We start from the raw sequence: 72,089 nt of genomic DNA, 5'->3' as shown, positions 1-72,089 counted from the left end.
TAAAACAACAGAAAAGCTCAAAGGAGTAAAAATACTAAACCAGCACCTTTACTACTAGCAACTGAATGAATGTAAAAATGAGTTTAGCTTCTGAAAATGGCTCAGCATTTCTCATAAAAGCTCAACACTTCTATTTCTCCCCACCCACCCCATATGCATGAAATTGTCATAAATGTTGCGTATCTAAGAAGGTCCATGTGTTTTTCTTTTGGCAAAGGAGCAACAGTGACCACCCTCCTTGACACAAGCCTCTTTGGCTCAAAGCGGAGCCACACAAAGACAAACAATAGTGGCTCATGCAGATCACAACCTTCCCCTCTGCTGGGGGGTTCACTGTGTGCTGTGTGGCTAAGGAAAGGGAGTCAACACGTCGGGGGGGCACGTGGCTTGGGCACGTGGGTTCACGTGTCCTCCCTCCCACCCAGATTTCTGCCAGGGTTTATATGCCCTGCCCTGAACCCCACTGCATACCACCAGCACCTTTAAACTGTGCCATCCCACTATCAACAGTTATGCGTCATCTCTGCTGGTAGGATTTCTGTGGAATGCCTTTCAGAAGCTAAGCCTCCCCTTTCCTGGAATAACCTCTGAGGAAGAGCAGCAGTTGAAATACTACTGGGATGTGAATTTCCCTCTAGATGTAGCAGCCTCCACAGGTGCAGGGAACTGCAAAGCGTAGAGCTCAGTAACAGTAGAGGTCTATCTAGCCATTAAGGATGGGTGTGAGCTGCCTCCAGACTGCTAACATTTGTTCATTAATTTCACAGACCTGAATCTATCAGGAGTTAGTGATATATTTTACCTGCTTTTCTAGAACAAAATCTTATATAATGGTAGAGTGCTCTTTCTAACATTTGATTTAACCTGTCATATTTGTGAGATATACAACAGCTGATGATAACCTAATGTAAGGAAAAAACCCAAACGTTTTAAAATCTCCTTTTGAGTTTCCCCGCTGTCCTCATCCTAAAAGCTTGTCTCACAAAATGAAGATCAAACTATAAGTGCTTTTGTGCTGGTTTTTTTACTCTGTCAAGAGCTTTTCCTAACCTTAAACAAACAACAACAACAAGGGCACACCATACCCCTATTGTTGCAGGACTTTGTTTCAACAGTGCTACAGCAGAGTATCACTAACTGCCACAATTCTCGCTTCCTTTGAACTGATAGAACCACTTTAAATGTATCAATCTCCATCAGCACATGAGTGGAGCCATAAAGTCCCACCTAAATTAGTGTACCATTAATTTTATACTAGCAAATTCAAACAATGACTTGCTACTTTAACGTGGTTGAACGTGTTAAGAGACTTGTGCAGCAATTTGTGTCATGAGTAAAACACCTGAAGCCATTCCCCTTGCAGCCTGAGGTAGCTCCTCCCTGGCTTGTACTGGGGCTGACCTCCTGTTGGCTCTGTAAGGGCCCTCTCCTAGGTGGGGAAGCAAGTGAGATCAGCTTCCAGCTATAGTAAAAGGAGAAACAGGGACTTCGGGGGTGGGGTGGTCTCTGTAGCTGGGAAACGCTGTGCAATAAATTTTGGGATAATAAAAGGAGGGATTTAGGTAGGCAGAGCCACAAAACAAAAATAACCCATGAGTAGCTCTCTCCCAGTTAAAGCAGGGTAGCTCAAGCTCCTCAGCTGATCAGAAGGATATCACATGAGGAGAAAGATGGTTTTGCAAATAGCCAGGACCAAATAATTTAGTTGCCCAAGTTGGAATCTGACCAGAACTATGAGGCTAGAATCCTTGATTTAGTGTCCCTGGATCAATTATGTCATCTTTCTGTCTTATTTACCTCATCCACAAAGTGGGAACGTAACACTCACCTACCTAACTAGGGGTATTGGGACGACTAAAAGAGTTTTGTGGTCCTTTGCCCAGAAAGTGCTATAGAAATGCCAATTATTGCTAACATTTATATTACATGTTTTAAAAGTAGCACAGGCTCTTTAGTTTCTAAAAGGTGGTCAGCGCTTCAGGTTTGTGGCTCTGCTGAAAGACCAAAGCTAATAACCTGGTATAATCATTGAGACAGATTAGATAATGTGATATATTGAAAATAAAATTACAAGCTATCCATTTTAATCAGAAGGGGGGTTTCCTGGCACTGCTTGCAGCCTAGGGTACTCTGTAAGGAAGTGTGAGATCAGAGTCAGTCTGCCAAGAACCAGCCTAGGGCAAGGTGTGTTGAGTTGTGTCTCTCTGCCTTAGGTAGCGGCCTGCTTTTTCTCTCTGTGTTAACGTTATGGATTTTAAGAACTAAAATAGTGTTACTGTTTCTGGAAGGTTGCGATGCATTTATGTTTTTATGTAACTGCTCTGAGTATGCCATGAACATATCACATAAGATAGATCTCTTAAGCTTCTTCATCCACTAATTACTACCAGGTGTAAAATTCCACCCAAATCTCTGGGTTTTCCTTTTTGAGCCACAAATAGAGTTCACACACTGCAACCTGTTGGAGAGAGAAAGTGCAACGTGCTTGTCTTCTCCTGTTCTCTTAAGAAAAATGTATTTAGGTTAGCTCACTCAAACCTGCCCAATTTGTGTGAGTTATGAATCTCCAAGTTACATACCCCATGTTCATAGTCCAATACTTAATTTGCAACACCAGCACAGCTGGGAAACTGCAGGCCATGCCTGTACAGTAGGGAGTGTGCTATGTGCAGATGACTTGTGAACCACTAATTAAATCACAAATGGCAAAATTATAACTTTTCACTACAGCTATGCATCACTACTGTCTATTAGTGGGTATGCTGACGGCAGAATTTGGCCTTTCATGTCTCATAGATCTGAGCTCCATTCTGCAAAAGAAAATCTTGATGTTGATGGCTAAAGAAGGGAGCAATATGTCAGTAAGAAAAAAATGTGTTCAAATCTTCAGGTGATAATAAGAGGCCTAATTTTACATTCCTTTGCACCTTGTGCAGCCAACCATACATGCAAAAAGTGTGTGCAAAGTGGGTGTAAGAAGCGAGCCAATCACACTGGTAGCTCTTTTACACTCACTTTGCACAGGTGTAAATAACTATACAAGAGGCAAGGCCGAGGAGAATTAGGTCCTAAGAAGTAGAGCAATATTTTTACCTATGTGGTGAATGTCCATGTGCAGATAAGCTAATTCCTGGACACAAGGTCTTTGTGTTTACAGACTTCACTCAACCAACCATGAACCATTATAAACATTTGATTGTGTTAGTTCCTCACATTCAATATATCAACCCTAAGTTTTCACTTTATTATCCATGTCATTGTCAGATCAAATTTGGTAGGAAGAGCTATTGGTTTTATAATGTGACTAGCTGACTGATTTTTTAAATGCTAGAAATAGTAAGTTAGAGGATTCTTGTGCTATTGATTCATTGAATAAATGTAAGTAGCATATGAATGAAATATTTACTGTTGTTCTCAGTATCTAATTAGACCTTAAATCCTTGTAGATATGTGCCTTAGCTGTTAACTGTTTGTATTATCTTCCTCACTGATTTTTTTCAAAGACGGATGATATTTTCTCTTTTATGTTGAAAAAGTTACTTTCCTGTTGCTTCTTGCTTTTATTGTTTCTAAATATTGTATATTTGATGCTTTCCATTCCTATTGTTTTACTGCTAAAGTTAAGAAATGGAAAATATTAATCATTAATGTTAGACATAGCAATCCCATCACCCAAAATAGAATCTCGTCTGCCTTAAATCGCAAACGTTGACAAAACGAAAGAAAAGGGATTATCGTTATGGCCTATATATGTCAAATAAGTATTTACAGCCCTCGTAGCATATCTTCATAATCTATCCACTTACTTATTATTAGTGTTGCAAAATGAAACGGCCTCCAAAGCAGATCAATACAATCCTTTTAAAAGTAATCCTACTCTATTCTACCTACTTCATAATGGAACATCAGCTTAACTTGTAATTATAGAAGATTTCTCTGGGAAGCATCTTTGATGCGGCATGTAAGTTCTCAAGAAAATGGCAGCAATTATTAACTTAAACAAACAAACTCCGTAACCACTACTTTTGAATAACACTATAACATCAGTGATTACATATAGCTGTGTCAGTGATCGTATTGTGAGTATCACTGCATTGGGATTAAATGGGGGGGAAAACAACAGTCAAAAAATGAAAAGGCAGGTGAAAATTCTGCCTCGTCACACCTGCCTGAGTTAGTGGGTCACTTTCTCAGAGAAAGGAATAGTCCTTTGGCACTCGCCCTGGTTAGAATAAGGTTGCATGGAAACTAAGGGCACCTGTGCTACAACTGAAGAATCACAGCAATGTTTTTACAGAAAGGATAATTGTATTATATTCTCTTTTGAATGAGTATGTTCAACTCTTGTTGACTTCACTAGGAGTTATGCATGCGCACCAAAATCAGAATATACGCCTACATTTGCCTTCTGAAAGTTTAACCTGTTTCCAAGCAGCTGGGCTTAACAATATGAAACTAGCTAAAATGAAGAAACAGTACTTAGAAGTTATCATTACACAGGAGCAATATAGACAACTGTATGTAAAGAAGTATGACATGGAAACAACTCTGTCAAAGTAGTATAGATTAATTGCTCATTCAAGGGTTGTGAATCAGATTAATTGCATTTGGAACATAATAGTACAGTATAAAATATTTCCCTATTTATGCATGTTGCATCCAAAATGTGCTTAGTGCCTTAATGATAAATAATACACACAGTCCCTGCCCCAAGGAGCTCACAGTCTATATTGTGACTTAACATGAGGAATAATAGCAGTGTGAGAGGTGAGATGGAAGAAAAGGGCTACAGCAACTTAGACTGGTGTGTGCTTAGTTTCCTATGTATGCTACATTGTGTCTAAGTGGTTTATTTTTTTTGTTCCCCCCCCCCTTTATACATATAGAGAGAGATGGCTTTCTTGCTGTTATAATTTTATCCTATAGAATCATTAAAGCACATGGAATATAATGTACTTTTTGCAAATTGACATACACGATTCCACATTTAATTTCTCACTCTCAACCTTGAAAAAGAGGGATTGGGGGAGAGAGGACACATTAGTTCTAGCATAGTGTGTATCTTTTCTCAGTCTGTCACTGCAACACATTTCAGCCATAAGAGGCATAGTAGATGCTAAGCTTGTACACAGGACCCCTACGCTAGTTAGACAATGAACCTTAAAAAACAAAAATGAACAGCTTCAGTTTTCCCACAATTCCTAGTAGTGCAATTAGACAAAGGAGACTCTGTTTAAGAACTAGGTTTTTTGGTTGCTGTCCCAGCCATCTGTAATGTAACTGTGTGTCCCCAAGACTAGGATTAATGTACAAGAGACTACCCCTCCTGTTGCAGTCGGGGAGGATCATAAAGGATTTCCTACCACGTGGTCCCTGACTCTAGCTCCATAGCTAGCCCTGCATAATTTTGTTGTGGGTACAGCTCTTCTACTGCAAGCAAATGGCAATGGAGAGGACAGAAGTATTTGAATTGCTGTGGCTAGAATTTCCAAACACTCTGAACATATATCTATGTCAGGACTTGCTTCTTTCAAGTTTCTGCTACACTTAATTTATGCTGACTGTAGTTAAACAATGTTTCATTATTCCTCATCCTGTATGGGAGACAAATTTCAGCAGCCGTTTAGAAAGCCCTACACAACAACTGCTCAGAGACTTAATTACTAAAATGTTAATGAGCTGAGTTCACAATAAAGCAGTCACTTTCTATGTATACAATCAGCACTGGAACACTGTGAAAGTATCACCTTGATTTGGCCATATGTCCACAAATCCAGAGAATGATGCATTAACCCTGTGCACCAACCTAAGACTTGAGTTTTAAATTTCACTTATCTTTTTTTGAGTATTTTAATAATCCAGAAAAGCCTTTAATCACTCACACAAATTGCTAGCTGCTTCATTAACACCTACTCCTACAATGCTAATTAGCCTTAAAGACATCACTACAGTAAAGAAAACAATGTTAATCGACTGAAAACAACCAGTGGACCATATAATAAGAATTAAAAACTGGGTGAGAACTGTTTCAAAAACAAAATGTTGAAAACCTGGGAAATATACATGCAATTAACACCTTGCTTTTCTGTCTCAAACCCAATAATTATTATACCTTATTCACTTCAGGATTCATGAAAAATGTATTTTAACCAAAAGTAATGCAAATAATTGTACTTATTAAAAGGCATGCAGCATGACATACTGTTTGCTATATCTATCCACTTGTGAAAATGATTGGTCACGTGTTCTGAAGTCTAGATTTTACTCAGCACTATTTATTTTCCTGGTTATAATAAAAGATTTCAAAAAATGTACAACACTTAATATGTGCACATTAGAAAGGTTTAAGGCTTATTTAATTAAACAAGGTGCTTAGCTGCTATGGTGATAGGCACAATACAAAAACCTAGACGGATGGACAGATGCATACTGTGGCAGACAAGATTTAAATTCACAAATAATAATAATGGTCCTGATAGTACTTTCACACTGGTTTCATACTTGTGCAAATCCACTGAGGTCAACAGAATTACTCCCTCATTAAACGGTATAAATAAAACCTGAAACACACCTAATGTGCCATACACTTGCATTACATTCTGATCACTGTCTTTTTTTTTTTCCTAATAACATTAAGTTTTCTAAAAAGTCACCGTGTGGCTTGATTCTGCAAACCCTTTGTGCACAGAAACCCCACTGAAACCAGTAAGAGTCCTGTGCACGTAGGTCCTAGAGGACATGGCCCTTTTTGAGCTTCCCGAGTAACCACAGTAGTACTGCCAGTCCCAAGTGTGTGAAAATGACAGGTCAAGCCCCCCAAATTCATTAGATTTTACAAAAATAATACATGGGCGGGGGAAGGGGGAAGGGCGGTGTTTACTTTCTAGTTTTCATGTCTCTAATGGTCACCCAAGATCACATGTTCAAGCTTTTCCCTGAAATCATAATGGCTAGAAACTTATTTGTTTAAAAATGAAAGTGAAAATTCTCACTTAGTTACATCATAATGTCAGGAGCTGAGGCTTTAAAAATACACCAGGTATCAGGACGCTTGTAATAAACCACAAGAACTGGCAACACTGCAGCCAGCAGTAGCAAGTGTTGTAATTCCTGTGCGTTTGCTTTCTGGCTACTTTTTCAAACCCCGTAACAGTTCCTCAGTTAATCCTGTCTTAAAGCTACTGAGCCAAATTCTGTCCCATTTTATTCCTCTTGAAACCATCCTTGACTTCTTTGGGATTTGTATCCATGAATGGAGAGTAGAATTGGGTCAATTAATTTCCCCAAAAGTACCTTGGGTGAGATTCTCAAAGGTATTTAGGCCCCTACCACTGAGGATCTGACCCACTGGGCCTAAACCTGCCTTGACATACATCCTGGGCAAAACCACTGGAATCAATAAATTAAATAGAGTGTAAACTAGGTAGAATCTACCCCAATATGTTCACTTCCCTGAACATGGACAAATATCTGTGGGTTACGTGAAGCAACAGAAACATGGTACTGAGTTACACAACAGGTTCTTACTCAAAAATATTTAGGTGCATTTTAAAAGTGAAAGAATCACATAAACTCCAAAATTTAAAGAATTTCTAAAAACGCTTTGTTTTCATAGATTCTTAGATTCCAAGGCCAGAAAGGACCATTGTGATCATCTAGTCTGTCCTCCTGTATAACTCAATCCCAAAATAATTCCTAGAGGATATCTTTTAGAAATACATCCAATCAATTTCAAAATTGCCACTGATGGAGAATCCACCATGACCCTTGGTAAACTGTTCCAATGATTAAGTATTTATGCCATATTTTGAGTGTGAGCTTCAACTTCTAGCCATTGGATCATGATATACATTTGTCTGCTAGATTGAAGAGCCCATTATCAAATATTTGTTCCCTATATAGGTATTATCGACTGTGATAAAATCACTCCTTAATCTTCTCTTTATTCAACTCAAGGAGCTCAATCTATGTAGTTTATCACTGTAAGACATGTTTTGTAAGGCATCCCTATAAGGCATGCTTCCTTTAATCATTCTCTGAACCCTCTCCAATTTATCAACATCATTTTTGAATTGCAGAGACCAGAACTGGATACAGTATTCCAGCAGCAGTCATACTGGTGCAAATACAGAGGTAAAATAACCTCTTTACTTCTACTCCTACTCCAAATTCCCATTTATGTATCCAAGGATCACATTAACTTTTTTGACCACAGTGTCACTCTGGAAGCTCACGTCAACCTGATTATCCACCATTACCTCTAAATCTTCTTCAGAGTCACTGTTTCCCAGGAGAGACTCCCCCATCCTGTAAAAATGGTCTACACTCTTTGTTCCTAGGTGTATACATTTACATTTAGCTATATTAAAGGCATATTGTTTGCTTGCACCCAGCAAATGAAGCGATCCAGGTTGCCCTGTATCAGTGACCTGTTCTCTTCAATATTTACCACTCTCCCAGTTTTTGTGTTTGCACACTTTATCAGTGATGATTTCATATGGTCTTCCAGGTCATTGGTAAAAATGTTAAATAGCGTATGGCCAAGAACTGATCCCTGCCAGATCCTACTAGAAACTCACCCGTTTGATGATGATTCACCATTTACAGTTACATTTGCGACCTCTCAGTTAGCCAGTTTTTAATCCATTTCATGTGTGCATGTTATTTATATCCTTCTAGTTTTTTTAATCAAAATGTCAAACAGTACCGAGTCAAACATCTTACAGAAGTCTAAGTGTATTACATCAATGCTATTACCTTTGTCAACTTAACTTGTAATCTCATCAGAAAAGATATCAAGTTAGTTTGACAGCATCTATTTTCCATTAATTATATGACCCACCTTGAATTCATTATTAATTGAGTCCCACATTAGCTACTCCATTACCTTGCCTGGGATTGATGTCAGACTGACAGGCTTATAATTACTCAGGTCATCCCATTTACCCTTTTTAAATATTGGTACAACATTAGCTTTTTTTCATGCTTCTGAAAATTCCCCAGTGTCCAAGACTCAATGATAATCAACATTAATGGTCCAGTGAATGCTTTAGCCAGCTCTTTTAAAACTCTTGGATGCAAGTTATCTGGATCTGCTGATTTAAAAATGTCTAATTTTAGTAGCTGTTGTTTTACATCCTCTCAAGATACTTGTGGAATATTGAGAGCATTATCATCATCATTTGATATTATTACTGTGATGTTGGACCCCCATATTCTCCATAGAAATATTGTTATGATGTGAATATGGCATAACTAAGGATAAGCTTTATGCAAGATGGGTTGTGTGAGGTATCATTGGAAAGGTTATGATTTACTGAATACATTCATCCAATTTGTATGCATGTATCGTTTATGTATCTGCAGTTAGGAATCTTGCATATATAACCATTACAACTGTGTGGATATGTGCTTGGGAAATGCCCACCAGATAGTAAGCAATCAGCCTTAATGGACCATTAGGAAAAGACAAGCAGTCTTCAAAGATGTGGATCTCCCATCTTCCCGAGTTCCTTCCTGTGGACATTGAAAATAAACCTTGTTTCATGATTGCCTTGACACTGCAAATCAGGTGAATAAGGTCACCTGGTACAAAATACCACTTTGGACACTGTTGATACTTTTCCACTGGAAACAAAGGCTTCCCACCTTATGTAAATTCTATTTAAGGCTGGGAAGGAAGGCATTCGGGACTCTCCTCCATTGCCTGCCCAGGAAGAGAGACTGTTAAAAACACTTGGAGGGAAAGGCAGGGTTGAATCTAGGCTGAGACAGGGGTCCAGTCTGTAAAGAGAAATAACTGGAACTCTAAGCTATAGAAACTCTGCAACTTGCCTAAAACAACATTGAGGGTGAGAAATTACATTTTATAACTTGTTTCTTGAGTGTATTAAGCTTCGTTTGTGTATTTTGTTTTATTTGATCAGTAATCTGCTTTGTTCTGTTTGCTATCCCTTATAATCACTTAAAATTTACCTTTTGTAGTTAAACTTCTTTCTTGTTCATTTCAAAACCTAGCCTATGCAATTCATACCTGGGGGGAGGGAGGCAAAAGCTGTGCATATCTCTCTCCACCTTGGGGGAGGGAGGAATTTTTATGAGCTTGCATTGTGCAGATCTCTCTATACAGCACAAGACAGTATTATTTGGTGTTTACTCCCCAAAGGGGGTGTGCACTTGAGTGCTGGGTCACTCTCCGAGCTGAATCCTCTCACACAGAGCTGGCATCAGGCTATGTCTGCAGCTGGGTGTGGCCTTACCTCTGTGTGTGTGCTAGAGAAGGCTTGAGGGCCTGGCACAGCATAAACAGGGTGAGGAAGCCCAGGCTGGTGGAACGGGTAGGCTCAGTGAGACGCCAGCACATCACGTGGCATGCTGGACAGGGGGATCCAACCCATCACAAATACATCATCTGTTTTTCCCCAAATACAGAACAGAAATATTTATTGAACACTTCTGCCTTTTCTGCATCTTATCTTTATTGATAATTCTACCATTTCCATAGCAATGGACCAATACCATTGTTAGGAACAAAATAAAACAAATCCTAATTTACATAAAGAACTCCTTAATATCCTCAACTTTGCTGGGCATAGATAGTTCCTTGTGTCCCTTTGTTTCCATTATCAATTTTCTACAATTCTTAGGTTCTGATTTATATTTAATTTTTATAGCTGCCTTTGCTTACCCTCTAAATCAGTCCAATTTTTAACCAGCACGACCACTTTCCTCAATTGTGGTATTGTGGCTTTTTGGACCACAATAAGGGAGTCCAGATCTCAGTTGTAATAATTAAACAATTATTATTTGATTGTTTCCTTATAAATAATCCATGAATGTCTGCATTTGCCTAGAGGAGGTAATATTATATTTCACTGCAAAACACTGTTCATTGAGGTATGCTTAGTTTGTAAAAATAATTACTGGGAGTTATCAGAATCACACTTGGCAATGTCCCTCTCACTGTTAGGTAAACAGACATACTTACAGACAGCTCTTGACATATTTAATGGTGAAAGTTTTTATGAGAAAGATTTTATTAAAACTAACCAGATTATAGGATAAAGTTTGGGAAAAGGGGAAGATACAGATGAGAAACAAGAGGATCAAGGACTACAAACTTTTATTGCATTATTGTAAGGTGACCATGTACCATTGCAGAGAACCACCAAAATCAGTGAGGGTCCAGCTGTCTGGAACCAGTGGCAGGACTGGGTCTCTTGCCCCAGATCCCAGACAACTAAACATTTTAGAGTACCTGGGCCTTAGCATTTATATATCTTTTCAAAACTCAGAATGAAGTAAATCTGGAAAAGGGACATAGCCCTGCTAGTTACATTGTTATTATTAAGATATTAAATAAATGGACACCAGGTGATTCAGTGGACTGCTAATGTGATTATGACAGGATGTTTTAGATCTTCCCCCAAAAGTTGGCAAGCAAAAGGTTAACCGTCTCTCCTTCTGGCTATGGGAAAGATTATAATTGTCTGCCCTGAGGGCAGGGATTTGCAGAGTAGGGCCAACTGTGAAGAATTATTGATTTAGTTGGGGATTGGTCCTGCTTTCAGCAGGGGGTTGGACTAGATGACCCCTGAGGTCCCTTCCTGATATTCTATGATTCTATGAATTAATTCTCCCTTCCCTTTCCCTTCACCCCCTCTCCGCCCCCCCAAATATAAGAGATGAGCAGTAGAGGAGCCTGGGGACTGACTGTGGCAATGAAAAGTAAGAGCAGAAAGTTGTATCGGAAGAAAGTGCAGCTGAGAAGAGAGGCAGCCTCCTCACCACTTTTCCCTTTCAGAAATTCTGGTGAGGTGAGTCATGCTGTATGGTGTCACCTTGGGACCACAGCGGAAGCAAGCCACACTTTGTAACTTTGCTTTTTGGGTCTTTGGTTGAGGGAAGTCTGTTTATATTTATTTGTCCCTTAAAGGGATAGGATTATTTCTCTTTGCTGCTTTTCACTACATCAATTCCTGCAAATATATAAATGTTGCCTACATTTATAGAGTCTTTCCTGAACTTTCTGAAGCCCTGTCTTGCTCATTATAGAAACAGATTAAATCTAAAATGAGCTGGATATTTGGGGTGTTTGGGACCTTCCTGGACTCTCAGGTATAGAGCTGAACATCTGAGGTTTCACCATTGATCTCCTACTATGTACAAAACCTTTCAATTTCACTTCTAAGGCACTAGATCAGAACAACCCAGTGTGATAGTCATTTAATGGTCTATGATATGTAAAATGAGTTAATGATCTCAGGAAAGCCCCTGTGTCACTGTATATCCACCATAACTGACAGAACCTGCCACAGGTACACACTCCTTGCTAAAGGAAAGTGGGACCAGGAGGTGGGGATTCAGATGTTTTTGGTGGGGAGGGAAGGTGGAGCTGTCATCTATTGCTGTTTGTATTTAAATTTAGTGTGCTACATACATTGTGACACATGATCTGAGACATGGTAGCACAATAAAATCATACAAAAGAGGCAGCAATATGGCAGGACGCACATGTGACAGGTAAAACAATGAGGCAGATGGACTCACACGAGAATTGCAACACTAATTGGTGACAAAGCTTCCAGATCCCTTGTTTGAAGGGAAAAGAGATCATCCCCATAGACCTACAGGTGATCTTGGTGGCTAGACAGCATAAACCAAGTTGAGACTGCCATGAATCTATTCTGTATTTCTTGCTACTGTTTGAGATTGTCTTCTCTGAAGTTTTTAAAACTAACATCTTGTTAAATAGTTACAATATTTAAAGGTTTTGGTTTTTATAGATGGCAGATGTACCTTATCTGAAAATGTGTACATAAAGAAAGCCAGCTACCTAGAGAAGTTAGGTTTTGATCTCCCTTGTTATGCATTAGTTTCTTCATTACCGCTATGTCCCAAACTACCTTTTATCAAGAACTAACAGAAGGGAGCGCTTTCTTTTTCTAAATCAAGTGTGTGGTGTTTACTGAAAGGTTCATCTCTAAGTGAGACCTACAAGATTCACTAATGGGTCCCCAGGAAGACTTCTCTCAGTTTTGACATGAAATGTTCTGTAATTCTGCCCTAATAATCTTTGGCCTCTAGACAATCCCACCAGATATGACTAAAGCTTTCTACATTTCCACATTAGCTCCAGCATTGGTCACTGGATTTGTTATATGTATGTGCACACACACACACACACACACACGTTTGATTAAGGTCCTGACTGACACAATCTTAAAAGATGGGGTCAAATGGTACATGGAGGGTGGGAGGATACAAAAGACCATATTGATAACAGAAATATTCACTGACAAACGGGTAACATATCCCCCACCCCGTACCATCAGACAGATAGTGTTATGTCCCCATTCATCAAATATTTGTGCATCTATGGGATGACATCCTTATTACCCACATTTCCTACAGCCAATGGCTAAAAAATATGAACTTTCTACTGTCCTTTGTATTAGTTTAATGAGAAATATAGTGTCAGAGCTTTAAACATGGGTAGACTTGAACAAGCCAAAAGTGGTCGGTTTTTTTTTTTTGTTTGTTTGTTTGTTTGTTAAGTCCCTAGGGTGTTTCCATGATAAGGATGGTTTGTTTTAGGTATTCCCTGGATATCTCAGATTTGAAAGATTCCAGTATTTTTGGGTGTTGATTAAACTCTTGGACACTGACTTCAGGAATCAGCGGAGAGGGGAAAACTAATTTGTTTGCCTGATGTCTTATCCCGAGCCAGCAGAGTGGTTCATACCATTGAGATTACATTTTGAAGACATTGATTACATTGAATATATTTTGAGAGAGCTATTCTCGGCAGTTCAGTGGACATTCCTGATATTTTGGAAGGTTCAAGGAAGAACAACAGCTTCTTTTTAAAACAATAAGGAAGCAAAAAAAGTAAACCCAAGCCCTCCCCTCCACCATCTTCTTCCTCTCCCCCTTTCCTTCTCAGGTTTCCTTTAAAACATACACAATTAAACGTGAATCAAAAACCACATTATACAAGCAGCTTCAGAAAAGCTGTTTAAACCCACATCTTTTCTCTTAAATGTATTTAAAAAATAGGGACCAGCCAGTCTAAGATGCAGAGGTTATTGTTTCTGCAGGATTAGTTTGTATCCTCAAGTGACACTTCACAACATATGTCATCCAAGTTCTGCTTCTTCCTTTTCCCACCTCAGACATATATTTTCACAGCCAGCTTGAAGTAAAGCAACCTTGTTCCCTACAGTTCTGCTGCCAGCATGGATAGAATCATTCCAAAGAGTAATGTGCTTTCAAACTGGCAGAGAGTGAATGGCTGGCATAGACCTCAAGGAGGATTACTGTGTCAAGGCTTTGGCATTCCATTCATTGGAAAACCAGTTCCAAATAATGCCTTCCAGAGCAGTTTTGCTTCTGAGTGATCTGCATGTTCTTTTGCTGGATGGATGGATGGAATATACAAGTAACTTGGCTTGCTAGCTACAAAGCTAGATAGAAGGTCATGTGACTCTTGCATCAATAAAACAGTATTTGTTTTTCCAAAATGCTATTTTATTACATTATGTAAGTGTTCAGATGTTTTGTGTAAGCACTTCATTTCTGCAACAAAATACTTACGATCCTCTTTATGGCTGATGGCAGTTTTAATATGATTAAACTTGAAATGAAGGGAATATATTTTTCATAAGTAGCTCATCCAACTTCAACATATTCTAACAGTTTTACTAATTTAACTTTAGTTATCCTTAAACTCCCCCCCACAAGTTTATATAAAGAAGTTATGAACAAACATCCTTTACCTACACACTTGATGGATATCCTAGACTATACACCAACTAGTTTGACTATTTAGTATTTGTTAGTAGTGTTATGTGATTAGTCACATTTTTTCTGCTTTTTAGTTGGATGACAAGCATTATGAAGAAGGGAGCACTCCCAGTATGAGCAGCAAATAACCTTTGTCATGGTTACAGCGCTACCCTCACCTCTGTCCCCTTTCTTGTCTCCAAGTGCCCACCACCCTCAGGTCTCATGCCTTTACCTCTCCAAGGGTGGAATTCCGTAATTCTGCCACTCTTAGACCAGAGCCTGGGCTACAGTACCCTTTGAACAACTGTGCTTACCCAGCAGGTCACACTGAATTCATGTCCTTAAAGTTCTTTCCTTTGGGAGCCCATAACCAGTGATACAGAGATCTTCCTTCTTAAAACCAAAGTATTGTTTATTTTAACAGTAGGAAGAAAGCATTTAGAGGAACATGGTTTTTAAAACAGCAGTCTTCACATAGCTATCTTCCCTAAAGGCTCATCATCCCCGATGGTAATTTAGGCAGACGGACTAGCACCCATTGGGTGTCTATCAGCCTGATTTCCCTAAACAACTACCTGCTCTCTTGAGACAGTGTCTTTTTAAGTCTGCTAAATCTCTCCTGTTTGCATGGACCTTTTCCTGCCCTGTTCAAACCAGTTTTGTAGGCTAGCTGGAGAGGAGGCAAAAAAATCTTCAGTTAGTAATCTTGGCATTGTCCTTTAACAACCATCAAGTGTTTGCAGAGAGGTGGCTTTTCTTGAGTTATTCTTATCCGTTCTACTTTTTTTCCAGACAGTTTCCTGTTCTATTAAACCAATATAGCAATACAGAAAACATCTCAATAACCAGGTCAATGTACAATATTCATAAGTTACAGAGCAGGTCCAAATCCATCACACCCTGGTTCATATGTGAATATATGCAGAGAACAGCCATTCGCCAGCTTTTGGCGAACAATAACCCTCTTCACATTAATGTCTTGAAAATGCAAAGTGAACATATCAAAAAGCAATTAAGTTTGAAGTGTTTGTAAAATTCCCGCTCCCCCCTTCCACGGACCCCCCGTTCGAGCTAGTGGCATTTAGAGTCCAGTTCAGACCTGTTGTATGCAATGCACCACAACTGAAATATGATGGGTTCAGCCACATTGATTTTACAGGAGAGGCACCTGCTTACCTGGAGTTTGAATTTGGTCAAAGACAGAAGCCTAAATGCTTCATGATAAAACAAACACAGGTTAAGTATTTTTTAAAGAACAACTTGAAAAAGAAACAGCCAGTCTGATTTTTAAGATTTTAAACCTGCTTTAAGAGATCTTTTTGCATGGTTCTTCTCCAATCAAGAGAGGTCATTCCATAGTTATGGAGCCAGAGAGGAAAAGATGTGGCCAATACCTCTCCTGCAAGTCCCAACAATCTCCTCCCCTCAGGCTTTAGCAAGCATAAAGATATAAACAAAGTTAAAGGCTCAAGAAGTTATTTGGAAGCCAGTCCATTAAGAACTATAATTAACCCTCATTCAGTCCATGCCTACAAAGGGCAAAGATGATTCCAGTATTTTATTTTGTATTTTTATTTATAGCTGTTCCCCTATGACATCTGCAGATGTCTGTGCTGTTTAAGGGGAAGAGCGTGGTCACATGTCCCAGGATCGTGGAAATCATCCTGACTGTTTTCTTGGGATGGTCACTTGTCTCACAAGCACAGATTGAGATGCTCCTGACCTCTGTCATCAACTGTGAGACTCAAATGGGAGTGACAGGTGCTGAACCCATTAGAAGATCTGTTCCAAGATCATTTGTCATTGATGAATTATGTTCTCTTAGACTAAAGGAAAGGGCATTGTGAACCACGGTCTTGGACTCTTGTTCCTGTGTCCATTTAAGCAAGGGATGATATCCAAGGCCTTTTTTTTTTTTTTTTGGCTGCACTGCAGGAGATATTTGATGATTCTGTATTTTAATAGCCTTTCCATACAAGCCAGCTTTAAAAATCTCTGCTGTAGAAATACCATGGGTATGTGACCCTTACAATGAAACCTCTAACTGATACTTTCTAAAGGTCAATAACTTCTGCAAAGGGAAAAATTTCTGAACAGACCTTAACTCAGCATCTATTTTTTGCATTCACAAAATTGCCAGAACAATAACTTGCAGGGGCAGGTATGGTTAGAAATCTAAATGTTACCTGATTTGCAGACCTCACTACATTGGATGCATGTATATTTCCATGCAAGAATTCATGTATCATTTTGAATCAGGCACAAACTACAGCCCACAGCAGGTTTTGGATGTAGCCACATTCTAATCAAATTGAACTTACTTCATTATTAACATAACTGTTACTACAAACAAGGTTTAAATCTTTACCATGTAACAAGAGCAACTGCTTTTTTATTTTCTCACCCCTATACTTGTTCATCTAGGACCAGATTTACTCAGCCTGAAAAAGATGGCAGAATCTAGTCCACAGTGTATTTTGAGTGAAAGGGGAAGAGTTGAGACCTGTGCTGACCAAAATCCTGTCTAAGAGCAGGTGTAGCAGAGACAGAGATGATGTAGAGTGCGGAACTTTGCAATATCTACATGCCTTAGTTGTTGTCTGATGGAACACATGTAAGGGTGGATAGTAATTCAGGTTCCAGGCAGCAAAATCATTTGCTATTGGGCAAGGGGGGCAGTTGCCCTCCCACCACCAAGAACTTGGTTTGCTTCGCCCACACCCCCTGACTTTTCATAAGTCTATATGATCCACTTTTGCCTCCCCTCTCCACTGGTTTTGCAGGATATAATGTAATCGCATATAATGTTCTATATGCTCATTCAACTTTGCCCCTCCCACAATTTTTTTCTGAAGTGATGCCCCTGGTTCAGTCCTTGGCCCTTGCTGAGAATGCAGTATTGCCCAACTAAAGTATTCAAAAATCTTAAATCAGGTTCCAGACTCATGAGATTAGTTTAAAATCTCACATCACGAGTTTTAAGACAATACTTCCGGGTTTTCCATATTTTCCCTCTTGTTTTTGAGACTTTAGGGGCGAGAGGTTTCAGCTTTCCCCCACAATCATGAGGGCTAGAAACACACCTTTTTAAAATTGAAAACTGATTCTCATGTAATCACATGACTCCAGGAGCTGGGCTTCACAGATCTGGTCAAGCCCCCAATAATCCTAACAACATCCCAGTGTGAGAGGGCCAGAGGCTCAATGCTATCTGATAGTGAGTTTTACTTGGCCTGACCAGTCCAGTGTACCCCAGCTTGGTAATGTCATATCTGTATCAAAACAATGTCATGTAAGCTATCAATAGAAAGCAAATCACATACAGATCATCAAGATTGTTGTGTGGTGTAGGTATAGAGGACAAACTCAAAATTACAAAAATATTGGGAATTATGTTGTCAAAGTCTGTCTGCGAGACAGGGCTAAAGTTACCCCAACCTACACAAAGGACTATGGTTCTGCCACCTGGAAGGCATCTCCAAGGTACATTCAGAGACAATGGGCATGCAAGGTACATAGATGGTAAACAGGACCATAAAGACAGCAGGAGGCAGAGACTTCAGGAAACAAATCAATTTGCACTTTAGCAAACACCAGTGGGGAAAGAGACTAGCATGAAACTTCCTTCCCCAGGAGACTCCATGTCACCTTCCTCACAGCTTGAATGAACTTTACTTAGGGGGTTAAGCATAAGAAGAATCCATTTCAAAGGCTCATTGGACTATAAACAGAGGGTCAGAGAACCCCATGTTACCTTTCACCTAAAACAAAAGAGCAGAGCACTTTGGACTTTGTGAGAGATCCTGACCTGAGAGGTCGTCAGCAATCTTGCTGGAAGGTAGACTGGTAAGGAAACGACCTTGAACAAAGGCTCTAGCTTGTTTTGTTAAGTCTTAGCCTCTAGAAAATGTTTATCACTTTTATTTGCTTGTAACCATTTCTAACTCTATCCTACAAACTTGAACTCACTTAAAATCCTATATCCTTTTATTAGTACATGTGTTTTACTTTTAATCTAAACCAGCTCAGTGCTGTGTTTGATTTAAAGTGACTGTTAACTCTACTTCATGGAGCAAGCTGCTAGGTACTGTAACTTTAAAGGAACAGTCGATCTTAATAGCTCTCCAAATGTTCCAGGAGAGGGCTAGAAACAGCAGAATACATGGTTTGGGGAAAATTCAGAACTGAGAGGGTGCTGAGGTCACCCCTGCATATGGTGACTGATGATAAAGACTAAAGTGGGGCTGCTGTGTTGTAGGCAGGCTGCTGGGGTCAAAGCGGCAACCCAGCTGCACAGCACACAGACATTCAGGATACTTCATGTTTGTCTGTTGGCTGGAAGCATCTAGTCAAGAGATCCACAGCAGCAGAACATTTTGAGGCATGTGGGGTTACAGGGCAGGTGGTGACAACCCCTCACTGGTCTGGATTGCACCCCAGAATGTTACACTATTCCTGCTCATCAGATTGCTGGGATGGGATTCAAAAGTTGAGTTCCCAGGTATTAAGCCCCTTCCCTGCCCTGCAGAGTCGGAACAGATTCTAACCACTTTCCCTCTTGGGGTTCCTAGGCACACTCTTGGGATTCAGATCCTTTATCCAACATCCATCCTGAAAGCTACAAGCACCTACAACCAATGCTGACTCCTCAGACTCTCCTATAGCTAAAACGCACCCTTTCCCAGAATCCCACCCACGGTGTGAGCCTCCCTCTTTACATCTTCAAGGGACCACGTGGTAGGTGCAGCATATAACACATTATTGCTCTTTATTTAATCACACACAAAATACACTGATCTATACAAAAAGTAAACCCTACAGGCATTTCTCCTGCCTCAGTTTCCTCACCACTTCACAGTATTCCAATCCAGGTGTCAGAGCTCTCTTAGGCCTGGCCAAAGACCTTCTGTTCCTGTGCATGGTTTGTGTTCTGAAACATGGTGCCTTCTCTCCCCCAGCTCTTCTTCTCTAACCCTGGCCAGTCCATTCCCTTCCTTTCTGCTGCCCAAACTTCCAGTGCATCTTTCCTTTGTGAGTATTTTTTAATCCACTGCTCGTGTGGCTGCTTCATCCTGTGACTGAGAATTTTCCACTCTCCTACCAAACCCCATTCCCCTTGATTCTTCCCCCTTCCCCCATACCCCTATCATCAGATAGGAGGAGGAAGTATCTTCTCCTACCCAGCTTGAGCAAACTCCCTTAGGATATCTCTTGTCCAGTCAAAGCACAGTCCCAAAAGTTAACTACTCCTCATTGTCGTCCATCAGGTGAGACTACCTCCTGATGGATCTGTGGATATGAGTGCCTTTGGGCCCTGGGACAACTTGCCAGCCATAACTCATATCCGCAGATCGATGGGATCTGCACTTAACTTCCCATTCCTTGTAGAGGTCTTCAGTGAGGAAGGGCTCCAAATCCTGTGGCTTTGTAGGAGATTTCCCTGTTGTCTAGTCTGGATATCAAACTGACCAGCTATCTACAGAATTTTCCAGGAAAAATAGGATAGATGAGACCTGAATTTTTAAAGTAAAAACCAAAGTAGGGAGAAAGAAGAAGGCCTGAATGTTTTCTCTATCATAAAGTACACAGGGCACAAACCCGCTTCTTCTTCCCTTTGCAGGTCACTTGTAAGTACAGGGTAGATATGTGGCACATAGGCATAATCATAATATATGTTGCCAAGCCATGAAGAGATGTGTCTATGTTAAAATCTATGTTAAAACCACCTGACACTATTGTGATGACTCTTGTAACAAAACATCCTTGTATCTGCCTTTTGGCAGTGATTAAAAGAAAATAGCATTTCCTTATTTACCTGATCAGTGTAGACTGTGGCCCTAGCACTGACTGAAAATCTATTTCTAAACACTTATTTGGGTCTTTTGTAACACAAAAACTAAAAGAAGTAAGTGGAAAAGAAGCTAGGTTGGATATTAGGGAAAACTATGTCACTAGGAGGGTGGTGAAGCACTGGAATAGGTTACCTAGGAGGTGGTGAAATCTCCATCCTTAGAGGTTTTAAAGGGCCAGCTTGACAAAGCCCTGGCTGGGATGATTTAATTGGGGTTGGTCCTGCTTTGAGCAGGAGGTTGAACTAAATGATTGCCTGAGGTCTCTTCCAACCCTAATCTTCTATTATTCTAAGTGTTGGACTGAAACCATCTCACCATCGATGAAGACAAGAAGTGACAGAGTTAAAGGAAATCAACCCTTCCCTTTAAAATAAAGTAACTCAATCAGATTACTTACTTTGGGTAAGTACTCTGTCTGTAAATTGCACGTGATAGCTTTCTTCCTTGGCAATAGTAATACAGACTAGCTTTTTTCCTTTAGTATTTGTGACTTACTCTTGTGTGTATTGGAGTATTCATTGCCTATGCCTCCTATTTCCTGGCTTGTATGTTACTTGAGAACACAATTAGCCATTTACACAGGTTAGAAGAAGACCTATAAGTACCAGTGAAACTACTGCCTTTGCTGAATTTTCCTCACTCTCAACTTTAAGTGTAAAATCCATGGAAAGCACTTGTACTATAAATGGAACTATTTCTGGCTGTTTTTTTAAAGTCCTTATTTATTTTAACAATTATACAATACCGCACAAAAAATAACTACAGACAAGCAACACACTTTTACAAAACCAAAATCTTAGTCTGCCACACCATTCCCCCAACAGCTCCTTTGTAATATACTATCACTTTTACAACTGTCTCCCTTTGTATAAGAGGAAAAATTCCTCCCTAGCAACTGAAAATTCTTCAACTTTTGTCACTAATCTTATAAGTAAAATGCTCATAAAGCAATTTCTGCCGTACCAATGTACTAATCTTTTAAATCTGGGACATGTGAACTTTTTCATTTTTTGACAATTTGTCTCATTCCACAGGCAAATGAAATACAGTTTTAAGAGTTCTTAGTCCCATGTGTTGATTGAAAAAGCATAATTTTTGCCTTGGCTAGTAAGTTATGATTCCATGTTATTCCTATAACCCCTAGAATATTTTACCAGAAGCTTCCAATATTAATACATTGCTATGTATATGTCTGATTATCACAAAGATCACATGTCATTGTCTAGTAGACACCATTTGCACAAGAGTCCATTTCTTTATAGAATTTTTAGAACTGGTTAAAAAATTTCTGACAATGTTTTTTTCCCCAATCAGAAAATTCTATCCATTGAAATCTAAATGTTCCACAGGACCATGTAATTTTCAATTAAATTTTGTCTAGAAAAAAAAATAGAAATGAAGCATTTTGAACATTATAAGATAAAGACACTGATTATTTTTTTCAAATTCTTTTATATTAAATAAAAAGTTTAAAATGAAACAGAGTTTAGATTGTCCCAAAAGAACTTTTTCTAAAATTTCATTTCATGATCAGTTTTGAAATTTGATATTTCATTCAGATTTCCAATGGGGGCGGGGAATGTAAAAAGTTGGAATTGCTCATGGAACAAAATGTTTGGTTTCCAACCAGCTCCAATTGAAATAGCTGCAGTGCCATCCAAGATTCATTAGAAGACCTTATAATGTAGTCCAGAATAACTTACCATTATCTCTCATAAAACTGTATTTTTAAACACCTTCTTTTTTAAGTCCTTGTCTAAATTACAGAAGCTTTCAAAAGTTTCCCACTCCTGCCCAGTGCCCACAACAGCTGAACTCCAAAAGTACTAGCAAAGGTTGGAGCCCTAGTGGAAACTGAGTGCTCAATTCAAGCCCGCCCATCTTACCATATTCAAAGCAGAGGTTTGGAAGGAGAGAGAGAATCCAAATTACAAAGCACAACATTTTGACACATTTGGTCTGATTCTGTACTGTTAAACCAACTTCATGATGGTGTGACTTCATTGACTTCAGTGGAATCCCAATGGCATAAGAGAGAGTGAAGAGTCAAGAGCAGAATGACAGCTGCTTCTGCACCCTTTAACAAGTTGCAGCTTGTGGCCCTCTACTCTCCCATTTTACTAGTGGCAGGTCCATGGGCTGGAGTAGGAAATGGAGATACTTCAAGGAGTTTATTGCTGCAGTCCTAGTGCCAAGTCCCTACACTGGCAAACAGTAGGAGTAAAGCTCCAGGCATCCTCGCCTACACTTACACAACTGGGCTTTAAAACCTTAATCCATTTTTGGTTGGCTGGTCTTATTCTAAGTAGATGAAAAATAATAATCTACACAATAATATGTAATCTTTATTTTATATTGAACTCTTAAATATATCATTGCAATATGGAAATTATCCAATTCCTAGTTGCAGTGCAGTGTAGGAAGCTATAAGAAGCTCTCCAAGAGGCAGTCTGAGCTAAATACTGTGGTCCACATTTTTAGCAAATGAGGATGCAAACAACAAGGAGAAATATGCAGAAAAAAATGATTTAAAGCTGAGCTGTTGCTAGGCGTTTAGTGTTAGCTAAATATGATACAGTTGCAGTCTGAAGCATGAGACAAAGTAACACTGGACTGCAAATGAATAGGGGGAGGGGTTGTTTTGAGGATGGGAAGCCAGGGAAGTCCACTCATTTACTTATGCCCTCCTCAAAGGCCACCAAAAATAAACCAACACCTTTGTTTCCTCGCTCTAAATGGTCAGCAAATTCTAATCCCAGCCAAGGTGCATACCTTTCTTTCCCACCTCCGCTCCTTTACAAACTAATCCCTGACTTGCAGTTAACAAGTATTACTCTATCACTGTTCACATACTTTAGACTCCAACTGTATCAGATTTATTAAATAATTCTAAATGCCTAGCAACAGCTCAGCTTTTAAACCAGCTTTATATGTACAGATTAATAAAACATTCTTTATAGTGAGGCATGACTCGAAGAAATGTTAAGGCAAATTCATCCCTGATGTCACTGCATTGAGTTCAACAGACTTGCACCAGGGAATAAAAATGGTTCTTTATATTTAAGCAAACTCAGAATTTACTGCAATGTTTGTCCTTACAATAACTGCTGTATTTTTAACTGTTAGAGTCAGAAATACAGTTGAGCCTGAGTTTCTTGATTTCTGCCACTGTGCAAAGAGAAACTCCATGGGAGTAAGAGGGAATACACTGATGTAAAACTAGGAGCCTGATGCAAATTAGAGCCCCAGTTCTCCTTTTGCTGACTGTTGTGCATTTTTATGGGAATATAGTGATTAGAGCTAACGAACCAGAGGATTTTCAGATGTCGAATGAACCCGCCACCATCCAGAGGATCTGGGTTTTCAAGCTGCTTTCAGAGCTCCGCACTACCACTTCTCCATTATAGTACTATTCTGATGGATCTGCTTCAGCAGGCATGAAACAGATAAAGAAGTTTAAAATAATTTGTGCTGACTACCTCAGTCACTCAGGTTATCTAGTCATTTGGCATACAACCCTGCAGTTATTTCACTTTAAAATACTCACAGATCTCCTTTAAAAGTCATGGTGGCTTATTCTCCACTAGTTTGATCTCTGCATAGCCATTGATACCTGTACAATGTGAGGTAGCTGATCAGAGTGGTAGCCTCTTTAGAACCACTTCTACCTGTGTAAATAACTATACAAGCTATAAAGGCACTGGAGAATGGGGCCCATCACCTCTATGGTTTGTGTCAGGGTGCCACACTAGAGGTTAGTGGATCTGAAAATTGCTTTAAAACTACCAGTGAGATTTTTGGCCACCAGAGACAGCATTTTCTATGACTACAGCAGAGACACAAGGACCAAATCCTGGCTTCTATGCATAATGCAGACAGGCAGTATAAATGTTTTAAATGTGCTCAGTACTGATTCTGCCAGCATCTCTTCCTTCTTGTTTGTGAAATCCATGTAAAGTCTAAATTGTGATGTATTTAAACTTCAAAAAAGGAGTTTTCATACCCAAACATCATATCCTAACATATTAATACTCCTATACCATTGTGGTTTCTGAGTGTAAGTGTATAAAAGATACATAGCAGTTATGTAACAATTTGTGTAGACTTGATACATTGTCTTGGACTTTGGGTTCCAAAGAGGATGGAGCTAGGCCGTTCTCAGTAGTAGCAGATGACAGATCAAGGAGTAATGGTCTCAAGTTGCAGTGGGGGAAGTCTAGGTTGGATATTGGGAAAAACTATTTCACTAAGAGGGTGGTGAAGCACTGAAATGGGTTACCTAGGGAGGTGGTGGAATCTCCATCCTTAGAGGTTTTTAAGGCCCGGCTTCACAAAGCCCTGACTGGGATGATTTAATTGGGGCTGGTCCTGCTTTGAGCAGGGGGTTGGAATAGCTGACCTCTTGAGGTCTCTTCCAACCCTAATCTTCTATGATTCTATGAATGGAAGGACTGGTGGGGCTGATTGCCTCATGAGATCAGAAATAGGCTGCGAGACATCTTTGTTTGCCGTGGGTCCTGTGTGAATAGTGGATTTCTGCCAGGATAGTTTCTGGCAAACAGAAACCCATCTCCTTCTCCCATTTGATGGCACATTGTATAAATGCCTAGGAATGCTAGTGCATGGAGATGGGATGTGCAGAAAGCACATGGTAATGGCCAGTTTACAGCACATTGTGGTAAGGTGGCTAAGGCATCGTATTACAAAATACATATGACGCTACATTTCTGCTGCACTATTTACTGCAGTTTCTCAAAGCAATTTACAAACATTTATGGATTATGAGAAAAGATTTTTGGTTCTTATTATATTTGCCTCCTTCCTATAGAGAAGATGCTGCTCCTGTTCAGGAGGAGGGAAAGTTAAAGGAAAATAAAAGAAGGTGGTGTTTGCTTTTCCTGCCCATTCACAATATTCCAGTGTCAACAGGAGGAAACTGACACTAAAACAATGGGAGGAGGGGGAAGTACCTGAAGCAGAAAAGCAGCAGGACTGCAGATTGCAAGGAAGGGAGTGACTTCTTAGCTGGGGAGGAAGATGAACTCGCACTTGACAAGGCTTGAGTGGCTGAAAACTTTTATTGAGGGGGAAAGGGATGTGATTTTTTTTTCTTGTGGATCCAAGTATCTCCAGGGCTGTCTCTCAAGCTGGTAACGTGTTAACGAGGGAGAGTTCTAAACAGCACAGAGTCGGGTGGTATTTTAAAGGTCCCTTCAAGAATGCAGCACCTTCTTCCTCATCTGTGGGAAAGACCTTTAAAAATGGCCTTAAATAATCCAAAACAAGAGCCACTGTTCAAATGAGACTTGGCTGGTTATGGCTCCAGCCCCACTGTTGAAGCACTGTTGAAACTGCATGCTGAGTTATATCCAGTACAATCCCACTGAGCCGTGTGTGGCAACCAGGTGTGTAAATCAGGGCAGAAAAAAACACTGGTGCCTGAATATAATTCCTTTTCTTATTAAACTTCACATGCCAAGCACCTCTTTATTTTTCAGGATTAGAGGGAAATGCTCTATTTTAGGGAGAATGAAAGGCCATTTGGGTGTTGATGGCCCAGAGCAGTGGCAGGCAAGGGCCTGGATGAGAGCTGGACTCAGCCACTGGTATCAGTTATTTCTTTTTTGTCATTCAAATGGATTTGGAGTCATGGCTGACATCCCAGCCATCATGTAAAAGGCTTCCCTGTGGCCTTTTGACATGCACACAGAGGTATCTCACCGCCAAGTCCCTATCCTAGGAGGGGAGGGGAAAGCCTGCAGGGTGAACTCCCACCTCCATGCAGCCAGTGGCCTATGCTTGCCACTGCCATGCTGGAGCCTCAACATTTATTTATTGACAAAATTTTCAGAATTTTGCAATATTGTGCACAGAATTTAATTTTTTGGTGCTGAATTCCCTCAGGAATATGGGGTGCTGGGCGTTTGAGGCGGGCTGTGAGGGGGCGCTGGGCAGTGGGGGTTGTCTGTGGGTAGCAGATTGCTGCACATAGGGACCTGTAGTGGAGATCTCTGGGTGAGGGGCCACTGGGCATGGGGGTTGCTGGGCAGGGGGGCGGTGTGGCAGGGCACGCTGGCAGCACAGGGCTGGGTTTGGGGGTCCAGGTGGGAGGGAAGTGCAGGGGTTAGGGGTGAAGACAGCACTGTGCAGAGCTTAGGGGTGAAGGAAGCACAATTAAACTGTTTTTAATAAAGTGCATGTGGCAAATTTTCCAATACTGGAAGCTTATGTCTGTGTTGCTAAGAGGAAGTCGGGAATAGGGGTATCAGTTTAATAATACTGCGTAGGGCTCCATAAATCTTAAGAACAGCCCTGTCCTCAACTGATGTAACTTGCATATATCCCCTGAAGTCAGTAGGGCTATACTGAGTTATACTAGAGGAGGATCCGGCCCAGCATATCCTTTGCTTCAAACCAAGAGTTCAGTGTAGGCAAAATATAGCAAAAGCTCAAAGACTCATAGACTTTAAGGACAGAAGGGACCATCATAATCATGACCTCCTACACTTAGAGTTGCTTCTTCAACAAAATAAAAAGAAAAAATAAGCATTTCTCTACAGTGTGGGCCAAATTCTGCTCCATCACATCGACCCAACCGCAATGAGGTCAATGACACTGGACTCAAGTGAGAGCAGATGTGTGCTCCATGGCTGCAAGTTTCTTCCTAAGTAGGACACCTAATAAAATTGCTGGGCCCTGTACAAGTGATTACACCGGTGTAAAAAGACAGACTAACAGTGTTTCAGTGCTCACTACTCTCTGGGCAATAATCCAGATTCTCAACTGATTTTTTTATTAGCTTGGGTAGCACATTTAGCTTTGAGTCATTACCATTTGAGTTACCATGCTTGTCTTAAGGCACCTGTTCCCTATTACAGCATTGTCACTATATCCCTGACTCATCTGAAGTCTTCAAGACAGCATCACCACCAAAATATGGCTCAACAGTTCTAGTTATATTTTAGCCAACATGGTGACCTTCTCAGGAAGATCCTAGGGTTTTTTTTCCCATTGAAGTCAATGGCAAATGACAGTTGAAGTCTTTTCTCTGGCAAAAATCCCATTGAAGTTACTGAGTCCGAAATTATACCAGGGATAAATCTTTTACTTCAGAAATAAATTTGGTCCAATGGGAATTTTTACTCGGGCAAGATTTCTGCCCTGACCATGCTTCCATTAAAATTATTTTTTTTTCTCTTGATGAAAAAGCAAACCACAGTAAATTATTTTTATTACATTTTGCATGTACCCACATCTTGGTACAAACCCAGAAGTGTATTTTCATATTACTTTGAGTTTTTTCCCTGTCATTATCATGAGGCCGAGTCTTTTTGCAATGCAAGTAGCTCTGTGACAGGAAATGAAAATGGAACACCTTCTTACAGATCAATACAGATGCAGAAGAATAGATAAAATTTGCTTACAGAAACATACCAAACCCACATGGGACTCAGAGCTTGGCCTTCTGTATATTGATGACAGACATCCAAAGACCTATTCATTTTTACTCAGAGGTTAATTTAACCACTGTATGAACCAGAAAAGAGTTTCAGGATCAGTCTCTGATAGATTAGTGGAAATCCAGAGTAACTGCACTGATGTAAATGGAGTTACTCTAAACTTATATCGATGTGACTGGCCTGAAATCAGCTCTCCAATGAGGGAAAAAAAATGAAGCATTTTGACAGGTTCAAACCGCTCTGTTTAATTAATTTTGATTACCAAGAAAATCTCAGGGGGAGTTCTGTGACCTGAGTCACCCGTTCTGCACACCTGGCTTTTAATTGTATTGTACATCATTACCTCCATACTTTCATCAAAACATGCTGCACAGGATTCTTTGGGACACGAGGCTCACTTGTAATCATCATCACTGTAGTCTAAGTAATGTATTACTGAGATATGGAATTGGCTTAATTTTGTTCTGCACAACTACAGGAACTTAGAATCAATAACATAATGTGTATATACTCTACAAGTATGGAGGGCAAATTATTCCTCCTTCTTGAGATATTATCACCCATATCCCTACAATGCAGAAGAAATGCAATGATCTTCTGTCAATCATTGATTGTAGAGTGGCTTTTACTAAAGAGCTTATCCAAAGAATTCATATGGGTAATAAAAGAAAAATGAAACTGTTCCATTTCATGTTCATTATACATGGGTGCCATTGCAAAATGTATCCACCCATGTACATAATCATTTTCATGTGCCAATATATGGGCATAATGCTACTCTACTGGAGCTGATTTCAACATTTATTCCAGCAAAACTGGAGTAATGGTATGGTGAATCAGGCCCACTTTTTGAATGCAGCATATGCATCTGTGTCTAAAATATAGCTGATGTTGGATCTGATGCCAATTGTTAAAAACAATGACAAAATTCCCATTGACTTCGCTGGGAGCAAGATCAGACCTAATACCTTTTTAAAAAGCTTTCTTGGAAAAGGGTTAATCATTTGTGGCAGGAGTGTGACTTTTAAGCCATGCTCTTCACTATTGTGAATGCTGCAGTCAGAATTCCTCCAGCAAGCAGTATACACTACACTAAAGCACTGTCTCTATCACCCATTTAGTGAACGTAGCATGTGTTTCCCTCCTACCTTCCTAGGTCTGAGTCAGGTACAATCAGGCCCTTAAGTGGTCAACTTAAACAAGACTCACAAAGGATAACTTCAGCCCCATTTTTAGAGAGACAACATGTAGATATATGGACCCTTTGAGGGGAGAACCAAGTTAGTTCTTCTTTAAGTTGCTCATTTCAAGGGCCTAGACATTTTCAAAAGTGGTGGCTGTCTTTCTGGACCTCACATATGGCTGAAACACCTGCTTTCAAACTATTTTTATGTAGATGGCTTTTCATCAGATAACATGCATACCACTGAAGAGGAAGAACAGTCTTGTTGATAACCCACATGACCGTGTTCTGTTCTGAACCATGCCACAAATTTATGATAGAACCTTTGCCAAGTTACTGAACTTCCCTGTCGCTCACTCTCCTCATCTGTAAAATGGGTCATAGTGCCCTAACTCACAGGGCTACTGTGGGGCTGAATTCATTACTGTTATTAAAGTGCTTTGGATTCCTCTGAAGAATATACTCTATGCATACAAAATAGTAATATTTTATAAGAATATCCTCGGAGTTGCACTGTGGGTGTAAGAATTGCTTCACTTTGTAGTTCTCACACTCTTGCACCCCAAAAGTGAGTGTTAAAATTATTCTGTTTATAGTCATGAAAAAATTGTTCCCCTAAAACCCGTATTTATGCATGATTAATGCAGAAATGTGTATTAACATACCTTCATGAATAATCAATAATGTGTGCGCATTAGCCTGAATACTTGGAAATAAAGAAGATGCAGAATAAAGGACTCAATTTCAAGATGGAATTAGTAGAAACTGAGGTTTTAGGTTTAAGAACTTTGTAAAATCAGATTAATAGGTTTTTATATTGCTGTGTTTCTTTAGAGTGAACCCTGTGAAATCCATATAACTGGAATTGAAGCTATGCATTATGTTAACCTTTCTTTATGTATAAAACCAATCACTTTTTTTTCCATAAAGGACTGTGGCAGTAAATTGGTTGCAATATTCAAACAATAGAATCTCTAACACTAATACACACTTGACAGACTCTCAGTCAAAGGTAGAGCAGGTCCAAAATACTGATTCTTTCACTTTCATAAAATTCAGGAACATTGTTAGATTACTTTTGGTAAGCTGATCTTTCCCTCCTGTCAATCTATGACTTACAGCTGTCACAGGTGAAAAAGCTAATGTCAAATGTCACTGAGGTAGAAGACTCCCTCCCATAAGTTAACTAATGACTTTCTATTTGGGCAGGTCTGAGGCTTTAACTAAATGCAAACCCACCACCATGTACCGGCGTTGTGACTAAGGCCTGGTCTACATTACATGGTTAGGTCAACATAAGCTGTCTTGCCTCAAGCTAGCTGTGGAAATGTCTTCACTTAAATTTGGCTCCTGCTGACATAAGTGCCTCACTATGCCCATCTAGTAATACCACCTCCCTGAGCGGCACAGAGTCAAGGTCGATGTAATTAGGTTGACACGACAGTGTGGACACTGCATTGCTTACATTGATTTACTGACTTTCACAACCCATCCCACTATGCACCACACTGACAATACAATCGATACAAGCACTCCGGGTAAGGACACACACCACTGACACAAACAATTTAAGAACTGCTGTGGCTGTATGCTGGTGTAAGACAGGTCAACATAACTTTGTATTGTAGACGTGGCCTGAGTCTTCCTTCTCATTTTGTTTCTCCTTCTGAATTCACTCCCTGAGATATTCATGAGGCACATTTACTGGCCTTTCATTTTCTGCTCAGGTAAACCACAAAAACAAGTTTGCATTCTAGGTTCAATCCAAACTAGTTTAAATACAATCTCAAAATGTTCTGTGGCACTTCATTGGAGAGAGTCACACTATATAAATAACCACAATAATAATGTCAAGTTTTCTACAGCACTCTTCAGTTTTAGATCTCAAGGAAGTTTTAAAAAGAGGTCGATTATCCTCATTTAACCAATGGGGAAACTGAGGCACAGGGAGGGACTTGACTGGTCCATGGTCACCCAATAGGCCAGTTGCAGAGCCATGAATTAAACCCAGGTCTTCTGAATCCCATCCCACTAATGCCCTATCCACTAATGAAGATAAGGAAACCTAAATCCTCAAACCCTTCAAGAGATGTGAATATTGAAGTGGTTAGAGAGAGCGACAAATGAAATGAAGACATTGAGTGCTCCAGGAACTTAACTCGCCCAATTAATTGGTTCCATTTTAAGATGAACTCAGATCCCAAGTTCAGATCTAAACTTCCTCAGTTTGGAGCCGATCTGATCCGATCCGGGATCTTATTTTGGAGCGGGAGGGGGAGGGAAAGGGTGTTCAGAATGTCCTTTACTCTCTCTCAGACTCCAGCTATGCGGTTGCTGGGCAATAGGGATACCCCAGCCACACAGCCCTGCCCCTGGCCATCCTCCCTGAAGGCGCCCTAGGAAGGGGCTGAGGGTGGCGCGGGAGCTCTGCCCCACCCGCGCAATCCTCTCCCCGGGGAGCAATCTGGCAAGGCTAAGCCGGCTTTAGGGTCGCTTTGTGCCAGTGGCGCGGTGGATCAAGGCAGTAGGGTTTAACCGCCTCTCCACAGGGGAGGCTTCAATCGCAGGGGACCAACGCCGGGCTGGGGGCCCGGGGGAAGCCCTGGGCCCCTGACTCGTGCCGGGAGCTGGACAGGGGCTCGGAGCCGGGGTGCACTGCCCAGGCTGGAGAGGCTCCATGGCGTGGGTTGTGTGAACTGCACATTGCCAGCTCCGGTGGTGGGTTGGGGGGGTGTAGCCCGATTCCCCCACGTGCCCCTCTGCAGACACTCACCAGCCATTTCCTTTTGTTCCCTTGTTTGCTCCTGGCCGCTTGCCAGCTGGGCGTGCGGGGAGAGCAGCGCGCCGTGGGGGGGGGGGGGGGGGTCTCTGTGTGGCCAGGGGCTGCGGGCACGGGCCGGGCCAGATGTGGGTGCGCCGAGGGTCGCGGGGGGGGGGGGTGCGGATTGGAGCCGCTGCTTGTGCGGCCCGAGCGAGTCCGGCTGCAGCCGGGTGCGCCCCCTGCTCCTTCCCTGCCCGCACGATGGGAGGGAGCGAGCACAGCGCGGCGGCGGCCGGGAGCTGCTGAGGCTGCCCGGCTCCCTCCTTCCCGGGCGGCTTCGGGGCCCCATCGGCTCGCCAACCCCCGCGGGGCTGGCGCCGTCACTCACCATGGTGCGGACGAGAGGGGTGCGGTGGCCGGGCGGGCGCTGTGGAGGGCGAGAGGAGCGATGCGCTGTCCAGGGTATCCAGCTCCCTTCCGCCCGCCGCTCGCTCCGCGCTCTCGCTCAGCTCCTGCTCTGCCTTGTCTTCCCCCTCCCTCCAGCTTATGCAGGGCCCTGGCCTCCACATGCTCCCCCTGCAGCCGGGAGCTGGTGACTTCAGAGGGGAGGCGGATCCGGGGAACGTTCTCTCCCACCGCCCTCGCAAGCGCTGGCTGGCTGGTCAGGCAGGTGCACAAGCCGAAGAGGGTGGCTGGCTATGGAGGTTGCTTAGGACAGCTCCTGGCAGCAGCCGCGTGCACGGGAGCATTCCCCTCAAACGTGGTCAGCTGTGTGGTCGTTCCGAGCCTGCAAGCAGGGGCGCTTTGGCTGGAGATAACAGCCTGTCTCGTGTAAGCTCTTTAGCCCCGGGAATTCCGCCTGTGTCGGCAGGGGGCTAATGCCTATAGTGACTAGAAAGCAACTACAGGTGCGTGGTTGGGCGTGGGTGCCTTTAGGTGGCAGGTGACCACAACCAGGCGGCACAGCAGGGCGATGCACGTCGAGCGTGAAGAAAACAATATTGTGACTGCTGAGCTCTGAGAGCCAAAACACAGGCACTGCGCAGTCTTATCTGTGCTGCAGTTTTTAGTACAGCAAGGAGGTTTCCACAAACGACAGAGGGGAAATGTCACAAGCCAGCAGAAACAAACGTGCCAGGCGTGAAGAGGAAATAATAAGAAAGAAAATAATTTTGCTACCATTTGTTACTCCTTGCCTGCGATCATCTCCTGTATTTAAAAGCAAGAAAGTGTCACCGCTGGATAGGGGAGGTGAGAAACAAGACCAAGTACTTTCTCCTGTTCAGAAAACTCCTTGAGGTGGCGGAGACGAGAGAAAATTTGTAAGGCGTCAAGAAGTTAAAGAGTGAAAATAAATAGCTGAAGGGAAAATAATGCAGAAGTCCAGCAGGAAAAGAGCCAAGGTTGGTTGGATGGTGTCAAATCAGCTCCCTGTGAACGTTTCTGCCTCTCAAAAATCATCATAATTAATGACAGGTTTCAGAGTGGTAGCCCTGTTAGTCTGTATCAGCAAAAACGAGTCCCTGTGGCACTTTATTGTTTGGGCATAAGCTTTCCTGGGCTAGAACCCACTTCATCAGATGCATGGAGTGGAAAATACAGTAGCAGGTATATTTTGAATTGTCTCATTAAACTGACCCCCCCCCCAGGCAACTCCCATCTTTTCATGTACTATGTATAAATATTTGCTACTGTATTTTCCACTCCATGCATCTGATGAAGTGGGTTCTAGCCCATGAAAGCTTATGCCCAAATAAATTTGTTAGTCTCTAAGGTGCCACAAGGAGTCCTCATTTTTATCATCATTAATGTCATCCTTGTCATCAGTAAGTCAAGGACTAAAAAGATAGGAAGAGTGAACTACCTTCCTGAATCTAATGGTAGTCCCTCCAAATCAGGATTGAGACACTAGTGGGCAGCTGGGGAACAAAGAGGGGTGGTAGTACTCCTGCTGTTTGTGCTGTATCTGTTCCCTGAAGAGGACTTCAGTCTGCAGGACTGTCACTCCAGCACCTTAAAGATCTCAGTCCTGATATTCAAAATCCTCCTGTGATGGGCCCAACCTACCTGAGATCACATCTCCTTCTGGAACAATGATCTTCCTGACAGCTACATTCCACTGGAACAGGGAAACTGACAAAGGAGGCTTCTGAGTGCAGGAGACAGTGACCAACTGGGTAGCTGGGGAGGAGGGATAGTACAGGTGGCAAGGAGAAAATCTCAATGTCATGATACTTTGCCAGGATAATTAGACCTGTGAAGGAATTGGGATTTATGTTTTTGTGCGATACTCCCGTTTCAAACTTTGTTTCCATTTTTATTTAGACTGAAATTAAATCTTGAGATTTCCCACAAGTCAAAAATTTAGAATTTTAAGTCAACAGAAATATTTTGGTTTGATTTTGACGTACAGTTAAAAATTGTTTAATGTAAAACAAAATATATTTCAAAACAAAAAGTGAGTTTGAAAATGAAAAATCTAAATAGTGTTCTGAAAATGCTGAAAATAAATATTTTGTGACTATTGAAATTTCATTGATTTGATTTTTGAAACAAAATTGTATTGACAGTGCTGCAGAAAGTTTTGACTTTTGACAAAGTGGTGTTTGCTGACAGGGGGAAACAATGTTTGGTCTGAAAACTTTTGACCAGCTCTCAGGGATTCTCTTTTTATTATTATTATTTGTCTTTTGCTTTTGGTGGTGGGCACGCAACAGAATGAACCTCCGTAATTAAAGTAGTAGTTGAAGTATATATGTTCATACCATTATCCAAAGCAAGAACCTACCTGATCATTTCCCCAAAATGAAAGCCAACTGTTTTGAACAGCAAAGATTTGGGGGGGGATGGGTTTGTTACTGCTTCACTCCATAGTTCTTGCTGGAACCACATCCGGAGATCTGACAAGCGTACTGGGAGCAGTTATCTTCACAATATTGACTACCTGTCCAGAAATGGGAAGTACTAGTTATCTCTCAAAGACCTGTACTTAGGTGACTTCCAGCCCAGCTTTGCAGTCTGAAGTAATTTGTTTAACCAGCCATATTCTTGAATGCTCTCTATACTGAGCCAACTTTTTGAGGTTCACCCTCAATATCTATCTTCACTTTAGATTATTCACTTGATTCCTGATGAGTTACTAAATGCAGAAGTTACTCTTGCACTGGAGAAAGGAGAGAAATGGTCACTTTTGGACAGCCGTTTTGGTCACAAAGAAATGGCTGCATAAGCAAAAAGTTGGCCTCTTCATTCCATAATGTTACTGTTTTGGTTCTTCTGTTGGAGCTGGGTTGCCCCAGGGTAAGTAGGAGATGACTGACAAAAAAGCATCATACTAACCACTGAATGTGATTCATCTACATCTGCTAGAGATGGGCCTGAGCCAGAAAGTTCTGATCCAGATCCCAATTTCCCAATAATTCAAAGGTTCTGGTGTTCCAGTTTAATCTCAGCATTTCTAATAGAATGGAGCCATATCAAATTTGCTATATGAAGAAGTATCACTTCTAATTTCTTGACTTGCTTTGGCTGAAACATAATTATTAATGTTCATTAACATTGTGGTTTTTTGACTTCTAATAATGGCTTGATTTTTTTGTTTTAAATCAGTAATGTCTCAGATTAATTAATCACACTTTCATAGCAAACATAATTGAAATTGCCCTTCAATGGAAAGAGTAATAAAAGTTACTGCCACTTTTAAAAGTTGAATTAGGAGTTGGCTGCTTTTTTTTTTTTTAAGTACCAATCTCTTAAAATAGAAAAAGCTCCCCTAAGTGTTCATTGATTTTAAATGTAGTCCCAATCAATCGTGTATTTTACATAACTAGTCCAAGATTCAGTATTCTAAAAGTTACTGGGTCAAAGTTTACTCTCACTTAAAGTTTAAACCTGAAATAATTCTGTTGAAATTGATGGTGTTACCCCACTATCAATATGGAGTAATTGAAAGTAGAAATTGGCCCACTAAAGATATACATTTAAAGAAGGATGCACTGAGTATGTTCATGCTACCGGTGTTGCTGTTCTCCTTCCAGCAGGTAGCAAGACTTCAAGAGAATACCCTCTTATTTCAGCACAGTGGCGCTGGTGGAAGACAAAGTGTAGGTTTTCTGGAATGTTTTATAGTTTCATGTATCCTTTGGTGGACACTGGTTCTAATGGTTGCATGGCTGACCTGAGCAAGATTGCATTACCCATATTCTTTAATTCAGGACTGCTTTCTAACCAGAGAGCCTGCTGGCCAAACAGTCAGTGAGAGTCCAAGACCATTTTGCCAAATAAAGTAAGGGGTATTTTTTTTTTAAAATGATACCAGTGTAACTCAGACTGTTTAGTCTTAGGCTTTATCTACACTGGCACGTTCATCGTTAAAACGTTTGTCACTCAGGGGTGTGAAAAAACACCCCCTGAATGACAGAAGTTTTAAGGATGAAAAGTGCCAGTGTGGACGGTGCTTCATTGGTGGGAGCTCTACTCCTGGCAATGAAGCTACCGCCCCTTGTTGGAGGTGGTTTTATTTTGTCGAGGGGAGAGCTCTCTCCTGGCGACAAAGAGCGGCTACACAACAGACCTTACAATGGTGCAGTGGCACAGCCGTGCCGTTGTAAGGTGTGCAGTGTAGACATAGCCTCATAGCTCAAAACTCTACATGCCACATGTATTGGTACACCGGTGTGCATACTAGGAGTTCCACTTTGCTTGTCTGAATCCTACAGATAAAACTGCACGCATATCAGCAGTAAGGTATTGTTCAAACAAGGCCTCAATTTAGCTTTCTAGCCAACTATGTAAGTAAAATAAGAACATATATTTACATAGGGTCTGTCTAGCACGGTTAATTATATCTCACTGGATGTAAACAGTAGAAAAATCTGCTGTGTACCTATGTTAAATTTTTTAAATGTTACATGAGAATGAATGTCTCCACCACACTGTAAGCTAGAACCCGCCCCTCTGCTGCATGGATGCGTTAAAGGGAGAAGAAGGAATAGGAAACTTCTAATCCTTGTATGCCTCACAAAAGTGGGCTCTCTCCCTCATGTTGTTGAGCATTGGATTGGCTCTTCTGCTGCTCTGTACGCTATGGCCCAGATCCATAAAAGTTGGACGTAGGCACCTAAGTCCTTTTAGGCACCACTGAGATCCGCAGAAGCCCTGCTCAGCTGCCAGCTAAGCCTGGAGGCACCCTAGGTGCCTGAGTTACTGTCCGTGAACATGCACACAGCCTTATGAGATAGACACATATCTCACACCTAAGCCCAATGGGATCTTCAAACTAGGCATTGTCATGCCTGTTGTCTGCAGGGCTCAAGGTGGGCGATGTTCTCAGAGCACATCTAATTCCACACTCAATGGCCAGAGTGGAGAGGAGGAAGAGGTGGCTTCCCTTATAACCTTTAACCCAGTGGCTAGGAGATATTCTGCCAGGCTGGGGGAAACCTGGATTCAATTCCCCCTTCTGCTTGATGTAGAGAAGAAATTTGGGTCTTTCACCTCTTAAGTGAGTGCCCTAACCACTGGACTATAGAGTCATTCTCTCTAGCCCACTGCGATTTTAATTATTTATACAGAGTTGAACAACTTCAACAGGAGAGATTGAGAGAGACCTACAACTGAACATCTCATAGTCCAGTGATAATGGCACTCTCTTAAGAGGTGAGAAACTCAAATTTAAATCCCTTCTCTACATCAGGCAGTGGCAGTCAAAAAAGCAAACAGAATGTTAGGAACCATTAGGAAACGGATAGATAATAAGACAGTAAATATCGTAATGCTTCTATATAAATCTATGGCATGCCCACACTTTGAATACTGTGGGCAGTTCTGGTTACCCCATCTCAAAAAAGATATTTTAGAATTGGAAAAGTTACAGAGAAGGGCAACAAAAATGATGAAGTGTATGAAACAGCTTCCGTATGAGGAGAGATTACAAAGCCTGGGACTGTTCTGCTTGGAAAAGAGATGACTAAGGGCGGATATGATAGAGATCTATAAAATCATGACTGGTGTAGAGGTCAGAGGTCACTTTCAGTAGAGAAAGTGACTAAGAAAGTATTATTTACTCCTTTACGTAACACAAGAACCAGGAGTCACCCAATGAAATTAATAGGCAGCAGGTTTAAAACAGGCAAAAGGAAGTACTTCTGCACATAATGCACAGTCAACCTGTGGAACTCGTTGCCAGAGGATGTTGTGAAGGCCAAGACTATAACTTGGTTCAAAAAAGAACTAACCCTGGTCTACACTACAGGGTTAGGTCAAACTTAGCCGCATTAGGTTGATTTTATAATGAATGCGTCTGCACAAGCAACCCCGTTCCGTCGAGCTAAAGGGCTCTTAAAATCGACTTCTGAACTCCTCCCCGGTGAGGGGAGTAGTGCTAAAATTGACCTTGCTGGGTCGAATTTGGGGTAGTGCGGCATAATCAATGTTATTGGCCTCCGGGAGCTATGCCAGAGTGCTCCAATGTGAACGCTCTTGGCAGCACTTAAGTATCTAAGAATGGGATACACAGAAGTCAGCACACTGGTGGGGAGCCACCTAAACTAGCCAATAGTCAAGTCCTGGGGGAAGAATCTATCTCTGCTTGGGATTCTCAGTTGTGAACCCTGTCCAAGAGTTAGACACCTAAGTTGTTGGGGTTTTTTTGTTTTTTTTTTGTTTTTTTGCAAGAAATACCATGGAGGCAGGAGTGACCTACCTTATAACCCGTAGCCTGGTGGTTAGGGTACTGAGACTGGGGTTCAATTCCCTCCCAAGAAACTAAGAACAGCCATACTGGGTCAGACCAATGGTCCATCTAGCCCAGTATCCTGTCTTATGACAGTGGCCAATACTAGGTGCTTCAGAGGGAATGAACAGAACGGGGTAATCATTGAGTGGTCCATCCCCTCTCATTCACTCCTAGCTTCTGGCAGTCAGAGGCTGGGGTCAGGCTTCCTATGCTCTGACTGTCCCCGGCATCTTAAAAGAATTAGCTCTGGTCTACACTACAGGGTTAGGTCAAATTTAGCCACGTTAGGTCGTTGACACCCAGCTAGGGTAAAGCAAGGTGAGGTGTAACCCCAGTGCCACTGTTGGCCTTTAGAGGGTTCATAGAGGTGGCCCATCTCCTTTAGTCACCTAAATATCTTTGAAGATCATCAGCAGGCCAATACCCAATCTGGGAAGAGAACTCCACTCTTCTGAGTGCCAGGCAGATGCACTATCCACTACTAGATCATTCTGCCTCCGTTAGTGTAACATTGACTGTGAACTATTTTAACATGTAATAACAAATTCAATAATCCTCACTTAGCTCTTAGGCAGAGTTCCCATTAATATCGAAAGGAGTGTTTTGCCTGAGTCAGGCTTGCAGGATTTATCCTACTCTTTTTTTTATTATTATTATTAAAGTTTTGTCAGTTAGCCCATATCTGTTCTCGAAATATACAAATCCCAGCACTTAAGAAAATGAGACACTGGTTCTGAGGAGTGGCATGAACAACTTGAAAGGTTTATAGTATGTCACCATGCAGATTCCTAAAAGGCAATAATGCCAGTTTTAAATCTGTTTGCAGCGTTGTATCCATGTAGGTCCCAGGATATGAGAGAGACCAGGTAGGTAAGGTAAGATCTTTTACTCGACCAACTTCTACGTTTACCTACCCTGTCTGTCTCTGTTTTAAATCTTGCATGTACATACCTTCTACCCCAAATAAAAGTTTGTGCAGAAAGTTGTAATGGGACAAAAGCTAGATACCATGAAAAAAAAGAAAAGGAGTACTTGTGGCACCTTAGAGACTAACCAATTTATTTGAGCATAAGCTTTTGTGAGCTACAGCTCACTTCATCGGATGCATTCAGTGGAAAATACTATGGTGACTAGCACTTGAGATAAGTTAGATCTAATGATATTCTACCGTAAAATGTATTAGAAGTGCTTGTGCTATCACAACCCTGTGAGGGCTTCCTGTGCTCAGTGTTCCTTTTGCAAAATGTTTTTGGCAGATGAGTATAGACGCTAAAGCTTTTTTCCCCCAGGAACTGTCCAGGTTTCAATGCTCCATCAACTGTCTGTCCAGCTTAGCTCCCACCCCTCCATTTTCATATTGACTGGATGTGGCAAAAATACACTCGTGGATATTCATTTTCCTCTGTATAAACTAATAATTACCAATATATATCCCTTCATAAAAAATTAACAGTGCAATTCACCTTCAATCTAAAACTAGACTCTTATTTAAATGTATGCTAGTGATGCTAATAATAAAAAAACAAAAGCATTAACTCATTTTCAAATAAAATCTTCTAATTGTGAATGTGTCACACTGACAGCCCTGAAAATAACTCTTCATAGCAAGCAGCAGGGAAATACATCTCTATGTTGCCCTATCAGTAGAACATACTCCTGACTTGGAACGACTATTTCTAGGGATGAGAAGGAAGTTCATAATTCAGGCTTCAAACCTGTATAGATTCATTAGCGCATACCCTTGTAACTAAGCAGAGACCTATTGAAATCAATAAGAAAAGGAGTACTTGTGGCACCTTAGAGACTAACCAATTTATCTGAGCATAAGCTTTCGTGAGCTACAGCTCACTTCATCGGATGCATCCGATGAAGTGAGCTGTAGCTCACGAAAGCTTATGCTCAGATAAATTGGTTAGTCTCTAAGGTGCCACAAGTACTCCTTTTCTTTTTGCAAATACAGGCTAACACAGCTGTTACTCTGAAATTGAAATCAATGTGGCTCCAAATAGTGTGTGCCAGCAGAGACAGTTTGAGGGTTTGGGGGGGCCCCCTCCAACTACCATTGCCTTTAATGGCAGTTGCATCAGACTTTTAATCCACATCCAGTCCCAGACCTTTTGCCTATGATTGCAAGCAATAGGAGCCAATTGTAATTAGACACCTATCCACTAGGAACTGGACTTGTATCACTGATTGATTTGACATGGGCCATCAGAAAGCTTCGGATGATTATGAGTTTATATGATTTTTTTAAAGCTTCTTAGTTTCAAGCCTCCAAACAAATCTTGCTCAATATAGTTTAAAACACATGTCAAACATCACTGAATGAGGAGGGCTCCTGTGGAAAAAATAGTATGTGATCACGTAATTAAAGACTGTCATCATGCATATGCACAAGGAGGTTGAATTAAACTTGCACAAGCTACCTTCATTCTAATATTTTCTAATTTTTGAGCACTTGACTTTGTAATCTTATTTCTCTTTTAAGGCAACTTATATATATACAAACTCCCCCCCCTCCCAAAATTAGTATAGTCTTGAGAGTTCTAATAACATTTCATGCTAGAGGTTCATTCATAAAACTATCGTAATAGAATAGCTTTCCCTGTTTGTTTTCTGATAGTGCTGATTAACGTTCTCCTTGTCTGAATTCCTGGCCAGGGTTCCAGGGGTTGTTTTTACAGTTCTGCCCCAATCATGATAGATACCTGGATCTCTGAGGTGCAACCAATGAGAGGGGCAACAATCAGGTTCCTTAGGGAATTAATAGTTAATTCACATAAGTCTGATGAAAATAATTGAACAAATAACTTCCCCCTCCCCCCACCTTCAGCCCTTTTGTATGAAGTAATTTATCCTATGCTGCTTTTTTCAGACTACAGCTGCTGTGATGTATATATGTATAGCTAGACCATAGCTATGTGTGTATAACATAAAAATGAAGTAAATGAATGCTAGAAGCAGTGCAGTTTTATGAGTACTTGGTTTAAGAGTGGCTTGTGGCTTTTCATATGTAAACTTGATGTTTTAGCACCCTCTGTTGGAAGAAGATGGTACTGTATATATTTTAATTTTAGATACTGCAACAAATGCATGACAAGTGATGGAGCAATATCTAGGAAAAGTCCGTGGCTCAGATTGCAGATAGCTGAACTATTTGATACTAGGTATATTAAAACAAAAGACATTTTTTCTTCTCACTTTTGTCTTTTTACTGTAGGTTTTTTTTACCTTGTTGGTCTAAGCCAGCCAAGAACTTGCTTGTTTCCAAAAAAATGAAGCTGATCTCATATAAAAAATTGTATTTTCTACTCTTTAGGTTTGCACACTCTTTTGTGATGTGTTGAACATTCTCAGCCAACCTTGACTTGGGTGGATGTCTTACACATCTTAGTGACATAAATCTGGGTGCAAAATGGAACCCTCAAGTTTCAAAAAGCTGGTTGTGGGTTGAAGGTGGATTTTTTTTTTTACCTGGATAACTCATCAACACTTCACTTTCATAAGAACTCAGTTACTCTGGCTCTGCGCAGATAAAGTTAATGTCATCATCTCTTTGCAGTGGTGGTATTACAGTAAACCTTTGTTATCCAGCATGTTGGGGGAATAGAGGGTGCTGCTGAGTCAAAAATTCCAGTTAACTAAGAGGGAGGGAGTTTGGGTGTTGGAGGGGGCTTGGGGCAGGGGGTTGGGGTGCAGGAGGGGTTTTGGGGTGCTGGATCTGGGCGGTGCTCACATCAGGCAGATCCTCAAAAGCAGTGACATGTCTCTGCTGCTCCTAGGCGGAGGTACAGCCAGGTGGCTCTTCATGCTTGCTCCGCCCCCACAGCTCCCATTGGCCATGGTTCCTGGCCAATGGGAGTTGCGGAGCCAGTGCTCAGGGTGGGGCAGGGCAGGGTAGGGGCAGCCCTTGGAGCCCCACTGGCCGTTCCTCAACCTACGAGCAGCAAGGACATGTCACCACTTCCGGGGAGCCACACGGAGCCAGGTAGGGAGCCTGCCAGCCCCATACCAACTGGACTTTTAATGGATATCAGAAATGCAGTTTCTAGAGCTTTCTGGTTTGTAAAGTGCCAGATAACACAGCTTTTACTGTATTCATTATTATAGTAGCACACAGAGGCCCCAGTTAGGATCAGGGTCTTTTTGTGTTAGGCTCTGTACAAAACATACAGTGAAGGACAGTTCCAAAGAGCATACAGGCTAAAAGATAAGTGTAGCACACAATGAAAGGGGAATGGAATGGAAGCATGGGAGGGAAAGCATCTAAGTCTATTTCTTAGGTAAAAGGTGATATATTAGTATCAATCAAAGAGAGGGGAAGGAAACAAAAGAACAGACAAAAGGAAATATAAGTACTGCCATACTGAATTAGACCAATGGCCCATCTCCCGGTATCCCATCACTGACAGAGGCCAGTACCAAGATGTGTGTGCACAGAACAGGGAAGTTGGCGTGATCCACCCCATTTTCCCTTCCTGGGTTCTGCAGTTAGATGTTTAGGGTTGCTCAGAGCATGGGACTGCATCCCTGATCTTCTTGGCAAATAGCCATTGATGGACCTGTTCTCCATAAATATATCTAGTTCTTTTTTGAAACTGATACTTTTGGCCATCACAACATCCCATGGCAGTAAGTTCCACAGTTAATTATGTGTTGAGTGGAAAAAGTACTTCCTCTTATTTTGTATTAATCCTGCTGCCTATTAATTTCATTGGGTGACCCCTGGTTTGTGAATTGTGGGAAAGGGTAAAGAACACTTCTCTACTCACTTTTTCCATACCATTCGTGATTTTATAGACCTCTATCATAATAACCCCTTAGCTGTCTCTTTTCTACTAAGATGAACAGTCCTTAGCCTCTCCTTGTATGTAAGCCATTCCATCCCCTTGATCATCTTTATGCACCTTCCATGAACCTCTTCCAGTTCCACTATCTCCTCTCTGAGATGGGGCAACCAGAACTATTCATAATATTCAAGGTGTGGGCTCACCATGGATTTTATATAGTGGCATTATGACATTTTCTGTCTTATCTTTCTATCCCTTTCCTAATGATTAGCCTTTTTGACTGCTGCTGCACATTGAACTGAAGTTCAGAGTGTTAGCCACTGGGACTGCAAGATCTTTCTTGAGAGGTAACAGCTAAATTAGAACCCTACATATAGTTGGGGTTATGTTTTCCAATCTGCACTACTTTGCACTTATCAATGTTGAATTTCATTTGCTATTTTGTTGCCCAGTTATGTCAGATCTCACTAGAACTCTTCACATAATTTTGTATCATCTGCAAACTTTACCTCTTCACTATTCACTCCCTTTCCCAGATCATTTATGAATATGCTGAACAGCACTTGTCCCAGTATAGATACTTGTGGGGGACCCCACTGTTTACCATTCTCTACCGTGAAAACTGATATTTTATTCCTACCTTTTGTTTCCTATCTTTTAACCAGTTGCTGATCCAAGAGTGGACCTTCCCTCAGGGGGCCTTCTCTTATTAGGGGGCTTACAAAGGCAGCAAAGCAGCCAGGCTGCAACACAGGAACAGTGGCACAGGCGCAGGGGCTGTTTCCTTTGTGTTTATTTTCATGTTTACTGTATTTATTGATGATGTTGATGCTGTTGTGCTTATGGAACATTTAAAGGACTTGGAACCTAGCAGAAGGGACTGGCTCTGACTGACTCTGTGGAACTTTTGCAACACAGCGCCTTTATAAGGGCTGCACGCCAGTCAGCAGTTCCTGTCCGTTAGAGAGGCAGCTGGTAACAGTCTATCTGCACGGGTTTCCTTCACCACAGATCATCGTCATCACTGATCCTCACCATTGATCTGAGTCCTCTTATGCCTGAGACTTACCTGTCATGTGTGACCCAGGGAACCTACCGTTTGTTCCTGTGCTCCTGATCTGCTGAAGGTCCTGTGCTCCTCCTGTCCTGGGCAACCACTGGAAGCAGTGGTAGGTCCAGGATCCACCTAGCCCAGCTGCAGATGACTGCTTACGTCCAAAAGCTGCTGTGTGCATGCATCATTATCCAGTGGGTCCATTGGGGACCTGCAAGTACAAGCTTTTGGCTATTGTCTAGGGTTGTTTGGAGACCAGGCTTCAGGCCCACTGTTGGGGCAAACCACTGAGTTATTTTCCCTTTCCCCCTTGCATTCCCTGGTATTGTTAAATTCCCTAAATAAACCCTGTTTGTTTTGAAAGATATTTCCTTGTTAAGTCTTCTGTTTACATACTTACCTGGTGGGCTGAGGGAGGTTATTCCCCAGACAATAGATGCTGGTAGCCAGTTAAAGAACCTGACCCTGTTACAAAACATCTGGGTAACACGGTGCCAGCAAACAGAGCTGAACACAGGGGAGTTTGAGGGGGAGTTTTGTTGGAGGACGGCATGTGTAGTGTTCTGTTTTTGTTTTGGTAGGGGTTTTGTTTGTTTTGGGGGGGGGGTTGTTTTTTGTTTCCTTGACAGGAGCTTAGGCGGGAAGGCTCTGACTGTATAGGGGCAGCAGTGGTAGTGACCCAAGCAATGGAAGAGTCAAGGAAGATGACTAGATGTGGAAGCTGCAGGATGAACACTATCCTGGAGTGGGCACCTGAAAAGAGCTTCATTTGTATGAAGTGCCACCTGATAGATCTGATGGAAGAGAAGATCTGAGGTTTGGTGATGCAGGTGGAAATTATGGTTGGGTTTCAAAGGGGATTCAAGCAGATGATCGAGGGAAGATAACAGAAGGCTAAAGGGAAAACTCAAGAGTCGCAGATACAAGCTATACTGCAGAACTGTGAGGGTAGACTGATGGGTGAAGAAAGTGGCCAGTGGAAGCATGTCACTACAAGAACCAGGCTGAGGAAAAGACTGGTTAGTGAAAGAGAAATAGAGCTCAGGAACAGGTTTGCTGAATTGGAAAATGAAGAATGGGCACAGCCGGCTGTAACAGAAGGGGGGAGGGGGGCAAGGAAGAAGGGAAGAGGGGCTAGTCCTACAAGAAGAAAGCCAGACTTCAGAGCCTCAGGAGGATAAAGAATGGCTCTCGGAACATTGCAAAGGAAAACAAAAGACAAAAGGACTTGCAGTCAGAAAGAACAATTGGAAGGCCAGAGAATCACACCAACACCAGGAAGAATCAGGTCTATGTGACTCCCTACTAAGAAGAACAGACAGGCTTGTCACCAGAGCTGTTCTTCAGAACAGAAGGGTGAATCATGCTGGGAGCTAAAATATGGGATGTGGACCTGAGGCTGAAGAGGATCCTAATGGAAGCAGGAAATAATCCACTGATCGTTGTTCACATGGGAACAAATGATACTGCTAGATTCTCACTGGAACACATCAAGGGAGACTATGCCAGGCTGGAGAAGACCGGTGACCTTCAGTGGCAAGGCAAGATTATGATCAACTGATGGCTCAGGCAATGGTGCTATAAGGAGGGCTTTGGGATGTTCGATCACTGGAAGGCATTCATTGACTGAGTACTGTTCTCGTAGGATGGACTCCCCCTGAGTAGGGAGGGAAATATACTTCTAGCATTGAGGTTGGCACAACTGATTAATAGAGCTTAAACTTGAAACTCAGGGGAGACAGCTGGGAGATGCTAATGTATTCTCCATTCCTGATTCTAATATTGACCTAGAGGAAAATCAAGAAAGAAACAGCAGCGGGTAGGAGAATGGACATTAAGAGGAAAGATAATGCCAATACCAATTACAGTCAAAGTCAGGCGATACTGACAGTAGAATGACTGTACCCAATCGGGTGAGGAATCTGGGCGAAGCCAAGCAGAAACAATTAAGATGTTTGTTAGCCAAGCTCTGTGCATTGGTGTACAAACTGGAGGAATTAGAACTACTGGTGCAGGAAGTGAAATCAGGTATTATAGGGATAACAGAAACATGGTGGAATAGCAGTCATGACTGCACTACAGGTATTGAAGGGCATGTGCCATTCAGGAAAGACCAAAATAAAGATGGTGAAGTAGCATTGTATATTAATGATGAGATAAACTGTGAAGAAATTAGAAGTGGTGGAAAGGATAAAAAAGTCTGTTTGGGTCAAAATCACTTTGGGGAAAAAAGTCTCTCCTGTGATAATGCTTGGGTATTTGGATATGAAATTTGGATATGAAAAGAGACCCCTTTAATGTTTGAATGAAATAAATACTACTGGCAATTGTGTGATTATGAGAGATGTTAATTTCTGAGATATAGAATGGAGGATAAGTGCTACTAATAATAGTAGGGCCCAGGTTTTCACTGACTGTCCAGTTGGTGCTACCGCGCAGTGGGGCTGACAGGCTCCCTGCTAGCCTCCACACCGTGCGGCTCCCAGGAAGCAGCTGGCATGTACCCCCTCCACCTGGCTGTGCCTCTGCGTAGGAGCCAGAGGGGGGATATGCCGCTGCTTCCAGGAGCTGCTTGAAGTAAGTGTTGCCCGGAGCCTGCACCCCTCACCCTCTCCCAGGCCCCAGCCCCGTGCCCCAGCCCTGATTCCCCTCCCACCCTCCAAACCCGTGGATCCCAGCCCAGAGCACCCTCCTGCACTCTGAATCCCTCATCCCCAGCCCCATCCCAGAGTCTGCGCCCTCAGCCAGAACCCACCCACCCACACCCCTCATCCCAATCCCCTGCCTCGGCTCAAAGCCCCCTCCCGCACTCCGAACCCCTCAGCCCCAGCCCAGAGCCCCCCCCCCCAACACCTCAAACCCCTCATCCCCAGGTCCACCCCAGAGTCTGCACCCCCAGCCCAGAGCCCCCTCCCTGCACTCCAAATCCCTCATCCCCAGCCCCACATCAGAGCCCGCAACTCCAGCTGGAGACCTCACACGCACAGACACTCCAACCCCCTGCCCTAGCCCAGAGCTCCTTCCCGCAGCCCAGCCCCCTGAACCAGCCCAGTGAAAATGAGCATGAGCGTGGGGAGAGTGAGCGATGGAGGTCTGGAGGGAATGGAGTGAGTGGGGCAGGGCCTTGGAGAAGGGGTGGAGCAGGGGCGGGGCAAGACTGTTTGGTTTTGTGCAAGTAGAAAGTTGGCAACCCTATGGGGGGGTCTTGATTCCCTGCCCCCCCCCATTCCGGCGCCCCTGATTTGAAGTATTTAAATCATCATTTGAGGCTTTCAGTAACTCAACCAGAGGTGATGGGTTGGTGAGGTTCTGCAGCCTCTGATGTGCAGGAGATCAGATTAGAATGATGATCATAACGTCCCTTCTGGCCTTAAAGTTTGAGTCTATGAATACCATAACTACTTAGTTTCCTTAAAAGTCTGGTGAGGGACTTTGCAATCTAATAGACTGCTGTAGGGGAAGCCTTTTTCCCTGATAGGCTAAATTTTCTTTTCAGTTCAGTTCTTGTAGCATGTTACTCTCATGTTGCTCGCATTGTAGCCTGTCAGAGATGTTAACTACCAAAAGGCTTAGAACATCTGTGTTTCAGAACTGTTGATTGTTGGCAGCCATTCCTGCTGCAATGGCTCATAAGCCAAGCTAGTCTTTCCAGACTTTCTTTTAAGAGCAATTACCTTTGCAGTTGCTTTGCATTCCAGTTTGATTTCTGTGCACTTTATATTCTCTCTTCTAGGATGGAGGGTGCTTTAAGGAAATGCAGTTCATTTTTCACGTTGAACAGATGTTAATTACAAACTTTTCCATCTGTGTGGTGCAACCTGAGGCATGCTATGAACTACTTTGGTCTTTCATTTTATGTCCTGGAACTGCATTCTTGCTGCCACAGTTACTGGGTATCTATATATCACTCCAAAATGTAGAACATTGTTCCAAACAAATTGGGCCTCAAAAAACACCTCCACAGGAGGGTGTATGGATTAATTAAACTAATGTTAGTACAGCACTTTGAGATATAAATGGTAGCTGTTATTGCCTTTTTTGAGCATTGGGGAAGAAGAGATGCTTAAGGAAGAATCATGAATGAAGTGTGAGGAGTGGCTAGGTGGGTGAGAATTGGGAACTTGAGCACTAGGAGTTAGCATGGGGGGGGAGTACAAAATCATTGGTGGAGAAAGCTGAGAAAATGTGCATTAAGGCACATGTTGGCAAGGCAAAATGGGAGGGGTGAGATGCACTAAAATACCAGATTGGGAAGGTAGGCGGGGGTGGAGTTATGTAGGACTTGAAAAGGAAGGTCAAGAAGTTCAAACTTGATGTTGTGAAGTCAGAGCCAACCTTGGAGGATGGACGGGAAAGTGCTTATATGGATGGTGGAGTGGCCAGAGAGAAGAAGGTTGAGAGCTAATAATCAGAACATGAAGAAGCTTTAGCTGTTGTGAAAGAGGAAAGAATGATTTTCACCCTGAGATTGTAAAGATGGCATCTTCCTGGATAATACTTCTATCATAGTGTATTTCAGACATACAAATGTTCAGTCATTTAATAATACTTTAAGTATATGCATTCATAGATTTCACAGTGATCTGTAAAGGAGGGTCTTGGCATATTCTATGGTTGGAGAAAATGAGGCAAAGATGACTTGCCCAAGGTCACGCAGCAGGTCAGAGGCAAGAGCCAGTACTATAACCCAGGTCTCCTAACTCCTAGGTCATTGCTTCAGTTACTGGAACACATCGCCTCCTCCCTTACCCTTGTTTATAACTACAGTTTTCCTCTAAAATTTCTCTGCAGGGAAAGAGCTGCTTCACTATACTAGCAATAGTGAAAGGAGCCAAAAACTCTGGTCCTATGGAATTTGAATTCACCTGGCACAGAAATAAAAGTGCTGCAACAGCTGAACCAAATTGACTTTGCTGTCACATTATAGAGAAGATATGGGAGGCCGGAGGGAGAGAGGCAAGTGGAAGAACATTAATCAGAGATCAGATAACCTCTGTCCTTAACTAACCCTGGTATAAATTACTGCAGCAGCAAAACAGTAATGAGGCAACTGAAGGAAGCGACCCAGTGATGGGGTGCGGGAGCTGGGACAGGGAGGGATGTAATCACAGAGGGATGGTGGGGGGAGGGATGCAGTGAGGGGGATGGGTATGCAGCCCCATTCCCAGCACTCGGAGATGGGGATACACATACGTCCGACTCCTGGGTGCCAGCGAGGGGACGACAGACCGCGGTTCACAGCAGGGCACATGCTGCTGCTCGAGCGCAGCCACACGAGAAGCATGAGGACAAGAGGGCCGGGAAGCAGCGGGAAAGGCACACGTCATGCGACCCCTCAAGAGCCACCTGTTGAGCACTTGCGAGTGGCGCTAGTTCCTCCCCTGCCCTGACCCAGCCAATGGGAGCTGCACCTGTGGTCGGGGGAGCATGAGGACCCCCCTGGCAGCCCCTAAGTCTAGGAGCTGGACATGCTGGCTGCTTCCTGATCTGGGAGCCGCACAGGCCATGGCGTAGCGCTAGCAGGGAGCCTGCCTGCCAGCCCCGCTGTGGCGTTGCAAACCGAACATACAATGGCTCGGTCAGCAGTGCTGACTGGAGCTGTAAGGATTCCTTTTTGAGCGGGTATTCTGGTCCAAAACAGGACACCTGGTCACCCTAAGTGGGGGTGCATTGCAGTGTGAGTGTGACTGAGAGGAGGGGTGCATTGCACTGTGAATGGGGGGGGTGCACTGCAGAGTGAGGGGTGGAGGTGCATTGCACTGTGACTGGGGGGGTGCATTGCAGTGTGAATGAGGGGAGGGGTGCAGTGAAGGGTGGAGGTGCATTGCAGTGTGATGGGGGGGCTGCATTGCAGTGTGAATGCGAATGAGGGGAAGGGTGCATTGCAGGGTGAGGGGTGGAGGTGCATTGCAGTGTGAATGTGAATGAGGGGAAGGGTGCATTGCAGGGTGAGGGGTGGAGATGCATTGCAGTGTGAATGTGAATGAGGGGAAGGGTGCATTGCAGGGTGAGGGGTGGAGATGCATTGCAGTGTGACTGAGGGGGGTGCATTGCAGTGTGAATGTGAATGAGGGGAAGGGTGCATTGCAGGGTGAGGGGTGGAGGTGCATTGCAGAGTGGGAGGGTGCATTGCAGCGTGAATGAGGGGAGGGTGCATTGCAGTGTGAGTGTGAGTAAGGGGCAGGGTGCATTGCAGAGGGAGGGGTGGGGGAGCACTGCAGTATGAGTGCGGGGAGAGGAGCATTAGACTGCCCGTGAGGGGAGGGGTACACTGCATTACCAGAAGGGCGGGGTGCTGGGGCGGGGTATGGACTGTGCAGGGCAGTGCTTGGCGCAGCACGGAGACTGGGCACACGGCGAGGGGAAGGCGGGGCCCGAGCCAGGAGCGCGCGCCCGGACACCATGCGAGGGGCAGAGGCGGAGGCCGGCCACGTGGGGGTGGCGTTAACGGCAGCCGCAGCGGGCTGTGCCGGGAACCGTAGTTCGCCGCGGCCTCCGCCACACTCCAATTCCCAGCGTGCCCTGCGTGGCTGGCTGACGTCACGGTGATGCGTTTCTACGCAGCCTCCCGCGTCCCGCCCCTGGGCTGGGGGGCCTCTCGCGCCGGGTTGTCAGGGAGAGAAGCTGCCGCCGCTGCCGCCGCCCGGCCTCTGTCATTGGGGGCCGCTCCTCCGGCGGGGCGCGGGGCTGCGGCTCCCTCCAGAGGCGGCCGGCGGCGGAGCCACGCGGGGCGTCACCTCCTCCCAGCCGGCAGGTCTGAGGCGGCGGCCGGGCGCGTCCCCCGCTGTGCCCCCTGGGGTCCCAGTGCCGCTACCCCCCCTCCTACCCCCCCGCCCCTAAATCTGTGCCTGCCCCTCCCCCATCTCCGGCCTGGCCCCGCCGGCCGTGAGTCCTGGGGGTGGCTCATAACTACCGCCCGCGCCCGCAATTGCTTCTCCGGCGCAGCGAGCGCGGCCAGCCGCCTCCCTCCATGCTCCGCGGTGATGCTGCTGCCGCTGCGCCCTCCCTGCGGGTAACAGCGCCCAGCGCCTTCCGCTCCGGGCAGCCAAGATGTGGCAGAGCGTCGGGCTGACGCTGCTGGTGATCGTGGCCACGCTGGCCTGTGTGCTCTTGTTCATGCTGTGCGGTGAGTACGCGCCCCTAGGTCTCTGCGTGTGAGTCCCTGCCCCGATCCCTCTCCGCGGAGCCCGCTTCGGCGTTGCCGGGGGAGGGAGTGGGGAGGAGCCTGGTGCCCCGTTGTGGGGCTTGCTCACAGCGCTCTCTTCGCGTGTTCCCAAATCTTTGAGCCTTGAAATGTCTCCCGAGCTGAATTCACTCCACTGGTCTGAAGTTTCAGAGTTGCAGCCGTGTTAGTCTGTAGCCGCAAAAAGAAAAGGAGTACTTGTGGCACCTTAGAGACTAACAAATTTATTAGCGTATAAGCTTTCGTGAGCTACAGCTCACTTCATCGGATGCGTAGGCTGGAAAATACAGTAAAACGATTTTATATCCACGGAGAGCATTAAACAATGGGCGTTACCATACACACTGTAAGGAGAGGTTTCAGAGTAGCAGCCCTGTTAGTCTGAATTCGCAAAAAGAAAAGGAGTACTTGTGGCACTTTAGAGGCTAACAAATTTATTTGAGCATAAGCTTTTGTGAGCTACAGCTCACTTCATCGGATGCATTCAGTGGAGAGTGATCAGTTAAGGTGAGCTATTACCAACAGGAGAGAAAAAAAACCTTTTGTAATAGACATGGGGAAATAGTTTTACACTGTGTAATGACACATCCACTCCCAGTCTTTATTCAAGCCTAATTTAATGGTATCCAAATGGTGGGGGCGGGGTGCATTGCAGTGTTCGTGAGGGGAGGGGTGCATTAGAATGTGGGGGGGTGGGGTGCACTGCATTTCCTAGTACTCCTGTTCTTTTTGTTCTGAAGTTGACATCCTTTTGGGAAACGTGTTGCTGAACAGTTATGCTCTGCAGATAGGACAGTATTAACGACAATAGAAATACCAGTGAATGACTAAAAAAGCCTCCTACTGAAAACTGTGCTTTTTAAAAAAAAATTTAAACAACTAATTTGAGGTTAATTTGAGACTAACGGAAGGACGTTTATGGAGCCCCATAAAGAGAGGCACTTAAGGATACTCTATAGGTGTCTGTTGTATTTTAAAAAATCAAAGAAACAAAGAGAAGAGTTTTGAATGCTCTGTAAGATGCAATCTGGTCAGCTTCCTCATTTTCTTTACACTACCATGGTAAATGTTGATTGGAGTGCAGACCTTGTGTAAAAAGCATTAACAGGAGTGATGTTGAAAGACTAGGATTATTCTGTAATATTCAGGCATCCCCCTCTCTTTTTCTCTCTCCTCATATGTAACACATGGTAAGAACTTAACTAAAGAGTCTTATGAAATTCTTTGCGTAAATGCTTTTTACCTACCTTGGTCAGAAAATAAAGTTATGTATTAAATTGATTAAAAATGCTTAAAGGACAGTGGAGCTTCCTCTTCTTAAGTAAAATTTTGGCTGAATTTAAGTGGTTTTCAAACTTTTTTTCTGGTGACCCAGTTAAAGAAAGTTGTTGATGCCTGTGACACAACCGAGCTGGGGATGAGGGGTTTGGGGTGTGGGAGGGGGCTCAAGGCTGGGGAAGAGAGTGTTCGAGTGCAGGGGTAAGGACTGCAGGGTGGGGCTGGGAATGAGGGGTTCAGGGTATGGGAGGGAGCTCTGGTCTGGGGCAGGGGTTTGGGGTGCAGGAGGGAGCTCTAGGTTGGGGGGAGCTCAGGGCTGGGTTAGCGGATTGGAGCATGGCGTTGGGACGCAGGCTTACCTCCAGTGGCTCCCAGTCAGCAGCGCAGCAGGGGTGCTAAGGCAGGCTTCCTGCCTGTCCTGGCACCGTGGACTGTGCTGTGCCCCAGAAGCAGCCAGCAGCAGGTCTGGCTCCTAGGCGGAGGCTCACATGTGGCTCTGCATGGCTCTCGCCTGCAGGTCCCACCCCCCACAACGGAGCCAGTGCTCGGGGCAGGGGCAGCGTGTGGAGCCCCGTGGTCCCCCCCTGCCTAGGAGCCGGACCTTCCAGGGCACAGTGTGGTGTCAGAACAGGTAGGGACTACTAGTTTTTACTGGCCGGCCACCAGGGTCCCGGGGTGCTGAGCAAGGCAACCCAGTGTCTTGCATTCTGTGACGCAGTACTGGGTCGTGACCCAAAGTTTGAAAACCACTGTTTTACAGCCCTATCCTGCCAAGACTTCACACACGACTAGGGGTACTTGTGTTGGAATGTAGGCAGGATTGGGCCCTGAGTTTTCTAGTAACATAAGTAGAAGAGTCTCTGGTAATAACTGTGTTTTCTTGGGTAAAAAATGATTTACCAGACACTCTCTCCAAGTTCATTGTTTTGGCAAATAGTCTAAATATTTGTATTGCCTCTTGCTATAATTCTTTTTCTGTGAGTGTTAGAAGTCTTCAGCAGTAGATTAATTCTTCCCAGAAGGACCTAACCCTACTGCCACTGAAGTTAATGTTAAAACTCCCATTGATTTTGATTGTACTGGTTTGGGCCCAATATGCCTACATGCCACAATGTTAGTCACCATATAAATTGTTGTAATAGTAGTAATAAAGCTAACTTATTTCCATTTCACTCAAGTCAGGTAGTGACTCGACACCGTTCGTAGGGGAGAGCCCTTTTTCTACCAAACCAAACTTGGTGGGGAAGCTGGGATTTTAAAACTATTCTGGGCCCTTTTTTCAATACTTTTAATTCACGTACAAAACCATAGTATGCATGGCCCAGGGAAGAGAGAATACATGTGGATTCAAATTGCAGAGTTAGCTATGTATGCAAAAATTCAGAAAAACTTTTGCTGAATCTTTTTGACTGTTTCAAACACTTCAGAATTTTTCAGTCATCTCTATAAGTTGTTAAAAAATACAGTATCAGTTATATTTATCATAAAAATGATGGTGGAATAGCAGAGTGAAAATGATATTTAGCATTCGTTGCTAAGATAATGCATCAAAAATTGTGGGGTTTGTTTTGGTTTTGGGCTGTGAGGTGTGGTGTGGGGATTTTTGGGGGGGGGTTTGTTCAGGAAATCTTGATTTTTAAACCATTTTAAATCTTGTTTTGCTTTTGTAATTTTTAGTTATTTTCCTAAAGAAAGGTTGATTCTCATTGGTTGGTGACTATTAAAATTTGCTGATTTGCAAATAAGCAGAGCCTTTACACTGATTTGGTACACTGATATGAGACAACAGACGATCCTTCAAATTCAAACCTCCATAGGTCCAAATGAGCAGTCTTGGGTGGATCGTCCATTCAGGAATCCAAGCCTTTGTGTCTCTTTGCATATGTTCTTTGTGCCATAAGGTACCCCATCATACCATTTTGCTTAACACTTGCCCTATAACAGCAACTCATGTCAAACAGTTTTTACTTGAACATGGTCCTTTCTCCACACCATCAAACTGCTGAACACTTCCTGTGATTTGAGGTAGCTTTGCATGCTTGGGCTACTAAGGAAGACTCAATACCGAGTTTAAATCTGTTAGTGTAGTAGTCTCAAAAAGCAGTTTAATATCACATCACTCGTTACAATACAATGCTTTAGCTAAAACTATTATTTACTACTAAGCATTTAACAAATATTTAAACAAATCTGCTTCAGCAAGGCAACTTACAATTTCTATTAATGTTTGCATGCATATAGACATATACAGTAGACACCATTAAAAAGTTCACTACTTCATTAACACAGTTAAATTTATTTTTGCTTCCCCCCCCCCAGTGTCCACAATGTGCTTTGCACTTAGACACAGGAAAGAAGTCATGGTCCCTGCCCATGAAAGCTCACAATTCACCACAGCTACATTGATTTCACCTTACTTCCCTGACCTGACCCCCTACCATGGGACCACTCAAAGAAGTAAAGTTAAGCATGTACTTAAATGTTTGTAGGATTGGGGCATAAGTTTTGTAGGGGGACTACTCCAAGTGCCATAATGAAGTCAAATCTTGTTGCCTGTTACAATGTTGTTTTTAGTGGTATACACTTTGAACTCTGTAATCAATATATTTCATTTTTTGCTTATTGTCTATTCCTAACATATTAATGGAATAATACTGGCACTACATATTCTTTTATCTAATTACAGAAATTTTTTTAAAGGTTTAACCAAATGGGAAAAAATGTCTGATTCATGTGTCAAAGGTGATGTGTACAACTCCTATTTGTAGTTACAAATTTGTATTTAACACTTGGATCTGGTGGACATGTGTAGTGCTATTTAAATTTCCACTCTTTAATACAAATATGGTTAGTGTGTGCTATGCTGAATTAGTTCTGTTTTTTATCATGCAACTTAAATTAGTCTTTACCACTCTTCTATGGAGAAAAGAGAAAAATCTAAAACATTAAATGTCAACAGGAATTAATCACATTAGAAAAATTAAATGTTCAGCCGTGTAAAGACATAGGCCAAAATATTCAAACATATATGCCTAAAGTTAGGCACCTACATTGTTTTTTAAATAAAAATCCCTGAATAGGTGCCCTGATCTTGAATTACTTGGTATCCACAATTCCTATTGTCATCAGTGGGAGTTGATGCCTTTCAGAGCCTTGGTTGAACCTTGGGGAGGAGAAAGATAGGGGGTGGGGGGGTTCTTGCAGTTAGAAAAAAAATCTGTTGGTAAACTGAGCACATTTATTACAGAAATGATTGAGAAAGTGTAAACATGGCTGTTTGTCAGTCACTCTTTAAAGTTGAACTTCACTTTTAGCAACTTTGCTTCTGTTTCTTTTCCTTTCATTTCTTCTCAACTATTTATGATTTTGTTATTGTTTTCTGCTTTTTCCTCCCAGCCATTTGTGTGCTATCCTGTTTTCTTTGTGTGCCCATTTGAGTTATTAAGACTGGTGGTAGCGAGCAGGTAGGAGTTTCAAATTTCTCCCACTTCCATCCTCTTTGCTGGTTTCTGACCAAATTGCTGATCAAGGCAGAGTGAGCCTTGTTCAGTAGTCTGGATGCCTCCACCTTACACTGCAGCAAAGGAGAAGAGTGAGATCTGAAGCAGCTCCTTTCCCATGGGAGCTTAGGCTCCTTCAGCATGTGTGACTTCTCTGTTCTCATCAGGATCTGCTGTAGGGGGAGTATGCCACTCCTCATTCGCTTGAGCTCCAGCAGGTCCGTAGAAGAGCTGAGATGTCTCCAGTGTGTAAGGGGCTCCAGCAGCAAGGCACGGGACTCTTCTGCCTGGAGAAAAGCACTATTCCTGGTGCCGTGAAACGAGTGCATGCTCCCAGTTATCACACAGCTAATTTAAGTATCAGCCTGGGTCTCAAATGGCAGTCATTTAAATCTGTATAATTTTCCCCATCTGTTTGTCTTACTGCTACCTATTTCAGGACTTTCCTTTTTCTTCTTCACTCCCTTCCATCAGGTCAGATTTTGGCTTCCCCAGTAATTCCTTCCTTCCCTCCCTCCCATTTTCCCTTTTGGCTTAATATCCTTCCTTTCCTCAATCTTTTTTAGCCTGCCTTCTTTCACTTCACTGCTTTAGCCTTGGTCGTCTCGTGCCTCTTGTCATTGGTAGTAAAAAGCTTTAACATGCCAAGATCTATGGTCATCAAACTTGTGTGCCACATCAGACAACAAACAGGTTTATTCAGGTCATGCAGACCTGAGTAAACATAATCGTTTATATGTAACATCACACACTCTTTTGTGAATGGTGGGATCTTGACAATATTGAAGCACAGTCCAGAAAGTGAGGTTAGAATGAAGTGTCAGGCAAACTGAACTCTGATATTACTAACTTGGGCATTTGTTGTCTGTACTTGATTTAGTTCCTTACAATACGCACACATTGAGCTACACTGTGACTGCAAAGAGGTACATTTTGATGTGTGCTGAAAATTTCTAGTGAATTTTTGACTAGCAGGATGTGGTTTGACTTACATCTTGCATAACCCCACCCCCCTCCCCAAAAAACCAGACCAGATTTAACAAACATTGAGATAGGGGACTTCTGTGTACTATTTTAGAAGGCTGCATTTAGTTGTAGACAGGAACACACTTACGACACAAGCTGTTCTTTAATGTTACATTCAGTTGTTTCATAACTCTTTAATTAATTTTGCAGACCTTCAAAATCTAAGGCTGTGTCTACATTACCACTTAAGTTGGCAAAACGTATGTCACTCAGGGGTATGGAAACCCCCTCTGAGTGACATAAGTTTTGCCAGCATAATTGTGGTGTGCACAGCGCTAGGTCAGCGGGAGAAGCTACCACCACTCATTGGTTTAATGGTGGTTTAATTATATTGATGGGAGAGGTCCCTCCCATTGGCATAGAAAGGCTACACAAGAGATCTTACAGCAGTGCCGCTGCATGGGTACAGAGGTGCCACTGTAAGGACTCTAATGTAGACATAGCCTAAGAGACCTAAACCAACATTGTCCTTCTAAGGACAGTTAAGTCATTATGCAAGGTAGCCTATTTCCTCTTGTTTTTTCCTACCCCCCCCCCCCAGATGTTCTGGTTTAACTTGGATTTAAACTTGGAGAGTGGTCAGTTTGGATGAGCTATTACCAGCAGGAGAGTGAGTTTGTGTGTGTATGGGGGTGGGTTTTTGGAGGGGGGTGAGGGAGTGAGAGAACCTGGATTTGTGCAGGAAATGGCCCAACTTGATTATCATGCACATTGTGTAAAGAGTTGTCACTTTGGATGGGCTATCACCAGCAGGAGAGTGAATTTGTGTGGGGGGGGTGGAGGGTGAGAAAACCTGGATTTGTGCTGGAAATGGCCTAACCTGATGATCACTTTAGATAAGCTATTACCAGCAGGACAGTGGGGTGGGAGGAGGTATTGTTTCATATTCTCTGTGTATATATAAAGTCTGCTGCAGTTTCCACGGTATGCATCCGATGAAGTGAGCTGTAGCTCACGAAAGCTCATGCTCAAATAAATTGGTTAGTCTCTAAGGTGCCACAAGTACTCCTTTTCTTTTTGCGAATACAGACTAACACGGCTGTTACTCTGAAACCTTTCCTTTGAAGTTATCTTTAAAACGTGTTTGTAAAGAGGAGCTAGCAAGGCGATAAATTCTTTTCCTGTTGGGAAGGAAATAGGCCTGGACTGTATTTGAAAAGTTGCACTGAGGGAGAGTCAAGCTCAAAGAGCCCTGTGGAACCAAGCCACACATACTATGTCTATTGCATGTACATGGCCTGTGTTACCATAGTATTTGAGCTCTTCACAATTCTTTTTCTCATTCTCAGTGAGATTCTTGAAAATGCTGACAGGCCTCTGTGTTTTTTTCCATAATCTGTTTTGATTGTCAGTTTTCTTCCTGACCACGTTATATCTAAGGAACAGTTTGTGTCCTTACAGGCATTCAGCAATTCCAGTATAACACCTATGTTTTTAAAGAGAGACAATTTAAAAATCACTCTTCTCTGAATCTGTTTATTTAGTATTGCTTCAGATAACACTTTCTTAAATCAGAGCTTACACTGTGACTGAAAGCAATTAGAAAAAAAGGCTTTATCCACTTTGATTACATTATGTGGGGACACTTCCAGGGTTTCCCCTGGACAATCAGTCAGTTTTACATGTTTAGGTATGCCTTTCACACAGCAACAAGGGGAGAGAACCTGTGGGAGAAGAAAATGGCTGAAAAACCTCCACAATTGACAGTGACAGTTGGGAGCAGGTGTCGCACCTCAGAGTACTTCTAACTTTTTTTAATATAAATGACTAGATTTCAAATTGACCATCTCTTTAGTATCAAGACATTGGCTTTCTGTAAAATCCTGCACTGCTTTTTAAATCTGTATAGTGATTCAGTGTACTTAGTTGACCGTAGATTCCTAGTTGCTCAGTGAGGTCTGAATTGGCTGGTTATCTAATATGTCGAAATTCTTGTCTTAAACTGGAGAATTTTGTAGATATACAAATGATCATTTGTAAGATGAATGGCTCAGTTCGCAAAAATAAAAGGAACACTTATTGTGTAATACCAAGTGATGTGCTCAGTGCCCCATTTATGCTGGTAATCTAGGGTATTAAATACATTTCAGTACTTTTCGTTCATCTTTTAAATGAGTTATTCTAGAGCACCTTATACTATTTTGTGGAAGATGCTAAATATTTTGATATCTTGTTCTCTGCTGTCCCTAGAATTAAAACTGTACTCTTTATTATGTGAATTGGCTTTCTTTGAAGGGCTTCTAGGGAAAAAAATAGATAATTTGTTGTCTGTTTTTTCTTCATATATACGTTTGTAAGGTCTAATAAAATACATTACATCTTTTTTAAAAAAATCAAATCTTAGTGTATGATTTAGTGGCAAGAATGAGGACCTATAGAACTGGAGATTCATAGCTGCTTCATAGGTTTTCTTTACTTGTTTGTAATATCCTGAGTATCATTCATCTATATTAAATGTGTATGAAAATAGAAAACTAGTAGTAATGAGTACAGTTTTAATCCTAGCAATATGTATATTGCTGGTAGTTTTCTGTTTTCATTTGACACACTTATTGTTTTTTTTTCCTCTCTCTCTCCTGTGAGTAGAAACTAACATGCCTTTGCATTGTTTGATTGCTTTTCTATAAAAATTGGGCCAGTGAGGGAAATAAGATTTAACTACAGATTCTGTAGAGCCAGTTGCGGTATGCATGATCTTAGGGCACAAAAAATAATCTTTTTAAAATCTATCTTTCCAGAGAGAGAACTATCATCTTTCACACTCACTGATTCCCTAGATGTCTCTGTATTGTTATCATCTTCCTTGATGAGCCTTGCGTTATTGTCCACATTTAAAGGATGTCTATTATCATTCTCTGGTAACACCTAAAATAAATAATCAGGACTGGTTCTGCTAGTTCTGGGCAAACAAGATTTTTTAAAGGTAATTAAAATTCATATAGGCCAGTGACTTAAATTTGGGATTGACAGGCTTTTCCCAGTTCATGATGTGAGTCAAAGTATTAATGATTAACTCTAAGCAGGATAAAACTAACATTTCTAGTATAACACATAACACTTTTATATAGCATAATTTTTCAAATCACTGTCCATAACTTTTACTAAAAATACCTCTGACTAAAACTTGAGGGTGGGTGGGACTGGGGGAGGGCTGCCCAGGTGCTGGCGGGGGAGGGGCGATTTGGCGGGGCCATAAGGCTCCCTACCTGGCTCCACGCCTCACTCGCAGCAGCAGAGTTTGGGTGTGGGAGGTGGCTGGGGCACAGCAGAGGGTGAGGCGGGCTCTGGGTGGTGCTTACCTGGGAGGCTCCCCAGAACTGGCGACCTCCCCCTGGCTCAGCTGCTAGGCAGAGGCGTGGCCAGGCAACTCTGTGGTGTGCGCTGCCTCCACCCAGAGCACTGGCTTCACAGCTCCCATTGGCTGGGAACTGCGGCCAGTGGGAGCTGTGAGGGTGGTGCCTGCGGGTGGAGGCAGCGCACACCACAGAGCTGCCTGGCCACGCCTCTGCCTAGCAGCTGAGCCAGGGGAGGTCACTGCTTCTGGGGAGTCCCCCTCAGGTAAGAGCTGCCCAGAGCCTGCCTCACCCCGTCCTGTGCCCCAGCCCCCTCTCATGCCCAAACTCCACTGCTGCTGGTGAGGCAAGGGGGGCACGGTAGCCCGAGACTGCCCCAGCAGCTGCCAGTACGACTGCCACAAGGGTTGCCTGAGCTACGCCAGAGCCAGGTGCCCCGGCTGCTGAAGTAGTCGCGGAGGTCATGGAAAGTCACGGAATCCATGACCTCCGCGATCTCTGTGACAAACTTGAAGCCTTAATTATGATGGTAGCATTTAAGAGGCCCAGTCATCAGGGCCCCATTGTGCTAGATGCTTTGCAAATGCATAACAGAGATAGTCACTTCCTCAGAGAGCTTACGATTGAAGTATATGGTTAGAGACAACAGGTGGATGCAACAAGCAGAAAGAGGGAGCACAGGGAAACAATGAGACAATGCTAGCCGACAAGACCAGTAATCACAGTTCAGTAACTTCCCTAAATATGGTCAAGTTTTTTTTGTAGGCATCATGGCAGAGGAGAGTTTTAAGGAAGGATATGGGAGACAATAAGATGGCTTTTCAGATATTTAGTGGAGATCCTTCCATGCTTGAGGAGAGGCATGGAAGACAGCATAAAGATGTTGGTTTGGAAAATGTAACAACTGGGCATCGAAGACTGGAAACATTGATAGAGCAGAATTTACTCCTGGGAGAATTCTGCGTGTGCACAGAATTCATGTTCCCTGCAGATTTCTTTGCTTTCCCACAGAAAAATCCCTTTCTGACAGGGAAGCAAAGGGAAGCTGTAAGAGCAGTCACACACCACTCCCTAGCAGTGCAGGTACATTGTTTCAGGCACCCGGAGAACCTGGCAGAGAGGTAAATCATCTCGGGGCTGGGGACACCGGGCCAGTGGCTCTTACCCTGAGCCAGCATCAGCTGCTAGTCCTGTCTGCACTGGAGGCAGGAGAGGACGGGATTTCTTCTTTCCCTGCAAGGAGTGTCTGGGACTGTGTCAGACCCAACCCCACAAAACCTCCCCCAGCTGCAGGAAGCTCAGCATCCTCCCCTGTTTCATGCCCCCATCGCTCCTCAACCGTTGGGAGGGGGCTCACTGTACAGGGAACTGCTCCCCCATCCACCCAACCCCCATGCATCCGCACCTCCCATACCCAGACACTCTTGCCAAGCCTCACTGGGCACATTCAGAACCCCCTTAGCCCTCCATACCTGAACCTCAACCCCACTGAACCTCAGCCCCTGCACCTGGACCCCCCCCCGAACCCACACCTCCTGCCTCTGAACCCCCACCCCTGCACCCATACCACCCCCCACTGAGTTCCCTGCAGTCAAACCCCCACCCTGATGCCCCACCCGCTGCACCATCCTGAGCCCCCACACCACTGACCCCCAACTAGCTGCACCCAGACCCCCACTCCACTAAGCCATACTCCTCCCACACCCAAAACCCCCCGCTGAGATTCCCCACGCTCAGACCCCTCAGCTGACCCCCAACCACCTTCACCTGGAAGCCTCTGCAGAGTCCCCTTGCCCCTCCATCTGGAACCCTCCCCCCCACGAGTCTCTGTGCATCCAGATCCCCCCTCTGAGCTGCCTGCACCCAGATTGTCCCACACCAAATCCTCTCACCCCACACCTGAATCCCCCCCACACTGAGCCCCTCCACACTTGGATCCTACCTGGTTGAGCCTGCCTTCCCCACACCTGGTGCGCCTGGCGCAGAGGGTCAGGGTCCCAGGGTGTTTCTGGGGCAGGCCCAAGCCTTGTGCTTTGTCAGGTTTGGGTGGTGCCTCACCTCTGAGTCCGCGTCCTGGGGGTGGGGGGTTGCAGGGTGATCTCCCACCTTCAGCAAGCCAGTGGCCTGTGCTTTCCGCTGCCATGCTGGAGCCTCTACATTTATTTATTGACAAATAAAACTTGCAGAATTTTAAAATATTGTGCACAGAATTTTTAATTTTTTGGCGCAGAATGCCCTCAGTAGTAAGAATCGAAAGATGACCTCTTGATATCCTGTTCAAAATAATGGTTAGATTGGGGGTAGGCTGTGCAGGGCATTAAAAATGAAGACTAACTACTGTAATTTGCTGTTCTGATTAAACAGCACATGTTTTAAATTGCCTTTTATAGTCCCTTCCCTGTATATGGAGGTCGGGGTGGGAGGAGCTGTCCAATACTAAATAGTGTTCCCTGATCATTTTAACTTTTCTGTAATGGAATCCTGGAAGGGTAAATGAGGTAGTACCTTGTTTAAGCAAGACTTTTGAACTGAAGGGATCAACTCTTCCAGTTGAAGTATCACTTCAGAATATTTTGAGGGCTAGAAGAATGAGAACCTCGTCTGTCTGATTCTAGAACAGAGCTGTGGTTTATGCTAAATCCTAATTTAAGATCTTCCCATACCTGTCATAAAACTAGCAGTGTAGTAAAACAGCCAAAGCATGATCGCATTCAGCAATAGTTTATGCAGAGACCGAGGTATTCTGGTCTATTTATTGAGTGAGCAAGTTTAGGCTAGAAATGCTGGGCTTATCTTTTTACAATGAAAAAGTGTCATGGCCAGTCAAGAAACAAGAAGGAAGCTCATTTTAACACTGGAAGGATGATACCCATAACTGTGCAATATTCATTACCCCCTGTTGCTGTGCTGACATATTAACGTTCACAGGGAGCTCAAGTCCTAATCTGGAATTTGAACTTGGCCTCTTCTGGTCCAGAGACGAGAGTTCTTCTAGTTGAATCAAATTGAGAACTGTAGATCATTTTAAAATCTTTGGAAAGGGGTAATCCTTTTCCGAGCGCTGGTAAGCAGTTGATGAATTCACTTTTTGTAGCCTGGGTTTTTGTATGTTGGAAAAATATGAAGTTGTATAACATAAATGAGTAACTCTTTGGTTTTGTCTCCCATAGGTTGGTATGTGGTGTGGCAACTGTTTTTATCTAAATTCAAGTTCCTGAGAGAGTTGATAGGAGACACAGGATCCCAGCAGGGGGATAATGAGCCTTCAGAGTCTGAAGCTGAACAGGAGACTCCACCTACTCCACAGAGAGGTAGACAGAAATCAGCACGGCAAAGAAGGGCACCAGCAGAAGAAGCAACTTAAAAAGATAGTCAACTATGAACAGATTAAACACTTCTGCTGCTCTGTGTGATTCAGCGGTTTGGTTTTACTAAAAACAATGGGCTGAAAAAAGCCAAATACCTGTGAGTCTTTACTTTTGGATCTCAGATATACACTACTTTAGTAGCGGTTCAGGAAGGGCTTTAATGGTAAGCCATATAGAACTAGAAAAAAGAAGGTGGGGGGGAGAATCTCTCCGCCTGGAAAAGGCTGAGCTGCTGTAGCTCCCGCCCTTGCAAATGGATGCGGTTTCCTGGTCCCTAGACCTAGCCTTTCCATTCGTCTGAACAGGGTAAGCATGTCAGACTGGAAATGGTTCCGAACTTTATTTTTATTTCACAGCACTGCAACTAGTTGTAGTAAAATTTAATTTTATTTCTGCATTTCATTCAGCTATATAAATATAAATATATATATATATATATATTCTTCAACTTGTCAATGCATGTAAACTTGAAAGATGTTCAAAGGATATCCTGCTTGCACGGTATTCTAAAATGAGGTTTAGTAACCTTTTCTGTACATGAGAGAATCCGTACTAGATGCACGTGATGTGGAGGTTGTAACTATCTCCTTAAAGAAAAACATAATCAGGTGACCATACCTGGCTTCTTGGTTTTGACACAAGAAGGGTTACAGGTAAAACTATTCTGCTAGACGTCTGTGTTTTGTCATCTGAATCTCTGACTCCATTTTTACTGGAGATGGGGAGGTGCAGCATGGGTTAAGTGTCTTCACTGTTCAGTATCCTAAAGTGGCAGGCACAGTTCTAACTCACTTTAAAATGTAAACATTTTTACATCAGGTATTTGGTACCAGATTTTTTTTTTTTCTGGTGCCATTTATTATGAAGAATTTGTGACCAATTTGGTGGACACCACTTTAATAGTATTGTAGCAATGTGTTTAGTACCTCATATTTGGTGGTGGTGGTTACTGGTTGTATCAGCAATTTAGCAGATTCTCCCAGTTCTTCAGTACCTGAATTGTACTCCAGGTGAACATCCTTTTTTTATTATTATTTTTTTGCATTGTACTTCAAGCAAAATTAAATCCCACATTGCAGCAATCTAGCAACTTTGTAAACTAGAGTTTAATGTGTATCAAACAAGGAAGAATAAGCAGGTGCTGCCTCTGAAAGGGGATGTTGGGGGATGAAGCTACAAAAAGAACAGTGTCTGTGTTTTGGAACAAGCTCATTTGACTTCCTTTCATAAACTTTGGATGCATCTTGTTGATTTGTTTAATTTCTCCTTAGTTTTCCCTGCATTCAGATTCTGCTCTACAGGAAAATGTCTTAAAACTACAAACTATGAATCCTACATCTGTGGACAAACTCTCTTGAACCTCTAGTGACAATAGCAATGCTTAGCTCTTTGATAGAATAGACTCCTATGTCTGGGAGAAGAGCACATTTTTACTGCCTTTATATTCTAATTTATCTGTGGATATTATTGAAAGCCAATGTGTTAGGATTTGAAGATGACAGTATTCACTGAAATATACCACAAACAGCTGACATAAACTTTCTTCCTAATGTGTCAGTGTTAAAATATGTAATGGATGTCTTTGACCCTTCCCTGCAAGTTCTATGTTCTTTCTTTGTTTACCAGCAGGTATGTATAAACATGCTTTATTACAGGATTTCACTTTCAAGCATGGTTACGCATCAGTTTGCACATATCCTCAAAACACATGTAAAACAATAGTTTTTCCTATTCCATACTTCCTACTGGTGAGAATGGGAACTGGAAATGGCTATTGATTTAAGGTAATATCCCCATTGTACTGTATTCAAACTGTTCAACAACATTGTTTCCTTTTCCTGCTTGTTTCAAGTGTTTGCTGTTAGGACATACTCAACAGTGTAGTCCATTTGATGTACAGTATACCTTCAACCTAACAGTTCTAAGCAGATTTTGGAGCACTTTTCTTAATCTTTTCATTAAGAACATATGTTTTTGTAAACTCTCATTAATTTTAGTCTGCAAAAGGACTATAATCTTGATATAAAGCATTCCTACTATATGTACGTTTCAGTTTTAACTGAAATATAAGTACACATAGGAAATACACAGACAGCAAAAAGCTGACATTTCTAATCTCTCCTGATGAAAGAGGTAATGGAAACCCACAGACAGGCTCTAATTTCAACAGCTGTGAAGAAATGTGAAATTACAGCTATACAGATACCAAGCAAGGTAGCACTCGAAAGTCCTTGTGCCTCATGCCTTGAGTAAGTTGATGAGGGAAACCCAGTAAGTTTCAGTGCTGACACTTCTACCTGGAAGTATGCAATAACATGGAAATTAAAACTAATGAATATAGAACTCTGGGAAGCAAGTTTGTCCTGCCTTTCTGATCAACATTTCCCCCGCATGGAGTTCATCTAGTCTGTCTGTCATTTTGTGAAAAATAGCCAACACTCTTACTAATTAATAATGCTGATGTGACCTACTTGCCAGTAACACTAAATCCACCTATAACATAACATTCATGCTCCTAGTAGCAGCATGACAATGAGATTTATATTATAGAGATAGTGTGAGTTGTGTAGCTTCGGTGATGAAGATGTCAATGTATAATATGAATAGGAGAAAATGAAAAGGGTTTTCTGCACATGTCCCATGTGGAAACTTCGGCATATTGGGGTTTTACACACACCTATAAAACAAGGGTGTATTTATGTGAACATGTGCCTGTGAGCAGGTCCAAGGTATTAAGTTTTACCAGTCCAATAGAACTCATGTTCTTGTCTTCAAAAAATTTTGTTTTGGACTTTTTTTAACAATGTACATCTAAAGTATTTTAGTTGTAGCTGAGCACTTAGTTTTTAATTAAGTAATACAATTCTAAAAAAACCATTTTGTAAGGCAAAAATATAAATGACTGATTTAATCTTTGTTTTAATTAGATTTATTTTTAAATATATATGCCTTATTGCAACCATTCTACTGAATATACTGGTTGGTTTTGGTCAATTAATTTAAAATATATTCATATCACTTTTGTAGCAATGGTTGAGTGAGCAGCAGTTATCTGCTTTGTATGTGAAACACTTTATTTGAAAAGGCTACTGCCAGGGATCGTAGAACAAGCACATAATATAGGCTGGTTGAAAAGAGTAGGTAAATAATGGCTACAAATTCAGGAGAAAACTGAGGACAGTTGTATCCTTGTAGGATTTTTCTTATGACTATTGCAAAATTCAGACCTGTTAGGAAGCCATTATGATTTTTATCATGGTTATTTAACACCTGCCCACAAGGCTAATTCTATGCAGTTCATTCATTAAGCACTGCTGCTGTAGCTATTTGCAGTAAATGCTATATACTGCGCTGCAATCAGTGAGCAACTTGCTGCTTAACGTTAGGTTTACACTGACCCAGACCTATGTATGTTTCAACTTCAGTTTGTTTGGCAACAGCCAGAATAAAGAATGTGTTTAATGTAGTCATTTGCGTCTTCAGTGTTAACTGTTAAAAGATACTGTACCTAATGCTTCCGTGGTTTGTCTGTATTCATCATGTTAACTGTTCTTTTAAACTGACTGCACAGATAACTTAACAAAAATAAAATAGACTTGATATGAGAACTCTTTTGGTACAAGTTAATATTTTTGGAGGAGTATTGGTATCTCATTTGCAAAGTAGTATGGTGGTTCTTTAGTTTGGGTGCAGAACAGTATGTAATCAAACCCAACAGTCAGATTTCAACCGTTATAACGGATGCAAATGGCTTGAATCTATAAAAATAACCAACTGCTAAATTAAAAATTAACATCCTTAACTTTTAAAACAATATTCCCTCAAATTAGAAATTAACACCTGTTCCTTTCACACTTTTCCCCCTCTACATTGTTGTTACACTTTAGTGTGGCTCTATATAAGGTTGTTTATCAGTACTGACCTATCAGTTTCATTTAAAACAAAAAATGAGCACCGTATAGTATGGGGGTGGTTTTTTAGATTGAAAGTGGAAGCACATTTAGGGGTGGGGTGAGGGATAGAATGAGGAAATACACTTCGGGAGAGAGTGTAGTCTTGTGACTAGAACACACACGTTGGGGAGTCCTATGTTGTGTCTCTGCTCTTTGACCTAAGGCAAGCTACAATTTCATTCCACCTCCATTTTCTCATCTGCAAAAATGGACTAATGCAGTGACATTGCACTTTTGAGGAAAGATGGTTGTGCCAGAGCAACTCTAATACTTGGATTCTTGGATTTCCTTGTCCCCAGTCACATATTTTCAAGTCTAGGTGTGAGGAGAAACTCCACTGGTGTTGCTGATTTGTGACCTACTCCCAGCAGTGGAAGAGCGTAAAATATCCATGCTGATTCCATTGGATTTGTTAGCAGTCTTTGACACTGACCGTGAAAGATATGGTGACTTTTCTTCAATCTCTAGCAGGAGGCATAGAAAGACTCTTGAGTTAACGCCACTCCTTTATCTGACCAGCCCCCACGAAGGGGATTGACAGTTTTTCTTCCCTACAGGCACTCTTGTGGGCGGAACGCTGCGTTACACCTTGTCTTCTGTGCTGTCCAATGTGTGTGGAGGATCCAGTTAAAGTACTGTGTGGGGTTTTGGGGGGAGGTTTCTTTTGGCTTTGTTTTGCTCAGTAGACAAATTTGTTTGTCAGCATTGTCTTACTCTACATTGGTGTGGAGAGTTGTGTGTGTTAAATATAAAGAACAGATATGGCTATTAAGTCTAAAAGTTTGAAAATATTTTTTTTCAAATTTTCTTAGTGTATATAGGCCAAGACATTCATGTATTTTGCAACTTCTGAATTGGCTGCACAATTCATTCCTTCTTATGGAATTGTTGCTTCAGAATCTAAACTGTCATTTTAAAAAAAACTTGTTTTGGTTGTGATGATTGTGAATTAAAACTTTCCAATTGAAAACGGAGTGTAAATTGATACTATATTGTCTTCCTGAGTCTGCAGGCAGCCTGAAACAATTATGAGAAAGAAGGTATGAAGTAACCCTTTTTCATTCCCAGTGGGTTGTTAACTCTGAAACCTAGGTCTTGAAAGCTAAGCACAATTGGTGGTTTTCAGGTGCTTTTGTATGTGGGTATGTAGATACACTGACTTCCAAGCATAAGAGGTGGCAATAATAGACTTGGGCCTGGTCTATACTTGGTTTAGGCTGACATAACTATGGCCCTCAGGAGTGTGGATTTTTTACACCCCTGAGTGCCGTAGCTATGTCAACCTAACCCCGATGTAGACACAGCTAGGTCAACGGAAGCATTCTTCTGTCGACCTACCTGTTGTCTCTCCCTTTCATCTTTGTAGGCTGCGTCTACATTATTTAGTTAGGCAACCATAGCTGTGCCATGATAGCTATGTGGCTATATTCCCCAGGGTGTAGACATAGTCTGTGCTTCAAACAAAAGGGAGTTGACAGGATAGAGGTTTAGGTAGACCTGAGAGAGGAGAGGAAATGGCCAAAATTTAGTCAGGTGAGGTGCCTTGAAAATGAAGAGAACTCTGTGGGGAAATAGAGAAGCTAATGCAGGAATCCTAGATTGTGGGATGTAGATTTGATTCTTGTGCGGAGAGCTGAACCCGCAGGAGTGAATAAAGTTACCAAAAGGGAGCTGGCTGATGTGTGTGTCTTGAAGGTCATAGATGGGGATAAGGGGTTGAAGTGACCTGATGAGCTACTGGAGAGCTTAAAAAGCAAAATAAGAAACCATAGTCTTGGAAGCCCAGGAATTAGAGAACACAGATGAGTAGGAAGTGGGCCAAGGTACTAAAGGCAGCAGATTGAGGAGATATAAGCCTGTTGAATCTGCAGGAGTAGTAATTTGAGACCTGAGCGAGAGCAGCTTTAATGCAGTAAGGGTACACATCCAGAAGTTAGGCCTTTTGAAATTTCAGACTTCTGGCATGACCAACTAACACGTAGCTCTTACATAGTGTTTTTCATCAGTAGGTCTCCTTAAAAAGGAGGTTAAGCATCATTATCCCTGTTTTACAGCTAGGGAAATGGAGGCAGAAGTGAAGCAATTTGCCTAAGGTTACCCGGCAGGCCATGGCAAATCCAAGAAGAGAAACCATGTTTCCTGAGTCCTAGACCAGTGATCTGTCAAGTAGGCTACACTGCCTCCAAAGTGCAAAATGGATGCTGTGTAAACACTAACCTTATGGGGGAACTCAGCTCAATAAAGATGGCCTATCTAAAACATATGGTCTGTGTTTTGCAGCACACAGGGTCATATCTTTTAAAAAAAAAAAAAAAAAAAAAGTGTGCACACTTGCTCTCTGGCTGTTACATGCTCCCTAGGCTGTAGGCATCTGTGGTGTGTCTTTCATTTCTAGTAGGCATGCACACTGCCACCAGGACTGCTTGCTTTAGGTTATTTGAGTGCTGTCAGCTGTCTCAACTTTACAAAACACAGAAGAGACATGGGTCCTACATCATAGTCATATCTGAACTGTGTGTATCTGTGAACCCGTCCCACAGCCAGACCTGCATATCAAGATTTATTGCTGCACTCAGAACAAGACAGATTTGTATTTGTTATTTGTATGCATAGATCTGCACCTAAAAGTCCATGACTGTAGAAGCTACTCAGCTATATGAATTTCTGGTTCACTAAATTATTCCATTATGTACAGTATGTACTATTTATGTATTGCATTCTTGGTGTGGCTGATCAGAACAGCTAAAAGTTGTCAGGGCACAGTCTGTAGGGATCAATTTCCTCTTGGCTACACTGGAGGATTCTGGCATGGCAAGAGGCTGCTGTGTTTTCTGTTACACATCTCATATCTACAAACAAGAGTTTGCAAGTATTGCTAGCATTTGTTTGGAGCAAGGCTCACTTCCTCTGTGTTCTCTATTGTTTCATTGTTTGCTTTTTCAGTGCTAAATAATGTTACAGCTGTGCAGTTGCAATAGGTCTTTGTCCTCCCAACACAGTGCTTCTCAGTGGTCGCTCTGGGCAATGTCTTCTGTACTCTGGATTACTTTCTTATTTTTAGTTATTGCAGCTTCTGTAACTATATGTACTCAGTTTTGTTTTTTGGTTTTTTTTTTACACGGGACAATGCATTCAGTCATCCGGCTTTTTCATGTTGAAAATAAATTAAATGGTGTAGCCATTGCATAATACTGGTGAGACGCATGCTCTTTCATACATTGACACACCATCATTTGTATGGCTTTTTTTTTAAAAAGGTATTTTTTAAAAAGGTATAGCACCTCTCCACCTGTAAACTGGTACTCCCACAAACCTCCACTGTGAAGACCTATGATAGGAACACTAGAATGTGTACCCACAATGCTCTGGTACTGCAATGATTGCAGGCAATGTTGTGTGTGGTGTATCAGAAACAAAATGGCTAACATGGACATACTGCACCATGACAAATAACCATGGATGTTCAGATGTCCCAAGGATGCTACAACAGGGTGAAATTCTCTGGCATTGACAAAACCTCTGTTACCTAGCACAGTGTCACTGAGGTTAGCCTGCCACAACTGGATCTTGAGATCCTTTCAGAAAAGAAATGGCAGCAGATTTGTGTCTAAGAATTCAAGTCTGCGTACAAATGCTGCACCCACAAAATACTCAGTAATTAGACACTGATCAGTGAGTGAATTTGAATAGATAACTTCTGGTACCCTGTGTAGAGGGCATTTTCAGCATTACCCTTGAAATGGCTTCCTGGGACTGAGATGACCATCACTGATTTCTCTCCCCATGCCCCCCTTTCAGTGTTAATGTGATACACATATGCCCAGGAGTATAGTCTAGTTCAGCGGTTCTCAAACTGTGGGTCGGG

The 72,089-nt window shown here is 42.5% G+C and overlaps 1 protein-coding gene across 2 annotated transcripts; it reads left to right on the top strand.

The window, feature by feature from the left end:
* Positions 1-51,241: 51,241 nt before the first annotated feature.
* On the top strand, positions 51,242-69,021 carry SMIM13 (small integral membrane protein 13). 2 transcript variants are annotated; one of them, XR_013345200.1, is made up of 3 exons: positions 51,242-51,749; positions 64,074-64,368; positions 68,782-69,021. XR_013345200.1 is itself a non-coding variant. In XM_077810647.1 (2 exons), the coding sequence occupies exons 1-2, from the start codon at positions 51,674-51,676 to the stop codon at positions 64,265-64,267; spliced, it is 270 nt and encodes an 89-aa protein (XP_077666773.1). In that variant the 5' UTR covers positions 51,242-51,673; the 3' UTR covers positions 64,268-67,873. The 2 variants fall into 2 exon arrangements, 1 of the variants encoding a protein (XP_077666773.1); XM_077810647.1 differs by lacking the exon at positions 68,782-69,021 and having other exon boundaries at positions 64,074-67,873.
* The last annotated feature ends 3,068 nt before the right edge of the window (positions 69,022-72,089 follow it).

Source organism: Eretmochelys imbricata, chromosome 2 (assembly GCF_965152235.1).
Source record: "Eretmochelys imbricata isolate rEreImb1 chromosome 2, rEreImb1.hap1, whole genome shotgun sequence".
NCBI lineage: Eukaryota > Metazoa > Chordata > Testudines > Cheloniidae > Eretmochelys > Eretmochelys imbricata.
The sequence above is the reverse complement of the archived record's forward strand: the minus strand, read 5'-3'. Positions and strand labels throughout refer to the sequence as shown.

Excerpts from the sequence above, each read along its gene's own strand:
- SMIM13 (XM_077810647.1), top strand. The coding sequence starts at position 51,674 with ATGTGGCAGAGCGTCGGGCTGACGCTGCTGGTGATCGTGGCCACGCTG. Across the intron at positions 51,750-64,073 it reads GCTCTTGTTCATGCTGTGCG|GTTGGTATGTGGTGTGGCAA; the intron begins GTGAGTACGCGC and ends TGTCTCCCATAG.